This window comes from Oryzias latipes, chromosome 24 (genome assembly GCF_053564925.1).
Source record: "Oryzias latipes strain Hd-rR chromosome 24, Olatipes_Hd-rR_3.1".
In the NCBI taxonomy this organism is placed as follows: Eukaryota; Metazoa; Chordata; class Actinopteri; order Beloniformes; family Adrianichthyidae; genus Oryzias; species Oryzias latipes.
In genome coordinates this window covers 14937313-14996638 of record NC_136260.1, presented here as the reverse complement: position 1 = coordinate 14996638, position 59326 = coordinate 14937313, and the positions used below count along the sequence as shown (strand labels likewise).

General features: G+C 41.4%; 4 protein-coding genes and 1 long non-coding RNA gene across 10 annotated transcripts; 2 read left to right on the top strand and 3 right to left on the bottom strand.

Annotated features, from left to right (window-relative positions):
- The first annotated feature begins 10277 nt into the window (after window positions 1-10277).
- On the top strand, window positions 10278-24388 carry LOC110017783 (uncharacterized). Of its 3 annotated transcripts, none has more exons than XR_013654009.1 (6): window positions 10278-11823; window positions 11906-12063; window positions 12516-12593; window positions 18856-19006; window positions 20226-21889; window positions 24109-24388. It is a non-coding gene; the product is annotated as an uncharacterized LOC110017783 (long non-coding RNA). The 3 variants fall into 3 exon arrangements; XR_013654008.1 differs by lacking the exon at window positions 24109-24388 and having other exon boundaries at window positions 20226-20312; window positions 21715-23181; XR_013654007.1 differs by lacking the exon at window positions 24109-24388 and having other exon boundaries at window positions 20226-23179.
- A 16624-nt stretch (window positions 24389-41012) lies between these two features.
- Window positions 41013-43771, bottom strand: fkbp3 (FKBP prolyl isomerase 3). The gene is made up of 7 exons (XM_004083514.5): window positions 43614-43771; window positions 43403-43504; window positions 43233-43331; window positions 42359-42494; window positions 42216-42283; window positions 42048-42145; window positions 41013-41243 (listed from the first exon to the last, which is right to left on the bottom strand). The coding sequence occupies exons 1-7, from the start codon at window positions 43716-43718 to the stop codon at window positions 41189-41191; spliced, it is 663 nt and encodes a 220-aa protein (XP_004083562.1). The 5' UTR covers window positions 43719-43771; the 3' UTR covers window positions 41013-41188.
- A 1064-nt stretch (window positions 43772-44835) lies between these two features.
- On the bottom strand, window positions 44836-47541 carry faua (FAU ubiquitin like and ribosomal protein S30 fusion a). Its single transcript, XM_004083517.5, has 5 exons — window positions 47455-47541; window positions 45551-45632; window positions 45329-45473; window positions 45162-45217; window positions 44836-45046 (listed from the first exon to the last, which is right to left on the bottom strand). The coding sequence occupies exons 2-5, from the start codon at window positions 45623-45625 to the stop codon at window positions 44921-44923; spliced, it is 402 nt and encodes a 133-aa protein (XP_004083565.1). The 5' UTR covers window positions 45626-45632; window positions 47455-47541; the 3' UTR covers window positions 44836-44920.
- Window positions 47542-48067: 526 nt separating this feature from the next.
- prpf39 (PRP39 pre-mRNA processing factor 39 homolog (yeast)) lies at window positions 48068-55998 on the bottom strand. Of its 2 annotated transcripts, none has more exons than XM_078942620.1 (15): window positions 55871-55998; window positions 53858-54217; window positions 53554-53747; window positions 53348-53473; window positions 52029-52147; window positions 51773-51940; window positions 51513-51693; window positions 51009-51116; window positions 50770-50934; window positions 50207-50333; window positions 49851-50119; window positions 49086-49270; window positions 48920-49003; window positions 48725-48839; window positions 48068-48643 (listed from the first exon to the last, which is right to left on the bottom strand). In XM_078942620.1, the coding sequence occupies exons 2-15, from the start codon at window positions 54183-54185 to the stop codon at window positions 48557-48559; spliced, it is 2256 nt and encodes a 751-aa protein (XP_078798746.1). In that variant the 5' UTR covers window positions 54186-54217; window positions 55871-55998; the 3' UTR covers window positions 48068-48556. The 2 variants fall into 2 exon arrangements, with proteins under 2 accessions (XP_078798746.1, XP_023808974.1); XM_023953206.2 differs by lacking the exon at window positions 55871-55998 and adding an exon at window positions 55062-55224.
- On the top strand, window positions 54522-58454 carry arf6a (ADP-ribosylation factor 6a). Of its 3 annotated transcripts, none has more exons than XM_078942622.1 (3): window positions 54522-54552; window positions 56441-56578; window positions 56692-58454. In XM_078942622.1, the coding sequence occupies exon 3, from the start codon at window positions 57200-57202 to the stop codon at window positions 57725-57727; it is 528 nt and encodes a 175-aa protein (XP_078798748.1). In that variant the 5' UTR covers window positions 54522-54552; window positions 56441-56578; window positions 56692-57199; the 3' UTR covers window positions 57728-58454. The 3 variants fall into 3 exon arrangements, with proteins under 3 accessions (XP_078798748.1, XP_004083567.1, XP_078798747.1); XM_004083519.5 differs by lacking the exon at window positions 54522-54552 and adding an exon at window positions 55762-55878; XM_078942621.1 differs by lacking the exon at window positions 54522-54552 and adding an exon at window positions 55804-55878 and having other exon boundaries at window positions 56438-56578.
- The last annotated feature ends 872 nt before the right edge of the window (window positions 58455-59326 follow it).

The following is a 59326-nucleotide window of genomic DNA, read 5'->3' as shown; positions in this document are numbered from 1 at the left end:
ATTTGGTCAATAACGAAAGTTCAACTCTGAACTTTGTTATATGTCCTTTGTTGGTATTCACAGGAGTCAAATGTTTCTTTTGAATCTTCACAAGGTTTTCACAAACTGTTGCTGGTATTTTGGCCCATTCCTCCATGCATATCTCCTCTAGAGGGGCTGTCCCTGGGCAACATAGACTTTCAACTCCCTCCAAAGATTTTCTATAGGGTTGAGATCTGGAGCCTGGCTCGGCCACTCCAGAACCTTGAAATGCTTTTTACAAGGCCACCCCTTTGTTACCCAGGCAGTGTGTTTGGGATCGTTGTCATGCTGGAAGATCATCTTTAATGCCCTTGCTGATGGAAGGATGTTTTCACTCCATGTCTGACGATAAATTGCCCCATTCATTCTTTCCTTTACATGGATCGGTAGTCCTGGTCCCTTTGCTGAAAAACAGCCCCAAAGCATGATGTTTCCGCCCCCATGCTTTACAGTAGGTATGGTGTTCTTTGGATGTAACTCAGTTTTTTTTTTCTCCAAACACGGCAAGTAAAGTTGAGATAGGTTTACAGGAAAAAGCAGCGATAAAAAAATGTACTAAAGAAAATTTATCATGTTCCTATTCCTAATATGATACAAACTAGGAAGTGTTGCATTTCCTCAGAAAACCACTGGAGGCAGGTTGCAGAAGAGAGCCGTTTCCCTTCAAATCCCACTCTAAAATGTCTGATTTTACACCAAAAATAAACGAATGTACAGTCTGGTTTCAAGAATCTTTTCAGTATATAACACCTTTTTATCTGTTCACCAAAAACTTTGCAGGTGCGCGGTCTTCTATCAGTGGAAAAAGTAGGTTAAAAAGCTGTCAACTGGACTTTTTTTCAATCATTTTTATTGAAGGTGTTTCATCTATTTTCTAAGAGCCTTTCTCTCTTATGAAACATAGCAGTACAATAGCTGCTTTATATGCTTCTAGGAAGAAGGCATTTAAGACATGACCCCTTTATTCTATAGGTTAGAAGCATAACAGGCCAAGAAAAGGTGGTTTTGGGTGATGGTGAGGGCAGACAGTGGTTAGCACTCTACACCCTTTTCCACTTCCCTAGGTGAAACCAGTTTGTTTGGAAGATTGTTCCAGAGTCCATCATTTCTACAGTAAACCAGCTCTCTTACCACAGAATTGAGAAGGCCTTTTGGAGAAGACATGGAACATTTTTAATGCTTTATGGTAAAACAGGTCCAGTTGACGGATTTTTTGAACAACTTCTTGCTGGAATCAACCTGGATAAATGAAAATCTACACAGACAAGCTTCTAAATCAAATTTCTTCTTAGTGATAAAATGTGCTAATATTTAGGGGTACTTTTTTTCTGTTTGGCAAATTGTTAGACCCATCATAGAAAGTTCCCATTCTTGGATTGTTGTGAAGTTGGACTTTATTTTCCCAATAGAGAATCCTGTGGGTGACATCATAGATTATGGAGATTATATAGATTATATAGATTAGAAAACTCCCAACAGACAGAAAAAACTTTACCACTAACAAGTGGCAAAATTGCATAGGAAAGAGCCTCTTGATCTAATATGAAGCTTAATTTAATTGGTTTTTTTTTGTTGTTTTTTTTAAGGTACTGTATCTGTCAAAATATGACAAAATCACGGCCTACAAACACAGCAGAAAAAAAGACAGAAAAAAAATGTATGACTCATCAAAAATAGGAAAGATGAGTTTAGAGTTTAACCCTTGTGCTATCTTAAATGACCCCACCTTTACTTTGATGTGTTCTCCCTACCATGACAAAGGTGGATAAAGGTGGAAAGATTTCATTTAATCCATGGACACCAGTGAGGTTAAGAATACTGTCTAGTGGGTCTAGATGACCCAACTCCCAACGTTAAAGTGCCTAGGATAGCAGAAGGGTTAAATGAGTACAAATGAGCTGATTTTTTGACTTGTGATGAACCGCATGGTCAGGAATGAACCATAGGTGAAGAATTGATGACGTTTGATTTGGTTGTTTGATTCACCCAAACCAGCAAAATGAATCACCTTCACAAACTTACACACTGTTGGCCCATGAAAGGCCCAAAGATGATTGGATCCTTTCAATCAGCTTCAGCATAAAAAGCAGCTCCACCCTCAACTTCTTCTTTGACCCTTGTGCTATCCTAGGCACTTTAACGTTGGGAGTTGGGTGATCTAGACTGAACATTTTTTCTTCAATGATTTGTGAACCTCACTGGTGCCCTCTGCATTCATGAAATCTTTCCACCTTTATCCACCTTTGTCATGGTAGGGAGAATACGTCAATGCAAGGGTGGGGTCATCTAAGATGGCACAAGGGTTAAAACAATTAGAGTGATAAATTCACTCCCAACACCAGTAGGTGGCGGTAATGCACCTAAACGCTGTGTGCTATCTATAAAACTACACAAGAAGAAGAAGCTTCCCCTTTGGAGAACTTCACAGGTAAGAAACCAGGAAGCCAAACTTTAAGGGAACTCTAAGGGAACTATGTAGAAGAAATTATTTAAAGAATAATGCATTTGACCTAGAATTATATTTTAAGGAGGTGGATAGAGATGTATGGGCGGGTGTCGTCTAGTTAGTTTCTGCATAACAGAAAATACAGTAAATATATTATTTGAGAATAAGGAAGAATATCGGCCCAAGCAGAGAACCTTTGGGAACTCTAGAGAAAGTGTCTGAGCAGTGAAGGATTTCATCTAAATGAACTAAGTTTGTCCTGATAGATCAAAGGTCAAAGGGTGTTCGTGATGTCAATAGCAGCTGGTCTGTCCATGAGGACGGTGTTTGAAATAGACTGAAAGGCTGAACTTGGATCAAGAGAGAAGACTAGATTCAGCTGCTAGAAGGAGCTGGTTGATCATTCTCAATAAAACAGTTACAGGAGAATGATGAGGCAGCAAAATGGGGCAGGAAATGTACCTAAAAGATGATTGTTTTGGACAGGGGGGTCAGACCCAGGCCTCGAGCCCCCTCCTCCTGCTTGTTTTTGACAAACCCTGCTGCTAATTACCTGGATGTCAGGTTAGGGATTGTAGGGAATCAGAAGATCTTGCATTTCATTGAGAAAAAGTCTTGAGGGTTTTACAGAAAGCAGTACAATACAAAAGTTGAGGAAGTGATTCAGGAGGTTTTGCGATCAGAGAAATGTAAACAGAGCCTTAGAATTTCCTCCTTTTGAATTATTCTGGCCAGATTAGTAGGTGGATTTGGCTTTGCAACATAATCCATGTAATGAAAAAATGATCATATAGTTCTTTGTGTATTAAGAGCTTTTCTTTACAGATGTTGCAGTTGGCAAACTTTAAATTTTACCCATGGAGGGCGAGAAGTAAAAAGATCAAAGATTATAAAAATGATTGTTCTAGTGAGAACAGTTACTACGGGTTGCTGGAGCCTATCCCAACCACTATTGTGCAAAGAAGGGGTACACCCTGGACAGGTGGCCAGTCCGCTAAGAAGCAGAGACAGGAACCCCTACACCACTGCGCAGCCCTGTATCTCCATCCTTCTCCTTATTTGACGCATTTCCTGCAGAGCTGCGTAAATGAACAGCACAAACCTGTAGAGATTGTGTCAGCAGCTGCTCACAGTGGATTTAACTCTTAAAACCACTTTCAGATCAGGGTTCGACATAGCCATTTGTCCGCTGGCCCGGTCCTGTTTTTCGAGCAGTACGGACCACAAGACTTTTTTTTTTTACTTGTCCGCTCGGGCCACTAAAATATCTAACAATTAATACATTTTTCACCTTTTACAGTAAGTATATTTTGCGAAAACGTGTAGATTTACCTCGTCTTTATAATTCACTTTTTCTGCTAGTCCTGGTCAGACTTCAAGGGTTTCTATGGGAAACCTTTTATCACTCTTCTCCTCCTCTCCCGTCTGCGCGCGCGGCTGTCACTGCCGAGCACCACGCGGCACGCGCTCACTCAATTTTTTTTTCAAACTTTATTGAATGTAACAATTCAATACTAAACAATGTTAAACAGCAACAACGAAGGAACAAGCCAGTGGGTTATTATTACATTTTAGGCAGATATATTTAAACTGACACACATATCAGCGCGTCCCCTGGTGGTTTTTCACCACGATGATCATAAATCCAACACCGTCACTGAAGAGAGACTGAAGCATGTCAGAGATGTGGAAGACATGGCAGGAATAGATAGGAATATGTTAGTAGTTATTAATTAGTAGTATGGACAGCAAGATATTTAATGAATGCATTGAAGATGAAACTGTATGCACTAAGCTTTAAGCTGAATGTCAAAGAATCAAAGGCAACTCCAAATACCTGAATCTCAGACTCAAATGCAGTAGAATGTTAAACTACTTAATTTTGTTTTTCTTTACAACACTGTAAGCAGTAAGTATTTCTAGTTAGCTGAATGATCTCAGTAATTTAATTGTATTTAATTTTTCAATTATTTAATTTAATTAGGTAACTAAAGTAACTAAAAAGTAAATGTAACTTTGCAACAGTAACAAAAAGCAGAACCTTAAGGCAGTCAGGGCAAAAAAGTCAATAAAACTTCTTAACTATTGATTAGGAACAAATGTGAAATGGCAGTGATTAGAAGCAGCATGAAAACTTCTTAACTAGTGTTAACTGCTACACTGCAGCGCTCTCTTCAAAACATCTGAAACAGACTAGAGCAGATTTAAGTTTGATATGCTCTATTTTTAGTCATTGAAAAGTGTATAAATAAGTGATGTCACCAGAATGCACCAAATTGCACCATATTAAAATTTTCCGGGGGGGCATGCCCCCGGACCCCCCTAAAGTTGCAAGCACCTGCGGAGCGGCGGGTCTCGCTGTGCGCGATGTCGGGCCAGTAACTTTCAAAAACTACTGGCCCTGTGGGCCAGTGCAAATTTCTGGGCTATGTCAACCCCTGCAGATGCTGCTTCAGTTTTATTGATTTGTCAGTTTAGCATAAAGTCATGAGGACTCTCTTGCTGCTGAGGGTGAGATGTGGTCATGAGCTTTGTGTAAATAAATATAGAATAAAAATATATGTATAAAAATATAGGTTTGTGTTATTAATGTTCAGCAGCTGCTAAAGCTCTTTTTTTTTTAGTTTAGGCCGTTTTGATCGCAAAACAAAAACACCCTCAGTTCATTACTTTATTTCATGTCTGTTGTAAATTGAATTTCATGAATGCACTAGCTTTTTATCATATTTGTGAAAACTGAAACACACCACCCAATAGCACCTGCTATCCAATCATGATAAGCACTTAACACCGGGATCGCAGCAGCTACACACAGGAAGCCTTTTTCACATATCTGTTCAAATGGAGTCTTTTCAGATGAATCTAGTTGGTAAACATTGAAGGGTTTTTCTGATTTGGCTGAGAGGAAAAACTTAAGAGGACAAAAACACAAGCCAGCATTTTTAGAGCACACAGCACTCCAAAGCACAGATTCACTTCATGTGTGTCTACATGTGACTGAAGTTGATAACTGTGAACCAGATATTCTTTGGTCGTGACCCTTTAAAGCAGGGGTTCTCAAGGTTTTTGTATCAGAGGGCCAAATTAAGAACTGGACATCAGACTGGGGGCCAATTTTGGTAGAGAAAAAAATGGATAAACAGAAAAATTTGTTTTTTTAATAACTTTAATAACCAAGTGTCAATTGTACAGTTAACCCCGAAGACGTCTGCAGGAACTTTGACTGGTAAAATAAATAGAGATGTTTCTTTCCATTTGGCTGGACTGTCGCATGGTTCCAAAGATCAACTCCAACCATTTCTCACAAGTAGGCTCTTTGTTTTGGGAAGGCTGAACAAACTCCTAAATTTCTCGTAGCCTAAAACACATTTTTGCCACTTAAAGGACATTGTCTTGTGCAAAAAAGTGAGCCAGTGTTGTGTTTACAGATTAGGTGTAAGAGGAGCCACTTCTTCTCATGTTGAAATTAAAGCGATTAGCAGATCACCACTGGCTCTGGAGAGAAAGTAGGTGTGTGATAGCTTGGGGCTGTGCTGGCATCGCAGACTCTTCCTGGAAGGGGCTGTTCCTCGATTGTTCTGGGATTGGGAAGGGCTGGTACTCAGAGAGAAGGTTTTTAGAGGAATGCTCGGAGATGCGTGAATGGATTAAAATACCGCTTTAATCTCAGAGACAAAAAGCAATAAAGTTTGTTGGAATTAACCCCTAAAATTTTAAAGGCCGACCAGTAAATTGAGAGCTTCGCTTTCTGGCTCAGCTTTCTCTTCACCCCAATGGGCCGGAACAGCCGAATGACGGCGAACGCCGCTCCAATCCCACCGATCGATCTTACACTCTGACTTTCCTTCACTACTGAACAAGATATTTAAACTCTTCCACTTGGGGTAGGTCATTTTATTTTTAATTTATTGGCTGATGATGAGATTTAAGAAGGGAAGACACTCACATGGTATGATCCAAGGCTGACATAGAAACACACATTTTTTTAAAATATGCTTGTTATATAAAATATAGAAATGTGGTCCAACAATCTTTCATTTAGGTTTTTATGAGGAAAAAGGGTAGTGCTACCAGCTTCTGTAGTGAGTTTGATTGGATGTATCCATGTGTGCAGAACAATGCTGAAAAAAACAAGAGAACCTGGCTGCACCATCAAGGTCAAGAACCGGGAGTTCTCAACTGGATCTGGAAATCCTCCATATCCCTACAAACAAACTCTTTTTTAACTGGTGACCCTAACAGTTATGGTTGTCCCTGTTTTCAACTTTTATAAACTTCTTTTTTCTACATTTCTGAATACTGAATGGTTAGGTCAGGGCCAAAGGTTAGGGTAAGTTGTGTAGTTGCCGCATTGGACTGATATCAGACGCCATCTTGTCTGCAGCCAGGTTCTCTCAAATAATGTGCTTTAGAAAGGAAATAAAATATTACTAAACTGGAAAAACAAGAAAAATATTAATGTAAGTCAATACAGGAATCATATGGCTATATAACAGCTTGGGGGGAAAAAAAGTTAGCTAAGAGTTCAACTAACTTGAAAAAAATTCTGTCTCTCTAGTCCCTCATAGCTGAAGGCCTGACTTAGGGGGCGGAGTGCTTTGTGTGTTAGATGGAGTTGACATTAATCAAGGAATCAGGGTAAAGATGTGAATTTGTTAGGTTTTTTAACATCCTACCTGCACCTTTACATTGTTAGATGTTATTTATTTGTAGCCCAATAGAATGTTGTTGTTTTTTTTGTTTTTCTGAAGCTGTTTTGTCCTGACTGTGCTCCATCAGAAAAATGCCACAAGAACATGATAAAAAAAATACTATTTTTATCTGGATGGGTCTTCAGACTCAGAAAATGCAGTTCATCCAGGAGCTTGTGGTGGTAGACGGATGTGAGAGGCCGTTATTTTCCATCAGCTGCTCAGAGTCCTCCCACTTCAGTTTCCTGTTCACCGCGCTGCAAAAAGAAGATACTTGTCAGGGGTGACACTCTGAGAACAATCTGAACCTCGGAAAACTCATGGAAATGGTGACATTTGACGCTGTCTTATGAAGGTTGTGAGGGGAGCCACTCGTGTTATTAATCTTCTCCGTGCGCTGTGCCTGTAGTGATGACCTATCACTCCTCTCTGTGAGCGATCAGGCTTCTTCTACTTTGCATTTCTTTGGATCTCTCATGGGCAGCTGGCACTGGCAACCTGCAATGAAAACCATCAAGAAAACATACATCTAGTTCTGTCACCTCCGTTTGATGAAACTTCTCAACATGTTCTCCCACTCAGCAGAATTTTCAAGGATTTTCTTCATAGGAGGTTTTGAGGATTATGGTTTTTAAAATCCATGTTTAGGCAAAAAAAACTACTTTTCTTTTAGTGTTTATTGCAGGAATTTGCTGTTTTCACAGTAAAAGTTTCATCTTTGTTCAGTTAGGATAAAAACGTTTTATAACTCTGTGAAGGGTCCAAATAGGACATCAAAAAATTCTTAAAATTCTCTAATGAGATTTTTTTTTAAAGCAGAAAATGTATTAGGCGTTTTAAAGAGGGCAACAGCAATTCGATTGACCAAACGTGACCAAAAAGACAGATTATAAGACATAAATAATGATAAATAAAGGCGGAACTACCTCACATACAAGGGGGCGGGACTCCAAATAATTTAGCAAAGACTACAGACAAGACTAAGCATAAAACTTGGTCTTTTAGTGGTAAAAAAAGAAGTGCACACATTAATAAACATAAATTTGGTACAACCTACCAGAACTCTAGCAAATAAACCCAATTTAGAAAGGACTATTGTTCCACCCCTGGTTAAGTCTGGAAGATGGTGCCCGCCCAATTTCCTGGCTGGAATAAAGGCTGTGCTTCCTGGGTTTCCTCTAATGAGCCGTGGCTGTGAGAGCTTACGGTGTAAATAAAATGAAAAACAACACAGCAATTCTGCATGAACAGTGTAGCGTTAAAACAGCTTCACAAAACAGTGATGCTGCAAAATAAAATGGCAAGACGTGCTAAAAAAAAAACATACACTGTCTCTGCAAAAACACAGCAGGGCAATAACTTTACTACAGGGTACCTCTACAAAACCAATACAAGGACTGTAGGAACCCAGCAATGCAGCGACAATTCAAAATACAGACACAGGTGTTAGCTCACCTTTGCACTAACAAATTGCGTGAATGAATGAAATATCTTAAACTAGTTGCTTGTAGGCATAAGCGTGCGTGTGTGAACACTATCTGTATTGTGTACATGTTGACATGGGGACATTTTTGCAGCTAACAGGTGTGTTTATGACATTTGAGTGTGTGTGTGGACAGGCCCCGCCCCTTTGAGATTTGTATTCTATCTGTACCATACCATAATGATAAACATCCAGTAGCTTGTTGCTTTATGATACTTCATGGTTTTACCCCCCTCCCCCCTCCTATGATCACCTTCCTATCCCACTCTTTCTAACATCCCTCTCTCTTCTTCCCTTTTTTCCTTTTCCGTCCGGTCCAACACAAAAGAATTTCAAAAATAATTAAAATGAATAAAGTCTGGCCTCGATTATAAAAGGGGTTTACTCAGACATACCTCTGGTTTGTCAGAAGATACATATGCCCTGCTGTAAAAGTAAAATATGTCCAACACAAGAGGCCTTCAGCTCTCATCTGTCTGCCCAGCTGTTGGACAGGACAAGTTTAAAAAAAAAAAAAAAAAAATACAAATGTGTTTTGCAGAGACATATGCTTGATTCATCACACATTCCAACCATTGACTGTGTACGAAAATTGGAAAAGGATTTACTTATCCTCTCCAAGAAAATGAAGTAAATTCAGGCGCCATTTTTCGTGATATGGAACCATGTTAGAACCAGACGTCAATGACTAATGATTAATCTGAATTGATCTGAGTCATTATGTCAATGGCAACTCGCCAATCAGGGGTGAGCTTTGGGATGGCTACACCCCTACCACTTGAAAGCAGGCTTGGAAGAATCTGTCAATCAAACATTTTTATACTTTGACGTGAAACTACATTCTTTTATTGAGGCATCAGATTGGTCGTTTTATAACTTGAATAATGAACTATGGAAGAAAATATCATGAAAATATTTAGGACGTGCACGAACATGTTAAAAAAAGGCATCAGAGCAAGAGTGGTTATTCTGACAAACGCCATGACAGAGTAACAGCTGTTTTTTTCTCAATAGAAGTCTGTGGGATTTTGACTTCTTAGAACCAGCGGATACTTCCTTTTTGGAATGTCAAGGGGGAGGAGTCTCATACACTGTCATTGAGTCAACCTCACATCCTCTCACATCCACAGAAAAACTTACATTTGATTGGACACAAAATCTCCCAACTTATCTGATAGTTCAGTTGATTGGACACACGCAATCCCTTTTGTCTTATAGCTAACGTTAAGTTGCCATCACCTGCTAGTTAAAGTGTTTCATTGTCGTTTATCGTCAAATTTTTTGTGAGGTAAAAAAGAAACTCACTAGGTTTATAGCCATACCCTTCAGCACAGTGACCCATGACTTATGCAACTATAATTACGTAGACTAAACTTGTACTTCCAACCAGCTCCATGAAGAAACCGCTGTAGACCAACCCAGACACAGCATCAAGCAGACATAAATTCCAGGCACCTCATCGATCTCATAAACAAGCAGAAATCAATCTGCAGTCAGGCAGAGCTGCATCCTGTGTGGTCGGCGTGATGAATCGCTTTTGTCTCCCGAGGAAACTTTTGAAAAATGTCAGCGCCTAATGAGTACAGCAGGAAAAAAAAGGTGCAAAGACTATTGTAAGTGACATGAAGCACCCCCCCCCCCCCCCCCTGGCTATGCGATGGATCAATGTTCTGTTTTGTTTTTTGGGGGGGTTTGTTTTGTTTTATTGGGAGGGGGGTCTGAAACATGCCCAACTCAGCCTCAAGAGATCAAAAAAGGACATTTTTAATCAGTTCACTTTATTTTGAAATCCCCAAACAGTTTTATACATATTTTGTTTCTCACATTTTTTATGGTGTTGAAACAAATTGATGCATTTTTATTGTTTGCTCAATAAAATAACATCTTTATGCTGCATAATTAAGGTTTCTTGCTTCTTTGTGAGGCCTGCATGATCTCCGTTCTTTATCCCAACTGTGAAAAAAAAAAAAAGAGCCAACTCCTCCGTCCGTTACCACCTGTCGTTTTCTCAGGAGCCTCCAAACAAAAGCTTTTTGTGCAGAGAAATTGATCCTTTGACACTTCTGCTCAGTTTGTGGTCCTTCTGAGTCTCTTTTCTTCCTGGAGTTAAGAGCTGAGAGTGGCAAGAAAAATACCTCCAAGAGGAGACAGAGGGAAAGCAAAGTGTGTGAAGAGGCTTGAAAGTTATCCAGAGGTTAGTCAGGTAGGGGAGCTTAAGCTCAAGGTTGTTTTTCACTGACAGGGATTTGTCTCTGACTTCTCTGACCATTTTTGGGTCTTTCTGGTCGGTCCTCGCCTTAGGTTATTGCTTATATTCGGGATGTGTTTTTAGCAGGACATCCTGCTCCATAGGTATTGGAAAATTCTTTAACTTTTATGAGCCAACTACTGTATTTTTTGGGAGTAAGAGTTTCAACAGCGGTCCATCAATCACAGGAGAACTCACTCTGATCCTCTTGACAGGGTTGTGGCTTTATGCAATCAGACTCCCCAATAGCTAGCGCTCACACCGTTTAAAAAAAAAAACAACTGTTTAGCCAGGAAGATCAGAAAAAGTTGAATCACACAGCTCTGCTGCCTCTCCTTTACATGAGCGTTCCTCACAAATGTGGCAAAGGGAAACAGAAACTTTTCAACCCCTCCAACATCTGGCGACACATAAATATCAGACGCTCGTTGGCAAAGTGTAGCTCCACGACTGTCAACATGAATCAGCTGATTCTGATGCAGAGAAAAACTGCCATTTACATCGGCTTTGCACCGAAATGCAACACGTTACTAACTTAAAATGTTGCATATCGGCGCAAAACTTCTTTAGGTCTGCCGTAAAAGCGCTAATAAAGGTTTACTGTTAAGTAACATCATTACTATAAATAAATAGTCTACCACCACAAGCTTAATTGACAGCAAAATCTGTCTTGACCATTGTTCTCCACGACGTAGAGAACATACGGCTTCAATGAAGCATGCAGCTCACATTCAGCAGTGGACATCAGAGCTCTCACTTCATTTGTCTGGACAGTTGTCTTGTTCTGGCCTTGGCTCTTTTTCCAGTTCCTTCAGTCTTCTTCCTGCTCACCTGAAAGGTGAATGTTTTTGTGAAAAAGCAGTGGGATCAGCAGCTGCTTGAGCCGCCTGCTGCCTTCAGGGAGCACCGGGAGACATTCACCACATTTCAAACGGTCAGGTTCCTTTTTAGCCTCCAGGCTTTCCTCAGGCTGCCCACCCAAGTGAAGAGAGCTAAAGTTATGTGCATTTGTTTAGGATGTACTGCTGTGTGTGTACCCAGAGTTGGACAAGCTGCACATCTCTCATCTTCCAATTCCTCCTTAACACAATATGACATGGAGATTTACTGCAGTGTGATGAGGAAAACATGCTGGTTTGAGGACACGCATGTCGCATGGAACAGCAACAAAAAGGTACAAAACGTCACCTTCCAACCTATACGCTAAGGGATGTTTGTGGTTTCTGTCCAGGTCATAAAAACTCAGACTTTCTGCTGCTATTCAACCTGACACATCTGCGATGTTAAATTTACACCAGGCTAAGAAACACGCATTCGAGTGACTACTTTCATTAAAAATTCTATGTAAATCCGCATTTATGGCTTCTGCATTCAAAACTCTTGCATTCATACATCACTGCGCAAGTTTTTAAACCCATTTTCGGAATCTATGTACAAAGCACGTAGTAATTAAACACGCGTCTAAAGTTAAACCAACTTAGAGACCAATCAGGGACTCGGATTTGGTAGTGACGTTTGGGTAGTGTTCATTTTTTAAAAATTACTCATGAAGGAGAAATTCCTATATGGGGTTTGTGTCCAGACAGAATTCTATGACACCAAGTCTTTCATTTATCTACTAAATAGAGCTGCGAAAGAAAAAACCTGGAGCAAGATTCATGAGATTTGCACCACTTCACATTTCAGACCAAGCCTCTTCCAACTGTGAGTACATGCATGTATCAGTTATCGACTGTCCAGTGTGAACAGCCTATTCTGAAAGCACGTACAAAAACCTACAGTCAGCGCAGTCTTGAACGCACCACTCATGCCCTGTGTGTTCGTGGCATAAGACAGAATTAGGCAGGATGACCCCCTTTCTGTAATGAACAGGTTGACATGGTGTTAAACATGTTTGGCCAGTATAACCCTCCATGCTTGGTGTTGCTGTGAAGATGAGTAATGCTTTTGTCACATCTGCCTTTGAGGGTGGATCCAGGCTGTCTGTGGGTGAAAAATGGGCAAATCTGTACAAAACATCAAGATCGTGAGGTCTACGGCCTGACTGATAAAAATTGGGAAATTAGACAATCTGAGCACGATTTGTGTGTGTAAGACTACAGACAGTGTGTGCAGCATTTGTGCGTGGTCAGTAGGAGCCAGTGTAACTTAAGGGCACTATACAAGAGATTAATCGTACAATATAAATGCGTGCAACTTATATAATCCTTAGAAGTACTTCATGATATATTTACCACCATGAAGTTTCTCTTTTCAGGCGTCTGATCATCATACAAACAGCTTTGATAGACAAAGTAAACAGAATAATTCTAGAGATAAAAACATTGAGGCATGTTTGCAAAAATGTGCGATATCATGTACAAACTGCCTTTCCATGTATTGAAATAGTGACAATGTTGGAACAGTGGACTGTTTTTACAGTATTGCCTTCACATTTGGGCAAATGGAGAAAGTAGGGATGGATTTGACATCTTGTTGGTAGAAGCTGTTTTTCCATCTTTCTGCTTTGGATTGTATTGGTAAGTATCGTTTTCTGGAAAGAAATGTGGTCTAAAATGAGAGTCCGGGGTGGGTTGGGTTAGTGGTGATGTGTTGGATTTTCTTCTTGAGTTGAACAAACGCTTTACAGCACCAAGTGAACTGAGTCTTTTGTTTTCAGGAGAACCAAAGTTACATTCTTGGTTTGTACCAGAATGCTTTTAAATCGACCAAAGAAGTGGACTATCACTGGAAAGAAACAAAGAGAACTTCACACTTCCCTCAGGTAGCAATTAGATCCATTAATCCTTGGGCTATCTTGTGGGGTCCAGATGACCCTACTCCCAATGTTAACGTGCCTTGGAAGCACGTTAACATTCTACTTTCTTCACTGCTGTCCATGGATTACATGAAATCCTCTCCACCTATATCCACCTTTGTCATGGTGGGGGACAACACGTCAAAGTAAGGGTGGGGTCATCTGGACCCCACAAGATAGCACAATCGTTAGTTGTCAACCCCTCAACTTGTGAACACCAAAGGCAAATCTCAACTAGACAGACACTGTTATCTTTGTAGTTAACCACGGGATTATTGTTATGAAGCCTGAAGTGGGGTGGCCATTTTACTGGAGTTTTCTCCGCCCACCCGGGCAACATTTCAACAAAAACTCATTGGGCAATACCAAGTAAAGTGAGAAAATTACCAAGTTGCCTAGCCTGTCAATCAAAGTAACATGTCCCTAATAATGCACTCTTTTTTGGATCTAAAAAAATCAATAAAAGTAACTGCAAAATCAATCGTAAATCACTCTTTTTAGGAATCCAATCCCTAGTGATCATCTGAGGAACTGCAACCTTTGATACTGAGGGTTTTCTTAAAATCTGAGAAAGTAAAGTAGAGATTTGGTCTCTACTTCATCAAAGTTACGGGGGAACTGCAACATTTTAAAACTTCTCGGTTTTGCTTAAATTTGAGAAAGTAAGGTGGAGTCTTGGTTTCCACTTTGCTAAAGTTTCAAATCCTGGACCTTCAGCTTCAGCCTCAGAACTGCACCGGGACTCTGCAGCTTTGCCTCAACACATCACCAGTTGACTCACAGACAGCAATCGACTCCTGGAAAACCGGAAAATGTCAAGGGATGCTAACGACACAATGATTCTCCCGTGACGTCGCTCCGCATGTCGCTCAGACACCTTTTCACTATCAGCTCAGCTGTCAGAGACATTTAGGCGCGCTAAGGCTGCCGCATTTGAACGGATGTATTATCCCTGTAAACACGGCTCAATTATTTGTCATCTTCACTTTTTATCTTTGGTGCTGCCTGGAATCTTTCTGCAGCATAATCCTCATTCAACACTGATTGAAAATTATGGGAGAAGCTTTTTAGAAACTGAAAAAGGGGACAGGACAGCTGTGCATGCGGCCCGCAGATTTTAGATTATCTCCACATCTGAAATGCAAAGACATTCACGGGCCGATGTGAATTAGCCCTCCACACTCCTGAGCTTCTCCCCCTCAGGTTGTGGCTTCAGACACCTCTCCTTGTCCTCTCATAGATGCTGCATTAATTAGCGTCTCTCCTGTTGCTGAAGCAAAGCGTTGGCCTGAATTATTCATCCGCCTGTCCTTTATAGGGCAGCGTTCACTCGCGGGGCCACACGGCTCAGAACTGCAGGTTCTCATCATCCACTCGGGTTCAACAGGATCCACCCAGACATCTGTGCTGTCACGATCCACCAAGAGAAAACAAAAGATCTTGTTTTGAACCGAGAATGGACACACAAAGTAAAGAGACGGGTGCTGCTCTTTAGGTACGTCTCTGAGGAGAGTCCGTCTGCTGAACTCCAACAGCAACAACAGCAGGTTCCTGACCGTCCTTTCTGTTCTGCTTGTATCAGAATGTTGCTTTCAACTCTTTTTTTTTTAACCACTATGAGAACACTAAATTAAGAAACATGGATTTATTTGCAGTTTCTTCATGTGCACAAAATAACCTAAACTCTGATTTCTAATCTCAGAACTTTCCTTTCAAAGTCCAAGATAGTGTTTCACTGAAACACGTATATCTAGAACTATATGAAATAGGTCATGTTTAAATTAGGTAAGTCAATTTTTGCTTTAAATATAAACATTTTACCACTAAAGTTCAATTGGAAATGGTTAGTTTCTGAAGCGAGCCCCCAATGGCCATAATCAGGAACTGCAACATTAAACTTGGTGTGACTTAAAATTTGAGACATAAGGTCAGTGTTAAGGCCCGTACACACCGGGACGAATATTCGCCAGGCGTTATTCGCCAGCGTTTTTCGCCACGTTTTTTGTGTTCACACCCAGGCGATTTTCGCTGACGATGAGCCGAGCGAACATGCAATTTCATTCCCTGACATTAGATGGCGCTTAATGTAAAACAGGAATACTCCTGTAAACAAGGTGGCGCTGCGCAACTTTACGCTTCTTAAACTCGCTTTTCCCTCAGAAGAAGAGAGCAAGTATTTACGCGCTTGTCAGAATCAAACAAAGAAAACATGAATATTTCAAGCATCAGTAGCTCCAACTGGTGCTTGGTTCGGGGATATTTTAGAATGTCCGTCATTATTTCTTCGCGGCTGTGTAGACGCTACTTGGCGTCTATCTTCTTCGCTGGTATGTGTGCTCAGCAAGGCAGTTTTGTGTTTGAGCGCCCCCCAAGTTGTGTTTTACTGTAACTTCAGAAGCTCCAGACACGTGTGCAATAGCGCCATTCTCATTGGTCGAATAGATTTCGACGTGACGCGTCGAAAACAAAAACGAACCCGAGGCGTTTTTTTTTTTTGACGCGTGGCGTTTTTTCGCGTCGGTGTGCACACTCACATTGGTGCCCTTTGTTTAGTCACGAGGCGTTAAATGTCGACGAAAATCGCCGGCGAAATTCGTCCCGGTGTGAACGGGCCTTAATACACTGTATGTCAGTGTATGTAATGTAACAGTAAATGTTCCAGACATATTTATTTTAAACTATTTTTTTAAGGACATGAATTCAACAAATAAAAGGGGGACAGGCTAAATAAGTATTTTAGTTTATCTACTTATGCACAAATTTTTATTTTCATGGGTTTTTTTCTACTTATTTTTCATGAAATGTTCACACCGGGTTTGGAAACACCAATGAAAAGTCTATGTGATGCACATCAATGCGCGTTTCAGGCTTCCACGTTCAAAAGTCAACGTTAAAAAAAAAAAAAAAAAAGGCTCTGGAGCAAGATTTGCACCACCTTGATATTTTGCACCAAGCCTCCTCCAACTGTGAGTACATACGCTAGTATTGGGTAGCGGCAAACCTGTGTGAACGCCATATGCTAAAAACGTGCTAAACGGGTATTCTTGAACGTGTCACACAGGTGTGGACATGGCATCACACCAAAGACTTTTTCCGTGGATTCTTTAAGTGTGAAAATATTTGATCCAAATGCTTTCCCTCAAAGCCTTTTTGAATCTGGACTAACAAAGTCAAAATTTCAGAAACAAGTTTAGAATCATGTTATAAAGTCAGACATCCAGGATTTAAAAAAAAAAAGAAAATCATAAACAAAAGATTGTGGGCTGTCAGAAAAAGCTTGCCTGCAGTGTGAGCGCAGCCTCAGACATGGCGCTAGTTTCTTTATGGGCCAAGAATGAGAGAATATGTGCGTTCAAAAACGTTGCATGCCCGGTGTGAACGTAGCATCAGAGGGTTCACCAATAGCAACCACTTTTTTTAGATCCTCTCCCATCTCAGCTAACTACAGTCTGCCAATGAAACATTGCAGACAAGCCTGGGAAACAAATGACAATCATAACACACACAGATTTTTTTTTATCTCCCCTCTCAAAGAGTTAATTAAGAAAAGTGATTTCGCCAGCTTTGTTTACTGGAACATGATGTGTGTGTTGCTCATAAGCTAGCTGGATAATGACTCCTGCTCCTGTGCATATCAAGTAGGTGATTCATTTGCTCAGTATTGTGTGTTGATCCTTGCAGCAGCTCCCATGCGAGGATGCGAGATTTTCATTACTCTTCAAGTTGCTGATGGCAATCAAAAAAGCTTGAATCTTCCACTTGAGCGAGGAAAAAGCAGAGTCGGGGTTGGAGTGCTCCCTGGACTCTGATCCCGCCGCTGAAGAAACTTTTTAAGGACGTTTGTTAACGTGAAAAAAAGAGCTCCACCCCAGCCTTTCCCCACCCAGTGGGTAACCCCAGCAGAAGGGGAGGATGCAGGACAGTCATCAGATCCGCTTTGCATCAGCCCACAGGGCAGAGTGGGCGTGAAGACACGGGCGACCTTTGCATCATCTATCTCTGGCGAGGAATAAAAAATGTGGCATTAGTGCCAATGACCTTTTCCCGTTGCCGCGCTCTGATTGCACATTGCTACCAAGATCCGCCTCCAGCACCCCCCTCATTTAGGAGCAGCCATTAAAAAAACGAGTCCAGGAGCTGATGAAGTTCATAATGACTCAAAATACCCTGCAGGAGAGGAACAATCAAATGTTTGGGCAAAAATTAGATGTTTTTTTTCCTGCTTTTTGTTTTAGAGATTCACAAAAGATGAACTTTTCCGTCGAATGACCTTTTCATGAAGGGCAACCTCGGCATCAAACAACTTCCATTTTATTTGGACTTAAATGTGCTTCATTAGCGCCGTCATTGACTCAACCAAACAGAGAAACCTTTCAAGGATGCCTTAAATACTCACAGAATGATCCGATTTTGTTGCTAAAAACCACAAAGAATGAACCAAACTTTATTTTAAAGTTGTTAAAAAAAAGTACTTTCAACTTGTACAAAGGTTTTCGTTGTAATGATTAAGCTTTTCTGCCTGATTTAGGAGCTTCTATGGACATTAGCATTTGCAATGAGGACTGCTTATTATCATATATTAACATTTAAGGCTTTAAAAGGGAACTGTGTTGACCAGCGTGTTGGAAAGAGAAAGTACAAAAGTAATGAAGAACCGACAAAAATCCCAAAATGAATCCAAACAAACGTAGTTAAAGACTGGGCTTCCTAAAAAAGGTCAACATAACCTTACATTTATTGTGAAATATTTATAAAATATTCACCAACTGAACAGAACCTTAACATCTCAATAACAAACCTGGAAATGTACAGTGTGTGTGGTTTATTTGTTTGTTTGTGGGTGTTAGGACCAATATGATTATGCTACGTTCACACCAAACGCAATTTGAGAATCCTGTAGAGTGTGATTCTTTATCAGCTCTCTGTTTTGGGTGGTGCAAATATTCCAGAGTTCACCAGTTCTGAACTTTGGCCGATCAGAACGTCGGCTTTAGTAGTGACATGTTGATGACGTGATCAGTGGGTGGAGTCCAGAACCAACATGGAGGAGAAGCTAATCATTGTCCTGAACTTTAAGATATCTTTTTATTCGTATAGAGTGGAGACAATAATAAAAAGCTCCTCTAATTCTATTATTGTTTTTATTTTTTCCCGCCTTTTCTTATGCAGGACAGCAAGTCGTCAAACTGAAGAAGAAATAATGTTTGCAAGTCGTGGTTGCAGTTTGTTTGTGCAGCCATCACACGTTCAACTGGATTGATGCAAGACCATAACGCCACAAAAAATGTCACCAGACAGATAAATCATTTTGACATGACAGGTGATAAAGAAATTAACTTAAGTCAGAGTTATTAGTTTAATCACAAAGCATAAAAATGTTTTTATGCTCTGATCTTTCTCAGTCACATTTAACTTTACACCAGCATTCATTTTGGTTTTGGTGAAGAAAAATAATCGACCAAACCTTTCACCTGCAAATGTCCATTTCTCTATAGGTTACTGCTCAGCTGCCACATTCTTCCACTTTGTCTTTTGGCAGGTCCTTTTAGGGTTCATCCATGAACCTCCTCTTTGGTCTTCCCCACAGCCATTGTCCTGGTAACGCCAACCTCAGCATCCTGGTGACTAGAATCTTTGGTCTGAATACAGACCAAATGCAAGATTCTGGACTTGATCCTGAACAAATTCAACTGACTAGATTCAGAGCAAAGGATTTTCCCAGTCTGAACATTTTAATTTTATTTCCAGGAGGCCTGTTTGTGCAGTGCAGGAAAAATAAACTGCATCCACTGTCAGTGTTTTAAATAATATTTGGGAACAGAAATGACTTTTTCTTCCTGCACAGCCAATTATATGCTTTGTTAGATCTCTGAGGGGGGTTATTGGTAAAAACTTTAGCAGACCTGACTTTTAACAACCACACATTCAATTTGAGTGATAAACTTTACTCAAACTGATTTTTTACTATATGCATGAACTCCTTTGATCTGATATTGATATTTGTTATGCAAAAGAGGTGTAGATGTAGGTGGTGTAGTTAATGTTCTGTGAGTGGATACAAATCTTTCATCGCATTAATTTTCCCAGCATTTAAGTCTGTAAAAATCAATAAAGTGTGAAATGTTTTTGCATGCTGAGAGCGATTTCCAGGACACTGCAGCAAGACTAGCGAAGGACTCTGAGCTTGAAGCTTCTATTGACCAGGACTGAAGTGTTCACAGTGATTTATGTGGTTAAAAAAGGAGCTTTATGCTCTGCTGCCTTTAAGAACTCGACCTTCTTAGAGATTAACTTTGTTGAAAATGAATACATAAAAGTATGACCGTTTAGATTTGCCATTACCTTTAGGAACATGGGGGGGGGGGGCATGTCCTAATGGTTAAGTTAACCCTTAAACTGTCCTGGAATTATTTCTACTTGAGCTGCAGTAATCTATATTCAAGGTCAATAATCAGGATATTGGTGCTCTGTGTTAACACTACTCTAAATTTCTTGATACCGACTACAAAAAAGCACTTTAAATTCCAATTTTCTTTCAGGTGAGAGGGATTGAGTTGTGTTTCGCTGCAGTGGAGGGGCGAGGCAATCAGTCGTGAGTAATGAAACAGCCCAACACTCTAACAAAGGTAAGTGATGCTGCGCTGCCACGCTCTGCCCCATCACGCTCAGGTGTTAAACACAGAGAGCCCTTTTTTGGTGCCATTAGAGTTCAGGCATCCGGTTGTATTTTACTGCTTGGAACGCTTCTCTAAAGAAGATGAACAGGGAATGGCACAAGTTGAATTTGACGCCCTAGAAAGAGTAAAAAATAGACTTCAAAGAAATGAGCAAAGAGTACATTTTAGATGAGGCTCTAGAAATATGGACATATATTTCAGTTAGAAGCTATTTTTAATGAGCAAGGGGCCACAAAATCAAACCTTTTTTTTTTTTTATTCAGTGATGAAGGTGGAGACAGCTGTGAACGGGAGGTAAATTAAAGAACAGCCTGCATATGGCCCCCTGAGTAGATGACCAATCAAAAAGCACAATTCTGAAGGCAGGGCTCATCTCAAACAGTGTGACACAGACATGAGAGGTTCAGGTCATTAATTTATTCTGGATGCATGTTTTGAACATACCCCAAAAGAGTCCCACTCGAAATTCTAACATTTACCCCAAACGTTGGAAGTCCACACCCCTACCATTGAAAGTGGGCTACACAAAATCTGTCAATCAAACATTCAATGTGAGACCACAAACTTCAATTGAAGCATCTGATTGGTGGTTTTTAAAAAAAACATTGCACTATATAAAAAATATCATGAAAGAAATGGCAAGAACATTTAAAAAAAAAAAAGGGAAATAGAACAAGAATGGGGATTCTGACCAATAGATGGACTAAGTAACAGCTGTGTATTTCTCTGTAGAAGTCTATGGGATTTTGGCTTCTTGGAACGCTTAGTCAAGATCTCGTGTATTGAATTGTCTGAACACTATAAATAAAAGTCCACTCATTTGCTTTGATTGGCAGGTGGGTGAACCTTATTCTGCCCCACCCCCTCTTTAAACCAAAGACTTGATTGTAGTGAACCTCAGCTCATTTGGTCACATCACCTCAGGTTTTATTTTTGCCAGTGGATGATTTTAGAGTTTATTACTCCAGTTGAATTTTTTTTTTTAATTAACTGTCTATTCTTAAATTTTTTAAATAACAGGTAGTCAGGAAAACCAGACTGCTGAGAAACTTTGTGCGAAACTTTCATTAACCTTCTTGCAGTTTACGATTGGAAAATAGAAAGCTGACACTCCTCCTTTCATCCTGTGACAGTGCATCCTGACTCTCATTTCTCCTCTGCCAATCAGCACCTCGGATGCTCTTCTTTGAAGCTGTCACAGAAATTGGTTCAGCTCTCCTCTAAACTTCTCCACCGCAGGCCCATTTTCCTGCTGCTTTTCATTCTATTTTCCTCTTTCATTAACCTAATCAATCAATGTCTGCTTTCTCTCCACCCTTCCCCTTCACCGGTCCTCTGGCCCATTCCAAAGGGGAGCGTTCTGAAGGTGAGTCAGTGGATTAGCGCCCAGCTGATGTACTGTCCTCTTCCGGATTCAACCTCTGCTGCGTCCCACCGGATCCCACCAGCAGCTGCTTAAAGTCAGGCGGCGTGGAGTTCCAGAAAAGGGCTGCATGGAGGCTGTTGTGATACGTTCACATGTGAAGGTCATTGAGACACTCCTCATTTCTGCAGCAGAACTAGTCCCACGTTCAATTCTCACTTCAGCTCAAAAAAAAAGACAAAACATCCCACAAAGGTCATTTAATGAAAATTTCCTCTTATTTTTACTCGTCTTTATAGTTTTACTCTTAAGACAAATTGGTAATTTTTCAATGATATGCCTGATTTTTTTCCTGCAGGTTTATTTGTTTTATGTGGCGATTTAAAGGACAGAAATACAAAAAGCTGAGGAAGTGTAATAAAACTGAAGGGAAATTTGAAAGAAAAACACTTGGAAGCCTTGACACAATAAATAATCCAATAAAAAGATAAAGAAAGTACAGCATTGTACCATCTACGTCCAAATTTCTAAAATTCTCGTCTGTGCAATCCAGAAGCCAAGAAAGACCCCCCCTCCCCCCCAGCCCATTTTTAGGATGAGACTTAAACAAATTACGTCTAAGTTCAGGAATAGGGGGGGAAGGACACTAGAGTATATTCTTGATCTCAAAAACAAGACCAAACAAAAATGTTGTCCCATGAAAATGAGACAGCAGATGTCGCTGTGACGGGAAAACGGTAAAAAAATTAGGGGGTCTGGGTGTGGGGGTGGCTGGGCGCTCCTCCTCCTTCTTTTCACATTCCACCATCCATTTTAGAAGAACATAAACACTCACTTGAGCACAGGTGTTAGCTCACCTTTGCACTAATAGTTTGCATGATTGAATGAATGAAAGATTTCACACTAGTTGGTTTTAAGGCATAAGTATGCGTGTGTGAACACTATCTGTTTTGTGTGCATGTTGACATGTGGACATTTTTGCAGCTAGCAGGTGTGTTGATAATATTTGAGTGTGTGTGAACAGGCCCCGCCCTTTTTGTACTACATTTGAACCGTACCGTAACGATAAACAACCAGTAAGCCTATCTGCTCTATGCTGCTTCATGGTCTTACCCCCCTTCCCCTCCTATTATCACCCCCTACCCCCCCTCTCTCTAACGTCCCTCTCTCTTCTTCCCCTTTTTCCTTTTCCGTCCGGTCCAACACCAAAGATTTTCAAACATGATTGAAATTAATAAAGTTTGGCCTCAATTACAAAAGGGGTTTATTCAGACATACCTTTGGTTTGTCTGAAGATTAATACCCCTCTTGTTAAAATAAAATATGTCCAACACAAGAGGCCCTCAGCTCTCATCTGTTTGCCCAGCTGTTGGACAGGACAAGTTAAAAAAAAAAAAAAATTAGGGTAGCCCGTTTTCTGCTTCCATAGTATAAAATACAGGGGAATTTTTCTGTAGTTGTTTAGATTGATTCCGTATAAAAATGTCATGTTAGTGAGACGGCGATGGGTTTTGGGATTTATATTAAAATGACCAACAAATAAATTACATTTATTTATATAATCTTTCAAAACTTTAACCCAAAGATGGCCGTAGAACAGAAGGTAGGCTATTGTTTTCTTCTTCTACATCATCACGATCTTCATTTATAGTTTTTTTTCTTACTGAAAAGGAGGGTCTAAGGGCAGGGATGCCCAGTTCAGTTTAGTCTGTTTAGTTTAGTTTAGCCATTAGCTATTGTATTTTATAACTGATTTTATGTTTTGTACAATTAGTGAAGCCCGTTGAGACAATTGTGTTGTAATATTGGCCTATATAAATAAATTGAATTGAATTGAATCGTAACGAACCAGATCTTTACACACCTGAAGTTCTGCATGGTAAATTTGATTAATATTTGACTGACGGAAGTGTCTGCCTCAGAGATAGACAATTAAAAAATTACACAATGTTGTATGTTTGTGTTGCTGCAGCTTTGAGTCTTTGTGATCTGACACCTTCGAGTGTTTAGCATCAAAAACTCCAACAATCTGGTCATCAATTAGGCCTTGGTCACATGCATCCTTACAGGGGTTGGCCTGCATGGGTGGTGCAGGTTTTTGGGTTCTCCGACCCAAGGAGGATCATAGAGAAGAGCAGCCGTATTTAATGCTACGTGCACGCCGGTCAAGTGATGCCCATCCAAGGACTTTATATGAAAGACTTGGTGTCATATAAAGATCTCCACTTATTGAAATACAATTTCATTTCAAATCAAAGCTGCTCATACGGATTTTTAGTAACCTTAGTGGAAGTAAAATGCTAAAATCTGTCATTGTGTCCTTACAAGCAGACGCGTTCCGGCTGAACCCATATGTCGCTTTGTTTTTCTGTGAACTCACAGATGAACGTTCCTGCGTCTGAGGGGTTTTCTTCTGCATGGGTTCACTATGGGGACAGTCGGAGTGTGACCGCAGCTGCAGCAGCTGTCCTGCCCGGCTCAGCGGTGAGCGGCGGACCCCAAACACCAACGATGAGCCGCAGATGCGGTTGTCTGCAGGGGGAGCTGAGGGTCTCCTTAGGGAGTCCAGGCTCACAGAGGACATTATGATCCATTCACCGCCACAGTCAGGCCCCTCCCCAAGGGACGTCAGAACCAACAATAAAATGTTCTGGCTTGTTCACCCCGTTTGACATCAACTTAAATCGTTTTTTTTTTTAACATCTGTGGAATGAATCTTCCCATAACACCTTATTTTTGTGAAAAAAAAGCAGCAGTTATGCTGTCTGGTTGGGCTGCTACAAAATAAACACAGGGTAAGACAAAGGAAGGTCAAATCTGCCAGGGTAATTGGAACCAAAATGAGTGAAAATCTAGGTAAGGAAAACAGTCAATAAAACTGAAGTGGATTCAAGATAATCAAATACCGGTAAGTGGAACAAAGGTAAATGAGAGCAAGGCAAGCAAAGAGGGAAGTAGAGCCCAAGGTAAGTTAACACAGGTGAGTAAAATCAAGGTGGGTGAATAAAAATGCCCTGCACAATACGCAGGGTTCAGCACACGACATGCCTGCTTCTCACCTACTTCACCCTTAAGTGTTATTTAAGTGTTCGCCATGACCTGCTGCCTGCAGCATGCCTGTAGCAACACATGTGCATGGACATTCTCTCCTTCCAGGTTACCATCAGTCTGCAATTTGCTGGCGGACACCTACATGTCCCGCCCAGATTTCCCCATTTTTCACCCACAAACAGCCCGCATCCACCCATAAGGGCAAGTGTGTCAAAGCTTTAGTAGAATAAAAGTAAGTTAAACCAAGGCAAGCAAAAAAGTACATTTCAGCATTCTGATGTTGTAATGTTTCTTTGTCTAGTTCCTTCTTTGTGAAGGCCTAGTTTCATGTTAAGCTACAGACTATAACAAAAAAGTTGCAGAACGTTACTAAAGAGTGCTACTGAAAGTGAGGGAAATCAGCAGAAATACATCTGAAAATAAATTGTCTTTATTTCTGGTTTCTGGCTGCGCTGTTGGTGGAAAAAGGAGTCTCAAATTTCCACGCTGTATTAGTCCTGACAGCTACTTTGCTCTTTGCATGTCACTCACCTCTTTCTTTGTGATTACAGCAGGTAATGAGCTTACGGTCCAACAACATTTATGATCTGAGACTCAGCTGTGACGAGCAGAAATATGCGTTGGATTTATATAATTAGTACAAACCAGGAAAAAGCAAAGCAGCAGCAATAAACACAAATTGAATTTCCTCCTTCATGTAGAAGCAGCTTGGCTGTACTGTCTTTAAAAGATGTGACATTTCCTTTGGTTTTTTTGAGGTAAATCTACTGAGCAGTCTGCAGATTCAAAGCACTTCAGCAGCAGCACTCAGCTGTGACCTGATTTAAAGAACAGCTGACCTTCCCAAACTACACAGAACGATTCAAATCACTAAAGATCTTCACATTTTATGCTTTTTTCAAACTGGTACAGTTTTGAAGATTTAAACTACACTCACTTTATTAGGTACACCTTGCAAGTGCTGGGTTGTCTTCAGAACTGCCTTAATCCTTGTTGGCATAGATTCAATAAGGTACTGGAAACATTTCTCAGAGAGTTTGCTCCATATTGACATGATAGCACCACACAGTTGCTGCAGATTTGTCGGCTACACATCCATGATGCTGATCTCCCGTTCCACCACATCCCAAAGGTGATCTATTGGGTTGAGATCTGGTGACTGTGGAGGCCATTTGTGTCCAGTGAACTCATTGTTCTGTTTAAGAAACCAGATGATTCCAGCTTTATGACATGGCGCCTTTTCTAGCAGAAGGGAGGTACACTGTGATCATCAAGGGATGGACTTGATCAGCAATAGTACTCAGATAGGCTGTGGCATTGTAACCATGCTCTGGTGGTACTTGGAGGTCCAAAGTGCACCAAGAAAATATCCCCCACATCATTACACCACCACCAGCAGCCTGAACTGTTGATACAAATCAGGATGGATCCATGCCTTCATGTTGTTGATGCTAAATTCTGACCCTACATACCAAAAGTTGCAGCAGAAATGGAGACTCATTAAACCAGAGAATGTCTTTCCAGTCTTTTATTGTCCGGTTTTGGTGAGTCTGTGTGAATTGTAGCCTCAGTTTCCTGTTCGTGGCTGATAGGAGTGGTACCCGTTGTGTTCTTGTTGTGCTGTAGCTTATCCGCCTCAAGGTTGGACGTGTTGTGCAATCAGGGATGCTCTTCTGTTGTAACCAGTGGTTCTTTGAGTTACTGTTACCTTTCTATCAGCTGAAACCAGTCTGGCCATTCTCCTCTGACATCATCAAGGCATTTCCACCCTCAGAACTGCCGCTCACTGGATATTTTCTCTTCTTCTGACCCTTCTCTGTAAACTCTAGAGATGGTTGTGGGTGAAAATCCCAGTAGATCAGCAGTTTTTGAAACACTCAGATCAGCCCGTCTGGCACCAACATCCATGCCACGTTCAAAGTCACGTCGATCACTATTATTCCCCCATTGTGATGCTCGGTTTGAACTGCAGCAGATCGTCTAGACCATGTCTACAGGTTTAAATGCACTGAGTTGCTGCCATCTGATTGGATGAATAGAAATTTGTGTTCAAGTTTGTGTGCAGTTAGACAGGTTTGCTTAAGAAAGTGGCCAGTGAGCATATGTTTTGGCTTTCTTACAGGACATTATTTGGAAAGAATCTCTTATGATGTGCTCCAGAAATGGTTACTTTTCCTCTCACTGTATTGAGAGGAAAGAGGAGACTACAGCTCCCTCTGAGAGAAAATCCGTGCATCATGGTGGCAGCTTAGTAGACATTCAACAACAAAAATAAATAAAATTGAAGCTTTGAGTGGCTTTGAATGCCTGTCATATACCTCCACCCACTTCTGGTCGTGCTTCTTCAAAGTTGGAGGCCCTCCCTGCCCCGTATCCAAAGCCTTGCTGTACCTCACTGCTCTCTGCTGTGACATGATTCTCTGTGTTGTGTCTGCTGATGTCTTAAAAGAACTCTTGAGTTAAGGAGGGGGCCATGGCAACTGTGATACTTTTTGCAGGTCATGGACTGATGAGCATGAGTATTGCTTTACATAATGAGTAAAGCTAAATTTGAAATGTTGAATTGACACTGCTGATTTGTGTAGGAGCTCATCTTACTTTTTATGGTGGATGATAAACCAAAGAAAAAGTATCTATTAATCCATTTTCAGAACCTGCTGCATCTCCTTCAGGGAGCCAACCCGTCTACTGTTGGGCAAAAGCGGGAAACCTCCTGAAATGATAGAAGTTGGAGCATGTCTGATACAGATTTGATGATCTGAGTACGCCACACCAGTGTGCTACTAGACAACAAAAGTCCATACCCACGTCTAAAAACCTTTTTAAACAAATCAGCTCACTTAAGCTAACAATTAATTTGCATTTAAAGTCAAAATTCCTCTGACAGGAATATTCCAGTTCCATTTTAGAAGACATCGACCTGCATGTAATTGGAAATCTGCAGCAATAACAATTTCAAAGTATTTTACAGTGATTGTACAGAACCAAATTAAACACTGAGCTGTTTCTCATGGTGTCTGTAATTGAAATATTCCTGCTCGCACAATTAAAATCGCATTAGCGGAGTCATTTCTCTGCCAGTCAGTCAGAAGGAGCGTGTTGAACCGTCAGGAGCTCGTTTGGTTCATGGGCAGATTCCAGCCCTCTTGTTCATTACTCATGCAGATACAGTGCATTTAAATGCAAGTGCAGGCAGTAACTCTATTGGCCATTATCTGCATGAATTCTTATTATTCACAGAATAAAAAACAAAGGTGCTCCTTATCCGGATGAATGGAGTCAGCTAAAAATGTGTTAACTAAATACAACACACAACTAGAAATCTCCACCTCGCCTGTAACATTTGATAATAACTCCTGCTTAGCTCTTCAAGGATATTGTATGTAATCGACTTTTAAGCAGAAGAGAAGAAAAAATTCATTTACTTTGCTGAGCGTTCTGCAGAGGCTTCTATTTTTTTCTTTCCTTTTTGCTTCTCAGCACTCATCTGCCTCTGTTCTTCAGCAGGAAGAGCCCAAACAGGATTTTTAATTAGACGGCTCGCAGCCAAAACTGCAGTCTGCTCAGTTTAGTAGTGGTAGTTACATAAGAACAACTGGGTTTTTTTGTCTTTTCCAGTGTCAAAGAGTCTGTAATTGTTTCCTGTGCAGTTCTCCTCCGCACCTCAAGATTGACCCGGACCATGTGGTTCTGGTTGTGAGCGGTACAACAATCCCACAGGCACCCTGACTCCTTTTTCCTCCTTTGTCCTGATGTCGCTGGCAACAAAACGCCTGGCAAGAGGCACCGTTCTGTCCCCTGTTTGGGGGTGCAGGTATGGCATGCTGCTCTAACTGAAAGAAAGAGCGTCATCTGCATTACCATCAGCACACCTGCTGAAACTGCAGCATCGTCAGGTATGTGTGTTCGGATGAAAACACATGACTCATTCAGTGCTTTTCTTTCTAACATTGAACATGAAACTTATTTTTGCTTTCCACTCACTTGAACATGTGTGGGTTTAAGGCTGCGGTTAGCAAGCCATGCTTTCCTTTGTGTGAGCCTGAGCCGCCTGAGCATTCAGCTGGGCGTTGCAGTAAATGAGGGTGCATTCTCAGCAAACCATCCCCGCACAAACTTGGAAAAAAAAAAAAAAGTGCTTTATCCTGGATCAAGAGTAAGCCTCCTCCACAGCCTGATGCTCAAATCCAACACAAGCTCTCCAAATAAGCCTTTAGCTTGCAAGACTGTTCCAGAGCTGCAGACCTTGACCCTGGACGCTATGGGGGCAATCTCCCTTTGCTCTGTCCGAGTGTCATGACTGCCGTGGAGGCAGGTGCAGATAAGGCATGATGAATGCAGATTGTTTGCAATGTGGCAGACTCATTCGTTAACTGCTGGATAGCAGCTCTGTGACTTGGAGAGGGCAGGGGAAGTTTGCAGGAAAAGCAGGGAGGAGAGGAAGTGAGGTCAAAGTGGCAAAAGAAGAAAAACCAAAGAGACTTTGTAAACTAGACACATAAAACTTCCACTCATGTTAAAAAGCACTAAATGGTGGAATTTTTTCCTTCATCTCTTAAGGTTGTGGAGCTGCAGGCATCGAGCAGGACCAGATTAAGTCAAAGTTCCCTTGTGGCAGAAGTAGAATATCTGCCATATACCCACAAGAATTATTTTCTATGGCAACAGCAGTCAGAGGTTACAACTTCAGAAAACAATAATTGCATTATTCTCAAAGATAACACAACAATTACAGAATTAAATCATTGGAGATCTCATTGAACTGAATCACACAGATGTTTCTTATGGTTTAGACAGTGTCTGCATTTTTTTAAAGTTCATTTGATCAAAATCCCAAATATGTATCTGTAGACTTTGACAATAGAGCCTTCAATAAATACTTTAGGCTGTTGCTGCAGCAACACTTTTTGGTTTGCAGTGTTTGACCATGAGCTGTAAAAAAAAAAAAAAAACAGTTAGGATCAAGGATTCAAAAAGCTGGACTGAGACAGAGAGGAACCCAAAGTAGACCCACTGTGGTGCATTACAGACTCATCCCAAGGAAAATCATGTTTTTGAAAGTTTTAACATACATTAAAACCTTAGTTTGAGTGTTTCAAATTGCGGTGAATCGGGAGCCAATGATGAAAAAAAGTTGGAAAAAGCTTATAGCTGTTCAATGGATGGATAATTGAAATAATCAATCAATCAATGGATGGATGATCAAATGGGTGGATGAATGGATGGTGAAAGGTACCAATTTTTTTTTTCTTTTAAAAAATGAAAGAATATATAAGATCATTTTCTAAATGATGGTACTCTTCAGAGCAATAAAGGGATCATTTAATTTGGCACACTAATGAAAAAAAGTAGATGTTTATAGGATATTTTTGAAGCTGTGATTCTATTTTCCCACCTAAAAACATTTATTAAAGGGATCTGAAAAGTAGGTTTCCTGTCTAACAGAGCCCCGAATTGATTAAATATCCTGTGTAAAATAACAGATAAAGAGTCTTAAATAAAGACCATTGATGTTTAAAAGATGAGCTTTTTTACAGGTTTTACAACAAGAAAAGCTTGAATTAATTTTTAAAAAGGCGACCATTTTTCGTATAATTGCCTTTTTTAACCTTTTAGGTTTTTTAGTCTGCAATAGTTTTAGTCTTTTTTTGTTTGTTTATGATACTTGGTCATTTTAAGTCATTGTTCTCCTACTTGTACTGTCATGACTGCTTTTCTTTAAATTTTGTAAGTATTTTATTTGTTTTGTGTTTTTAGTGGCAAATGGACCTTGGGTCTGTAATATCAAAACTGACTCTCACCAGTTACAAAATCATGTAAAAGACAAATAAGGGACAGTATGGAACTTAAAAAAGAGACTGCAAACAGCTTTCAGAGCCAAAATAACAGGAAATCTTTTCTCTATTGGAATCAATTCTGCCCCAGTTGTTTTAGGTCTAACTATTGGTCTTCCAAAAGACCTTTTCTGACAAAAGTCTCACACCAAAAAGGACTCCATACATTTCCCAAACCGACTTATTTGCTTTCAGGGCCATGCGGTTGCTGGAGCCTATCCAGTCACTGTTGGGTGACCAGTCTACAGCAGGGCAGATAACCTTTCATTTACCCTTAAGTTCAATTTGTGTCCTAAACCTAAAACCATAATTTAGAGTAACTTTGAAGTACTTTTCTGAGTATTTTCCCTTTCTGGTGAACAACTCAACTATGAAAATACAAACAGGGAGCCCCATTAGTTGTGAATGACTGACTGCTTAATTGTTACTTTCCTCTTTCCATATGTGGGCTATTACCCTGACGGCCTGCAATTATGGCTGTATTACCATACCATCAATATTTCAGGAGCCTCTCTCTCTGTATCGGGCTGTAATTTGTCAAATATTTACAGGAGGGCCCTCTCGGAAGAATTCAGTGTGACAAAGACATGCCTGTTCTTCAGCTGCAGCATCATTTTCTTCTATTACCGTGAGGGGAAGTCAGACCCACTGGCTCCAGATCGACGGGGGAATCACGCGTTATGAAGGATAATTGGCAGCTTGTGAAACTTTAATCAGGCCCATGAATTAATCAATAAAAGAAGGTGGATAAATGAAGCAGCGGTGTGCACCTAAATGATGGCAGGGGAGGCCCCATGGCCCCTCTGCTGCACTTACTTCCTGAATAAATCATCTCCCGTGAAGGCCCAGAGTGGTCCGCGGAGTGCCCAGATTCGGCATTCTTCCCTCCGGTGTCTCTCCCGTGTCGATTTCAGAGCGACCACAGAGAGCAGGGATGTTCACCTTCCCAGAATAGGCTCTGAGAGTTTTCATCCCTCAAAGCTGCAGCTGTTTCTAATGGGAGCTCATTTGGGGGAAGCTTTGTATGTCAAATCATAACATTAAGCTTTATGAGCCACAACATCTGATCACTTCGTTCAATAGCATGTTCTTAAGGCCAAAAACACGCAGGAGACAAACCTTATTAAAGCTTCCGCCTCCCCAGGTGCTCCATTTCACTTCCTATATGTCCTTGCAATAATTACAGCTTTCACTCCAGTTTAAAGAGCCAGCACAGAACCACAGGAGGCTGGAGGATTTAATAGTTGCTGTTGGTGTAATTATGCAGTTTGAGGGATTTGATTACCAGCTCACACCACAGAGACTTGTTACCGCTCTGAGGCTAACTGCTGCAGCAGGAGCACATACAATGTCTTCCTGCATGTTGTCACCAACTGATGCAGCGCAAACTAGCTGTGCAGCTCGATGCACACTTGGCTTCTAAAAGAAACCCATTCTACGAAGAGAGATGATGCCACAAAAGAAGAATTGCAGATAGCTGTGTGAATTTTGGTCTTTTATGGACTGATCTGTTGTAAGTTGTAACAGTTTTGACACCAAACTAAAGCACATTTAGCCCGGGGGGGACTTTTCTCTTCTTCTATTTCTACTGTATACTGGCACTTAGAGTTCTTTCTTGTAGCATTTTCTCATGATGGAGGACATTTATAAAGAAAATTATGATTCACACTGCATTTCTAAACTCCAGGGTTTTTGATTTTGTCTAAAACAGCATAATCATAATTAAAAGACCGCTAGGAATGCCTTCACTACAGAACAAAAGATGATTGGAGTGGGACCTTAAAACGCTACTAAATGTCTGTCAAGGAATTTTCTAAAGAACAACCAACTAAAATATTAATCTAACAAATCTGAGTTTCTTCTCATTCATTATTAGTAATATCAAAGGCAATTTTATGTATTTCATGAAAATTCAGTCCACATAGGAGAAGCACTCACGTAAATCCTTTACACTTGCAGTGGCTTTGGTGCATGAGTTTGTTCAAACGTTTCTGTCCACATACCACCTCTTTCTCACCAATATTCATGAACAAATGTCTTGTGCAATGCAATTTAGAGGACATGACAGTGAGGTATGGGCAATTTGTCCACCTCTTTATGTAACATCATCACAGCTCCTACTGTAGCTGCATGCAAATGACAGGAAAACGTCTTGCTTTTTGTTGTCAGGAGATGCTGTAGATTCTCGTCTATTTTCGGGGTCTGACCTTTGGATGTATGAAAAATATGTGCCTGGGGCTTTTTTACAGCATGAAGGGCTGTTGGTTTTATGATCTTATAAATTTAAGTTGAAAAGCCCTGGAAGTCTTGACTTAAGATATTTGTCTTCCAATTCCCAACAGGGACTGAGTTAAAGAGGCTCTCAGCAGACAGCTCACTCATTCGCCTCAAAACTCCAGTGATGACAGCTTCAACAGAGACAAAGAGCCAACAGAGGTGAGGGAAAAAAGGGGGATGGGTGTACAATTAAACTAAAAACAAAATCCCTACAGAAAGGGAGCATTTCTGGGAGTTTTCAGCCTAAAATAATGGTGCATCATCAGGAAATGATGAGTTGAATCTTAATGGCAGCAGTTTCATGGGAGCGGGGTCAGACAACAGCTCCATCCCACCTTTTTTACTTCATGCTTCTTCCACAGAGCCTCTGTCTGCGTTCTGTTACACCCTTCTCTGCCATCACTCTGGCTTCTATCTGCTGCATGATAATAACAAAAATTCAACAAGCAGCAGAGCAGGTGGAGCATTCCTGCATCAAATTACTGAGCCTGAGGCTCTTCCTCCCGTCTCAGCTCTCTTCATCACTCTTCTCATCCACTGGAGACCACCGGTTAGTTCACGAGATCGCTGATTAAATTTGTACTTTTTTAATTTAAAATCAGATAGAATTGATTAATTTAGGACTGAAGTGGTTTGAATACAAAGTGAGGACTCTGTATGATCGGGCACTGTCAGTATCCAATAGGGTCGCCCAGACTGGCATCACCAACTGGTGGGACAAATCTGGAGCGTCTGGGCCACCTTGGGGCTTGTAGGCTACTGCCTGATGGCCAGCCTCTGTTGGGCCAAGCCCCAAATTATGTCATAAGATCACTCTACGTTGGGCCAACCAGTGGTCATACTTGGCAGTGGGCCCCTTCCCATTGGTTGCCGCTCGGTTTTGGGCCCCTCCCCCCTCGGTTTTAACTGCATCGTAGACATGTAGGGCTCCTTGGTGGGAGGGTGCTTGGACATCACTGTCAGCGAACAGGAAATGTCCTCAGAGTGTCCTACCCGCCAAATTTAACCACATCTTTTACTACACACATCCCCTATCCCACCACAATACACACTCCAACACAAACACAAACACGCACATTACACAAGGACGGTGGGAACAGTGATCCTCTGTCCCCTAGCCCATCCCTTGTGGGGGGCCTCAGTGACGGTGGCTGTGTCCCTTTAGTGTTGTCCTCCTGGATCTTCCGGTCCTCTCTCCACGTAGAGAGAGGGATCCCTGAGTTCTCTGACTGGGCCATGACCCGGGGATCACATGACATCTGAGCCTTAGGCTGTCTGTGTCCCTGTGGTCCTGGTTCTGGTCCTTGCAATCAAGTATATCTATAATAATTGAGTGTGTCGGTGGACAGGCCCCGCCCCATCGACTTACATCTGCACCTGACAGGAATGAGGATAAATCTCCAACAACGTGTTGCCTTGTGATTCTACCCCCCTACTTCTTAATTAACCTCCAACCCCCTTTTTTTCTCCCCTTTCTTTTGTACCCTTCTCCCCCATCTCTATCATCCCACTCTCTCCTTCTCTCTTCATTTTTTCTGTCTGGCCCAACAAGAAATGTAACTGCAGGTCAGATCAGGCAATATATTTATATTTATCATATATTGACCACCAAAATGTGCATTAATAAAAAAAAAACCTCACTCTGAATTTAAACACATTACAGTCAGTGCTGCGATTAGAAGTGATAAATGTGCCCGATTGCGGCTCGTTCTGTTTCCCGAAATGAAAGAATTGTGGGTTTTCCATCATGTTGTGAACATGTCACATTGAAATTGAATCAGGCTTTGGGAAAAAGCTCATAATCCAAAGCCAATAGTCTTGATAAATACCTCTCAGCATCAGCGCTCCACCTCCTCCACTCTGGGACCGGAAAACTGTTGTGTTTGACAGCCTACGACACCACAGAACACGCCTGCTGTTTCTGACCTAAATAAAGCTGTTTGGAAGCTGTGTGTCGCAGCACAGAGGCCGTGTGATGAGTGGCAGATGGATGTCAAGTTGTGCCGTCCACACACAACACTCTAGTTCAAGAACGCTTCTCAGGTTGGTTTGTTTGCATTCTTGGAGGCATCTTTTTTGAGAAATCAATTTTACCCTCCATTGTTAACCTTGACATAGAGCTGCTTTTAAAGAACCGCGTCAATGAAAATTGCTTTTGGTGTTTTCAATGGCTTTTTTCTTGTGATGGAGGATGTATTTAAAATAGTATACCTCTAATCAAATTGTTATGAATCAGGAGCAGACAATAAATGCTGTTTGGAAAAGCTTATAGTTGTTATGTATAAACTATACTATCGGCGGGACACAAGCTTCCTGCTCCACTCCATTTTGATGCATCCACATGAAGCCAAATAGATCCAAGGTTCAACCCTTTATGGCTGGATAGCTCCATTAGTAAAAAAAAAGTCCCTCCCCGCTAGACATTATTTTAGTTGCTTTGATAATGTTGCTTTGGGTTGTGAGGGGCTCTAAGCTAGCAGGAAAGAGTGTAACCCTTGTGCTTTCCTAGGCACTTTGACATTGGGAGTGGGGTCATCTAGACCCACTAGACAGTGCTCTGAACCTTTTTTCTTCAATGATTTGTGATCTTCACTGGTGTCCATGGATTACATGAAATCTTTCCACCTTTATCCACCTTTGTCATGGTAGGGAGAACACGTCAATGTAAGGGTGGGGTCATCTAAGATAGCACAAGGGTTAAACAAAGAGATCATAGGAAATGAGCAATGGCTTACTTCCGGGTCAACAGTACCACTCACAACAATTTCTAATAAACTCCTGCTGCTCCGCAAAACAACAGATTTTTTACAATTTTTCTTAAAATGGCATGACCCCTGGGAAGTCGTTTACAATAGATAAGTAGATGATTGGAGTAGGACCTTAACATTGTCTATAAACATGTTAAGTCAAGCAGTCACACAAATGTTTTACTTGAACTGCATTTGGCAAACTATTGCAGGAAAACATTGTAAATGAAAAAACAGCTGGAGAAGTGAACATCCTTGGCGTTTGTATTGATTTGTAAACTGAATACGGCTCATAAACACCTTCACATACTCAATAAATCACACACAGTAATAGAGGAGGAGTGATCTATATTTCCTATGGATGTCAGGTAGAGGGATGAGTCTGACAATTGAAGTTGAAGGTGTGATGGCGAATGTTGTCAGTGGTTTTGCCTCTCAGCCAGGATGTGAGCTCGAGGAGAAGGAGAAGTTCCAGAAGGAGATGGATGAGGAGATCCAGGAGATGAGGAGAGGGCGGTGATTGGAGTAGACTTTTTCTGGACATGTGGGACATAGGAAGTTTGGTGTTCAGGACAGAAAGCAGAAGGAAATATGGTGCTGGACTGAGCTAAAAGAATAGAAATGGTAGTGGTGAAGACATTTTTCCTGAATAGAAAGGAGTATGGGGGCATATTATTGAAAGCAACTGCAGAGTCATGGTAAGGAGAACGTAGCCAGATATAGGATGGTGGTGTGTAGAATGACTAGTGGTGAGGAAGATGAAGAGGTGGAGGACAGAGCAGAGGATCAGGGGGGTGAGAAGGATTGGAAACAGAATGAGCTCAAAGCCAGGTTAAAAAGATGGAACTCAAGCTTTTTCTTTAAAACATCTATGCTTAGATATGGATTTTTCTTCTTTCTGATATACTGAGGAAAACCTGTACATACTATTTATTCCAAATATATTGACTGAACCTGATCACCTTAAAAAATGTCTGAATACGTTCAGACTTTTATTTCATTTTTCAAACATCAATACTTTATTGCTGCTCTATCATGTGCAGGATCATGGTTATGCAGGAGTTTATCCCAGCTTCTCTGGTGTGAAAGTGCTCCCTTTAGCCAACAGCCACTTCAGGAATTGCATAATTTGATACTTCCAGTTCGAAAAAGATCAAGTTCTTTTATCTGGTAGAGAACTAATATACACGAGGGCCCACTGATGACCTGTTTACGTCTGATTTATTGTTTTGCAGAAATTGTTCATCACAGATGTGGGAACTGCCTGCTTTCCCCTAAGTCCACGGGGCGTTTAAGAGCTCCACTTCCTCATCCTCTTCATCATCTTCGTTCTTTCCTTTGATAGAAATCTCCTTAAAAAATGCCCTGGTCTACAACTGCATGCGAAGGCGCAGCAATTCTTTTACCATTTTGAAAAAAGTCAAATTCAACTTGGAAATTCAAAAATGGGAGGGGGCGCTCCACTTCTCTGCAAAGTCACACTACAAACATCCGGGAAAAGAATGACGACGTAGAATGAAGCAAAAGGGGAAAACTTTTTACACCAGAGCTTTAGCATTCTTTCCACTCTTTAACTCTTCAACCGTTGACGCAATCAACGTAATTCCAGCGGATTCTGAAGCGTAGAAAAGCTGCCTGCTATGCAACATTTTACAGTAGTGAAGTGTTTATGCAATAAACGTAAATCAGCCAATTCTGTCGAGGAGAAAAGCAGCTTTGCTTCACAATGCAACACTTTACGTTAGTATTATAAGGACTTTTTTCTTTGCGTCAGAATCCGTTGGAATTGCATTAACTGCATAAAGATCAAAAGACCGTAGGTTTCACTGGCAACATCGTCGGTGTAAAAGGGTCAAAAGACAGAAAATCAGACGAATCTGTGGACGAATGCTATCCTTTTACCTTTAAAATGCAATCTATAGGTTTTATCACTGCAGTTGGATGAAGGTCACAGAAACACAAATAAGTTATCAGCTGCTGGTCTACAGTATAAGTAGGAGAAAGGATCTGAAAGCTCATTTTACTTTATCTAAATCTGATTCATTACAGTTTAGAATAGCAAACTGCTAATGATCTCACCTTAATGGTTCCTTTTCTGTATCAGATGCCTGAACAGTCACAAATGCAGAATGAATAACACTCAGATAGACATCATGTGGACAGATTTTCCCTTCAACAAACAACCTGTTTATTTACTCCTTTTCTCATGGCCATTACCAGTCAGGTCAGGTCTGCGATGCAAACTGAAGGAGCAGAAATGTTTAGTGTTTCCACACTGCCCCCTAGAGGCTATTAGGAAAACTCTCTGCACTACTGTCAGGATGCATAAATGAACAGATGCGACTGTTTTCTCTTTTTTTAAATGCACTTCAATGCTGGGAAATGTGCACTTCGAAGATAAATATTTAATTTTTAACTGTTTTTAAAAGCAAGAGTGTGAGATCAGAATGAAGGTGTTTTAGTCCTCAGCAACAGAGAAATCCCAGAAAATGTCCTTTTCATCCAAACTATGACGTACAGCAGTCAAGGATGAAGAATTAACCCCCTTAGATGACCCACCCTTACATTGACGTGTTCTCCCTACCATGACAAAGGTGGATAAAGGTGGAAAGATTTCATGTAATCCATGGACACCAGTGAAGATCACAAATCATTGAAGAAAAAGGTTCAGAGCACTGTCTAGTGGGTCTAGATGACCCAACTCCCAATGTCAAAGTGCCTAGGATAGCACAAGGGTTACTCAGATGATTCTTTTAAAAACTCAAATAAAGCAGAAAATCTATTTTCAGGTAGATTACGTGCATGACTTCACAATAAAACAAACCTGACCTTACTGCTTCACTGTTTTCTTTAATAAAACCCAAGAGATTTCATCTGAAAGATAATTAGCGCTTTTCTCATCTACCATAAAAGGCAAAAAAGCCAGTCTCACTCTTGTTGCCTGGTAACCGGCCAAGGTAAAAAAAAAAATAGAACTCTGCAAGATTTTTGTCCGTGAATATCCAACTGCAGTTGTTGATGAATAAAAGTGAGCAGAGTCAATGGAGGACGTACAGAGCAGGCGAACCTGCAACTGGAGCCACATACCTGCAGGAAAACGACTGTTCTTTTTTTTTTTTTCAAATATAGAGACAAACATTTTAGCATCGCTTTAACCCTTGTGCTACCTTAGATGACCCCACCCTTACTTTGAAGTGTTCTTCCTACCATGACAATGGTGGATAAAGGGGGAAAGATTTCATGTAATCATGGAAACCAGTAAGGATCACAAATCATTGAAGAAAAAAGGTTCAGCGCTCTGTCTAGTGGGTCTAGATCAGTGTTTTTCAACCTTTTCTGAGCCACGGCACACTTTAACCTTAAAAAAAATCCCGCGGCACACCAGCATCCAAAAATTAAAAAAAAGAAGGATAAACTCATAGTCTGTATTGATCTACAGCCCCTCCACAATCTCACATGCATTTTTGAGATAATTGTTGCAGAAAAAGCTGGAAACTGCAGCTGTTTTTTTCTAAAAGATTCAATAAAAGTTAAGTTAGAAGATTTAAAAATAGTTTGATGTGTGTTCGTTGGTTTCAAGACGTCTAACGACAGATCTCCTTGTGCCCTGTCACTCTCACAACCCAATGCATCATGGGAGATGTAGTGCATAAAACGGCCGGAGATCGGTTTTCGGAGCTTCATTGTTTTGTTCACTTGTTCCACGGTCTGATACCGGATTCTGTGGAAAGCTACAGCGCAAAAGACGAGCTTTAGCTGGTATTTTTGTTAGAACTGAGCGACTTTACGAGCTAAATCGGGACACGGAAGATAAGACTTTAACCACTTCTGATTGGTCAGACTGATGACATGTGATTAAGCCCCTCAAGAATGATTGGTGGAGACAGTTAAAGGGGCGGGACTTTTACCAAATACAGCCGAAGCTGCAGCTGAATCGCGGTACGGTCATTCTTATCAAAATGTCTTTAATAAAATAAAATAAACGCAAAGAAAAAGTATTTTACGATCTTTTATATTCCTAACTACTCAGTGTTTTATCAGGGCCTGTTTGGATGAACACAGAGCTGAAATCCTGGAGATGGGAAATGTTTTTAGATCAGTTAATGAGGGCAATTTTCCACGGCACACTTGACCATCTCCCACGGCACACTGGTTGAAAAACACTGGTCTAGATGACCCAACTCCCAATGTTAAAGTGCCAAGGATAGCACAAGGGTTACAGGCTCTTCGATGACATTATTGCTTTCAAAATATGATTCTAGAGATGAAAAGTAAAGTTCTACCTTGTTTTCACCATTGCTGCTGAACAATGAGGCAAAACAGACTCTGACCTTTAGGTGGCAGCAGAGAGTAACAAACTCTACCGGGGGGGAAAATTCACGTTTATTTTTTTCCATTTAACACTTCAACACCGGAGTAGTCTCAGGTGACATACACATAACACGCTCTTTGAGAAACTTAAATTATTCACACATGACATAATTTGGACGCGAAGAAAACCAGTTATGAATATCGGTCAGCACCAATATGCAACACATTAGTAACAATGTCATGTGTTATGTAAGAAAAGTGTTGCATAACGGCACAAAGCCACTTTTCTTTGTGACAGAATTGGCTAGTTAACGTTGATTGCTTAAACACGTGTGCATGGGTGTAGGACTTGTGGCCCTGCAACAGTGACCTCTCCAGGGTGTCCCCAGCCTTCGCCCTCGAGTGGCCGGGATAGGCTCCAGCAGCCCTGTGACCCCGAAGGAGACAGAACGGGTTTAGAAGATGAATGAATGAATGCACAACCCTTGTGCTATCTTAGATGACCCCACCCTTACTTTGACGTGTTCTCCCTATCATGACAAAGGTGGATAAAGGTGGAAAGATTTCATGTAATCCATGGACACCAGTGAAGATCACAAATCATTGAAGAAAAAAGGTTCAGAGCACTGTCTAGTGGGTCTAGATGACCCAACTCCCAACGTTAAAGTGCGTTGGATAGCACAAGGGTTAAACAAGAGGGAGTAATTGACGCAAACAATAGGACAAAAGGAAAACAATGCAAAATGGGTTGTGGGATACCAGAGGAGGTGCAATTTTTTTTTTTTTGCTTTCTTCCTCACCCTGGTCAGTTTGCTTTGGGAAACACTGCCCTCCAATGGACTGATGCTGGAACTGCAGTTTTTCCCGAGCAGTTTACTCTACTTTCATTTTTGGTTTGCTCTTCTGCTGTGTGAGAAAGCCCTAGCTTTTGAAATTAACCTAGTATTTTTCCCACATTCTTTTTTTCTATTACATGTAGATAACAGATTGCATTTGTAAAAATACATATATCTGACTTGGATTGCTTATTTTGGTGATCCATACATAAAAGAAACCAACTGAAGGCTTTGTCTGACAGAAAACAACTTTATTAGTTCAGAGTTTGTAAACAAAATAAAATGAGGTTGTTTTTTTTCCTGGTATGGCCCAGCTCTTTTTTTCGGGAGGCTTCATGCTGGACATTTGGGCCAAAACTTCCACCACAGCGATCCGTCGGCCTAAGCGAGGACCTGCGCAGAGCGGTCAGTCCACGGACACCAGTTCAACTTCGAATATCAGCTTTGCGTTTGGAGGAATTCTGGAGAAGAAGGAGTTCAGGCGAAAACAAACCTTCAGCATCATCAAAAAAACATCCCTTTGGAGTTAAATCATAGAAACTGATGCAATGCAGAAGCAGGCCTGGACGAAAGACACAATTCTCTCAGCTTCACTGTCTGTTGCAAAACGTATGAAATTGAGCTGCAAAAGTCTCAGGTTTTGATGGTTTCACTTCAGAAGAGTCTTGTGTAAAGAACTGTGTCCTGTTCCTTGAGAGCTACTGCCCTGCTTGTTTTACAGCTAACTGCTGCAGTAAGTCCTGATTGGCTGGACTGAGTGAGCCCAGTGTCTAATCGACTGAATACACCTGATCCAGGTGAGCAGTGATGATTGGAGCAGGCTTAGCTGCAAAACAAGCAGGGCAGTATCTCACAAGGAACAGGGTTGGAGATCCCTGGTAGATGTTTGTGGTTTAGGTCATTTCCCTGCAGGAAGATGTCCAACTGACACCACATTTTTGATACCGAACCGCTCATTTTTCCTCAAAGCGCCGATCCCGAGGTTTCCGTTTCCATTGCCATTGAGTTGGAAAGTTCTTCAGAGGTCATTGTGGGTTTTCTATTAGACTCAGGTTTTTTAGGGACGTATGGGTAGCATCCTTTTCATATGTTGGAAAAGAGCAGCTACAGAAAGAGGCTTGGAGCAAGATTCAAAAGATTTACACCGCTTCAACATTTCTCACCCCAAAACTCTTCCAACTACTTTCACTAGTAACGGGTTGATACTAGAACCCTGTCATCCATGTCTGCACACTTCAAAATAAAAGTCCAGCAGGAAAGGATACTTGGAGTCTGGCAGGCCTTTCTTTCCGTACGCCCACTCTGGTTCAATTTCCAGCCGTGCAGTTTCCCCCTTGCTCATGGTCAGAAGGGCTTCGTCCCACTGTGGCGACAGCGGGTGACAGACAGGTCAGTCAAAGAGCCGTGAATAAACAGAGAGAAGGCAAACGTACCCCTCTGATCACTCTCCCCAAGCCGACTTTGAAGCTCAGCGGCTTGGTCTGCCTCTTCTTCTTTGCCGCTATGGAAACGAGAAAGCAGTGACGATGGAGCCGCGAGCGACTCTGGAAAAGTCAAGGCCCACAGTTCCTGGTACCTGCGGGGATGTTGGTGTCGAAGACAGTCCCGTCCTCCAGGCTGCCCGTGTACCAGCAGCTCACCGTGTCGCCCTTCTTCGGGATGTTGGTCTTGTCACCTTTTTTCAGGGTGGATTTGGTGTATTTAGGGGGACCCTGAAACGAGACGGACACCGTGTGAAAACTCACATTAACTCCTCATGAAGTCAAATAAATAGATTAACCCATCACTTGGGGGAAAGTGATTGGCGTTTGGAATTGCAGGATTTTTTTTCCCTGACAGTTCGATCTGTTTCGGTCTTCGGTTTCAATTCTGAGACCATCACAACATGAAACCAACCCGAGTGCTGGACTGTATATGAGAATTGGATTGAGTACCCGCTGACTCCAAGAAGCCAAAATCCCATAGACGTCTCTAGAGAAATAAACAGCTTTTACTCAGTCAGTCATTCAATTGGTCAGAATGACCATTCTTGCTCTGATACCTTTGCTATAACGTCTTCTTAATAAAAGACGTTTTCACGGACCACTCGGATGCCTTGGTAAAAATTTGTGGTCTCACGCTGTAAACATTCAAAGCATTTGATTGACAGATCGACATTCTCTCAAGCCTGTTTCAAGGGGTGGGGGTGTGGCCTTTTAACAAACCCCTTCCTGGTTGGTGAGAAGGGTTGCCATAGAAACATTGACTCTTCCGGACTCGGGACAATCACTGCTTACTGCCAATTTCTGGTTCCAACATGGCGACAGCCATATTCTGGAAGAAGGGCGACTGAATTGACCTGGTTTTGTTGGAGCTGGAAGTAAGATATTTTCTATGGGTGTCATCAGACTCTCTCCAGTTCTCATTTACAGTCAATGGTGGAATTTGGGATAAATCAAAGCAGATATTACCTCATCCACAGGCTCCGCCTTCACCTCTTTGGGCTTGTCTTCGATTTTCACCGCCTTCACCTTCTCTGTCAGCTCCTCTGGTTCAGTCCCTTTAAACCTCTGAAGACATGTTTGTGTTTTTGAATCAAACCTTTATTAGTCTGCGGCACAAACTCACCCGCCTCTCTCACCTTACTCTCAAACAGCTGGTTGTAGGCGACCACCAGCTGCTCTTTATTCGCCGTCTTGGTGACATTTTTTATGTTTCCCAGCAGTTTGTACTCAGAAAGGAACTGCAAGACAATAATTACATCATCATGCTGCGACGCGCTGAATCATAACAACCGCTCAGCAGTATCACAGCTATAAGATAGTAAACCCTCGAGCGCGTAGTTTTCCTACCGTGTGAGTCGCGTGGTCCTGTAAAAACTTTATTAAGTCCTTTTTGGCCACACTGTCACTTCTGAGCTGCTCGTCGGTCCACTCACGCATGGGTTCGTCCGCCATCTTTACTGCGGGTCAGTCCAGCGTCTCTCTGATTGGTTGTGCACGTATACGTCATCCCGTTGACAAGCTTTCAAAATAAAAGCGTGTTTTTGTGATGTAAAAGATAACTGTATTTTATTAACTCAAAAGCTATCCACAGAAAGAGACAAAATGGCTATATTTCTAATTATTAACTTATTTGATTAACCAATAACATTTTTTAACCCTTGTGCTATCCTAGGCATTTTAACGTTGGGAGTTGGGTCATCTAGACCCACTAGACAGTGCTCTGAACCTTTTTTCTTCAATGATTTGTGATCTTCAATGGTGTCCATGGATTACATGAAATCTTTCCACCTTTATCCACCTTTGTCATGGTATGGAGAACATGTCAATGGAAGGGTGGGGTCATCTAAGATAGCACAAGGGTTAAATTGTTATACCAGTAATTTACAAAGTTATCCCTGCCATTTAGGTTTTTGTTCTTAGAAATTTTTTTTCATTTAAAAATCCACTCACAGAAAGGAGCAAAAAACATTTGCAATAAAACTACTTTCAGAATAAAATAAGGGATAGCTTTCAATTACATCTTTATCTCTTATTTTATAGGTCAAGTAAAAATGTGTTTAAATCATTGCTTTTTGTCATGTTAACAGGAAATTAAAATAGCAATTACATTACTAGGAATATGATACTTTCCATTTTCATAAAAGATCTCATTTGCTAAAGTTTAATCTTAATTATCTCAATTGCAGATAAAAGACTTGTGAATTTTAGTGCAGACAGCCCTTGAGTTTGTTATTTAGGAGATCTGGGTTTATAATGCAGCCTCTAAAGTGAAACACCACTGAAGTTCATCCAGATGTTTCTGAATTCACTTTATTTTCTTTATGTCATTTTTTTAACTGTTGATTTTGGACACCAAAACTTTCCAAACAGACACAAAACATGCTACAGGGCGATTCTGCCTGAATTTTATGTATGAAGTGTATCCTCATCTTGATTAAGAAATAAGAGAATTGAACTTGAGCAAAACAACTAAATTTGAACTGATTTCCTACTCCGAACCAGAAGGACAGAACCATTTTTGAAATGGCTACTCGTGTGGAAACTATTAAAGCAGACGATAGCCGGGGAAGCCAGAGCAGCGTTTTTATTCTGTACAGAAGATGTCAAGTGAAAACATCCAGCTGTGCCGGTCCACCTCCAGGTCACACAACCTCTTAGGAGTTGGCATTGGGCCCCTTCTTCTTTCCAAAAGTGGGAACTACGTTGACGAAACGCCGGTTGTACTGAATGCGGCGCTTGGCGCGGCCGGTCTTCTTCTTCTTTTTCTCCTGCTTGTCCACCTGGACAACACAAGAACTGAGGGTTAGGAACGAGAGCATCAAGCGCCTCACAACATCAGCTCCAAAACGATACAAAACCCCAGGTTGAATTATATTTGGCTTAAAAAGCTCTCACCTTAGGAGTCTGTCCTCTCACTTTTCCAGCACGAGCCAGAGAGCCGTGCACTTTACCTGTTCGGAGGACAAAAGGTGGTCTTTGATTATTGAACTCTCTTGTTTATCTGAGAATTGTGCACAAAGCCACACAGAATGAGAAAATGAAGGTTTCATCTTTCTTCTGACCTCCCAGCAGCCTGCCGGCCACCTCCAGGGTGCAGAATTCTGAGACGCCACACGACACGAGGGAGGCATCATCCTCCAAAGGACAGCCAGTGAGCATCAGCACCTGATCCTCCACCAGGATTCCCTCCAGAGTTTGGACATGAGCCTGAAAGAAAACCAAGTCATGGTTTCAAGATTCCTCCACCGGAGGCGTCGTTTTGGTAAATTCAGGTGCTGAGTTACCTTGATCTGGCCAACCGTCTCCTCTCCGGTCACCTCGAGGGTGTGAGTGTTCTGGGCGCGCAGGAAGAGCTGCATCTTCACGCTGAGAAGACAAACAACAACATTAAGAAGCTGGTATAAACAGATAGTGTGGAATCGTGGGCAGTTTGACGACTGAGCATTTCATTCAAGCCAGTATTATTAAACAACAGCTTCTATAAGGAACTGAGAATGAATGGGACAGAGGACAAACGTTCTAAAGTGCTGAACCATTCTGCAGAACTCCTCCAGGTATCTCCATGCCAAAGCGGAGAACATGAAAACCTTTACAGGAGCACATTTCTCATCCAGTCAGGCAAACGTTGGTGGATCCCTAGAGCAGTAGTCCCCAACTCCCTGGACCGGTGCTTATCTTGTTAACTGGCCACTACTAATCTTATTCTGGATTACATTTTATTGAATTAATATGGTGTATTGTCAGCACCACATCTATCTATAACTCTTGACGTAGTAGCTCGCCTTGGTCACGCGTCTTGAATATCTGTGCCGTCTTCCTGAAGCATCTGCTCCGCCACTTAAAAACCAACGGCAACCAACTAATGTGTTGAGGACAACATAATAGATATGAAAGATGATTTAGACTCAAATTAAGAGTAAAAACAGTGTTCTATGAAAAAAATGTAGTTAGGCCTTTAATAAATTTTAATCAAATCAATAATAACTCAACTTCTATATAAAAGCTACATTTTAAAATCTTTTTACACTTGATGTTGGACTATTATAACTTTTTAAAAAAGATGTTTATATAGTGGTCGATGAAAATGTTGCTTTATCTTGGCCTGAATAAGAAGCTTACCCAGAGAAAAGAACTGCATTATTTACCCTGGTATATTTATTTACATTAGCATAAAAAACAACAACAGCCTTGTTAAAACTCTAGTGGGACTTGTGCAAAAAATAACAGATTTAAGAGACATTTCTCAATTTGTCAAACCTGTTACTGATCTAAGGTTTAAGAAATTAGGATTATTTGTTTCCCACTTTTAAATAAATGTGGATTTGCAACCAAAGAGGCTGACACTTTCTCTACTAAATATAAGATTTGGAGATCAGTTTAACAACAAAAGTTCTTTAATATTGAATAAATCACATTACATTTTTGCTTTGTTTTTATGAATATCATTATTTTGTAGGTTTGATGTCAGATTTGTATGTTTAAACGTACTTACCTTTTTAGTTTTTAACCAGACAACAGAACATTCTGTCATAGAAAAAACTTTAGCAATAAAATAAATTGTTGAGCTTCTCAAAGGTCGTTATTTTATCCCCTTTAATCGTTCATTCATATAAAAACCAACCTATTTTGCCTTAGTAATAAAACTTGTATTTTTCAGCACACTTGGATCGTGTTTTTTCATTAACTTCATGAATTTGCTATGATCAACTTTTACAGCCAACATCAATTTAATCAGACAAAAAGGGATATTTTTATTATTTTAAGCCTTAATTTTTAGTCACAACGTGTTGGCGTTAACTAGCGTTCACGTGCAAACTTTCGAATTGGTTTAGGTTTTCTGGTAGGTAAACATAAACGAACTAAATTGTCTTTAAAAGTAAAATATCTAATTTCTACGTTGGTACTAACCCAGTTCTGTATGCAAAAGTAAAAATTTTATCCTAGTAGAAGATGATCAGAAACGCAGTTTGGAACTTAACCTATCTCTTCCGGCTAACTCTACTAGCAATGCTAGCCACATGGAAATGCGCTTCACAAAATTCCCTAAAAACATCAAAATTATCCCTCGTGTCACAATATACGCGTCCGCAGATGGTTATTAAACGTTTTAAGAGTACAACAAATGTGTTAAAATACGTGCTGAATTGTTTGTATGCATAGTTTTGACTCAAAAAACAAAAGGCCTAACCTCGTTTGATGCTCGTTGATCGGCGATCAGCGGAAAAAGGGCTGTCTTAAGGGTACGCATGCGCATGTGCACGATTACGTAGGCAATTGCGTATGTAGCCATTTTTTCTTTAAACTTTATTTAAAAAATTAAAAACAAAGCGAGTTGGAGAAAAGCGGGGGAGGCAAAGAAAATCTTTTTGACACGCTGACAAAAGGAACGGTAAATGTGTTGGTAAAAGTTTTGAGGTTGAAAATACAGAGGATTAAGATAAGAGAAAGGCTTATACATGGGAAGGACATCATTTATGTGAGGTCAGGAAGGAATACGAACCATAAAAAACTAGGTATGATTGACAAAACTTTATTGAAAAATTGCAAGGACACCGCTAATGTGAGTTAATACTTTCACTGTCAGGCCTTTTATAATTGTCCAAAGATAACATTTAAATAATTTATAAAGGTGTTTGACTAAGAATAGATTCATGTAATTGTAATGGTTTTAAAACTGTAGTTTGCTTGTACAACGTCGAATCTTTGTATTTATCCAATATTGGAAACAAAATATTTGGACCAAAATAATAGCACCAGATTTAAGAAAACTGTCCAAAAAATAAATAAATCCAACATGACACTTGAAGATAGTAATCTCTTTATTATGAAATAACTTTTTTTTAAAAAAAGAAAGAAAATCTTCATTGTCTGAGAAACCAACATATTAAAATTGTACCAATGTGGAAGAAACCATGACTCAAACATCAATGAAAGCCTCATTTGCAGGTTTGAATCTAAAACAGACAAAAACTAACCAGTAGGATTTAAAAAAAAAAAAAAAAAAAGCTAAACACTGAAATATTAACCTCCCTTCAAACACCAGTCATTTCCTCAAAAAGGTTTTTGGAAAATATAAGCATCGCTAAAGGAATACAGCAGTCTTCACTTGAGCTGAATCGGTCCTAAACCCCCCCAGAACGCTTTTGACTTCTGGGTTTAACTACTAAACAGAAGTGGGAGAATAAGAAATGAAAATCATGCTGTGCAGAGTTTGGGATTCAACGCAAAGGGTTCCTGATAACCAGCAAACTGATTTGAGGAGGTCTGGGTCTTCACGCCAGCCGTGTCGATCATGTAGGAGGAGGGGGGTAGTACTGGTTGTACTGGTTGTACTGGCCGTACTGTCCCCAGGAGTTCTGTCCCCAGGCCCCATAATGCTGCAGAGGACAAAGAGAGTAGAGTTTAACCCTGAAGATGAGCATCAGCATCTGTACGGCAACACAGAGGTGACAGCCCACCTGGTACCAGTTGTAGTTGTAGGCAGAGTTGTTCGCCTGCATGTCGGTCATTGAATTTGCTGCGACTGCAGAGCCATCGTCGGCACGCTGCCTTTTGGCATCTGGCTCCAGAGAGCTGAAAGGAGGAAACCAGCAGATCATCAGAAGTCTGAACTGAAAGGTTTGGGCTTCAAAAACAGAGAAGCTGTCCCTCACTCGTCACATCCGTTCTCAGCTTTCCTCTTTGCAGAATCGCTTTCTCTTTGTAATCTTTGTTGTTCTTCATACGCAGCTACAAGCCTGAAAAAACACCAGGAAAGACTTCATTAAAGGACGGTCCAGCGGGTTTTTTCACTCCTCCCTCAAAGATGAGGACACTCACGTGTTGATGTCCGTGCCAAAGTCTTCCAGGAACTCCACTTTACGCTGAGCAAACAGGACGAGGGTGTCCAGCGGCATGGGGCTCCTGATCGCTCGGTCAAAACAGGCCAAGACCTCGGCCTGGTTCTGGGTCACGTCTCCACTGCACTCCAGCTCCAGCAGGTTCAGATACAACTTGGAATTCGTCTTTGGAAGCAAAAAATAAAAAAAACAGGTTTCAGTACCAACTTTGGGGGGAAAAACTATGACAATAACCACTTTATGAAATACTATTCCCCTGTTATATTTCTGTCTTATCCCTATTTTATTTATTTTTTAATCATAATTGCACAATCTTGTAATTATTGCTGTATCAACCTAAAAGCCATCACATAATTTAACACGTTACTGATAAGGTTGGGAGTTATTGTCGTCACGGAAACTTTTGTTTTAGCAGCATCCGTTTGTTTTTTTTGCGTTTTGCAAACAAGGTTTGGAGTGGCAGGTCATGCGAGTTCCCTAACGGGGCTAACATGTAGCGCGTGCGTTACTGTAAACACAGTTAAAGTCTGACTTTTCTCGGACTCGTTTCACTGAATGCGTCTCATACGTTCAAAACCAGACCATTGCGCTTCATTATCCAACCCGCCTTCTATCAGAAACAAACGTTCTTGTTTTAAAATGCAGTCAACCAAACCTAAATGTGTTCTGAACGTTTATTTAGTTCCGGATTTTCAGATGAGTCTTTCTAAAACCAACACATTAGACAGATGTGTTAACTCCTCACCGGGTCTCTCTCAAGAGCGTCCAGCAGAACCTTCTTAGCCTTGCTCGGGTCCTTCTGCACCTTCATCACGTGCCGGGCCAGCTTCACGGCATAGAAGGACATCTCAGTGACATCCCTCCCCTGCTCCATCGCCTCCTTTAGCAGCGCCTCAGCTTCCTCCAGGTTTCCGTGGCGACGCTCCAGATTAACCCGGCGAAGACGCACCATGGCCAGACCGGGGATGGTCGCCTCCAGGGTCTTGAGGATCCCCCGAGCCTCCTCCACATCGTCTGTGTGAAGAAGATTTTATTTTATTTTAATTTTCTTTAAATGTAACTCCAAAAAACCTCCCTCCCTCCATCCATCCCAGCACTCACTCTGCTGCTCCTCAAACGCCGCCCACAGCAGGTGGATGGCGGGCTTCCGGGGAAGGTGGACGGTGCACGCCCTCTTGTAGACGTTCCTCACGCCGTCAGTGCTGAAGACCTCTATATACTTTGCATACTTTAGAGTGAAAAAGAGAAAGCGAGTTGGAAGAGTGCAGGAGAGGACAGAAGACAAGAAAAAGAGAGGAAAGGAAAGCAGAGAAAGAGACAAAACAATTTAAACCTAAATTTCCGTCGGCACAACGAATTTCTTCATTGACAAGATCGTTTTTAGAAATTTTCTGTGTAAACCCATCAGCACCTTCATGGAACCAATTAGATAAGATTCTGTAAGGTAGTGGGAGACGAAGAAGATGCAACGTAGTAGTTGGCAAATGCTGCAGTCATATCTTGTGTGGCAAGCTGGCCATCCCCTAATACAACAGACAGTCACATATCAACGTTACACGCAAAGAGAGTGCAGGACGTTTTTACTGAGTCCATGTGAAATCATCGTTGCTGGGGGGAATGCAGGGAGGTAGCAGAAAAGAGCGCCAGCTCTGAACTCGTGCTACCTTGATCCAGAACTCCTCATAGAGAGCGCAGGCGATGAGGCATCGTTCAAAGAGAACCACCACGCGCTCCGGTGTCCCGTTTTCGATTTCAAAGTCAAGGTACTCCCGCCAGTTGTTCAGCTGGGTCTTCTCCAAGGCTTTGACGTGGAAGTACGGCCGCTTGATCTGCCGAAAGAGCAGCAAATTTAATTTGACGCAAACTTTTAGCATTAAACTCCGGCGGAAGAGGAGACACGCACCCCTTCCTCGAACGCCCAGCGCTTGCTGACTTCGTGTTCGTTGTGGTTGAAGACCTCCTGCCGCACCTCGATCACCTTGTGGCGCATGTTCTCAATCTCCGTCATTCTCTACAAGGAAACAAGCAGAACGGAAAAGCAGCTCAGCACCATCACATTCTGCACTTCCTGTAAAAATTGACAATCCTGCAACCAAAAGTTTACATCACGAGGAGTTCCCACACAAGAAGCCTGCAGAGGAGAGAGGTATGTGTGCACCCTGATGGTGAAGGAGCTGGGCTCAGAGGAGTTCTGGCTCGACCCTTTTACTTTTAGGGAGAGTCCCAGGTTGCATGCCAGCTTGAACCTCCCCTGGCATTCCATGTCTTGGCTGCCGACATAAAAACAACCCTTCAATCTTGAACTTTTGTACCCCATCAAATCAGAAACAGGCATGCTCCTGCTAATCCTGAAAATGGCGATTGTGTCGGTTTTCCCTCCTTTAAAGGTTTCCGGTCAGACCCGTACCTTAGCGGGATCCGCAAGATCCTCTGTTCCAGGAGGCAACTCTTCGGCAGCAACGCTCGGCTCCCCGTCTTCAGTCAGACCAGCGGACAGACTGGCTTTGGAGAGCTCAAGCCTCAGCTGGACAAACTCCTCCTCTGACAGGAAGTATTTAGGGTTGTTGTCCTGCACGTGCTCCTTGAACCTAAACATAAACAGGTTTTACTCAACAAACTATATCTCAATAATAATCTGAAGCTGCCACACGCGGATCGTCTCCATACTTTTGAAAGTGCTGCGAGTACAGCTGGGTCGGGATGCCCAGAACGCGGTCATAGATGGAGGTGACGTTCGCCAGCTTCTGTTGTTCCGTCTCCCAGGTAATGTAAGACTCCCATAAGCGGTCGGAGCGAAAGTCTGTGCCGGCAGCCATCACCGCATGATCGTACGAACTATCGAGGACAAAAACATTTAGACTGCGATCCTGTTTCACCACAAAACAAGCTCTTAGGCCAATGCTGCGGCAATCGCGTCACTCACGCTCGAATGCGTCCCTCGGTCTCCGGGTCATTGGGATCCGAGTTCTCTTTGATGAAGGTGAGATAATGAAGCCAAAGATCTACACTGAGAGGGATGGCGTGAAGACCTCGTCTGTAGACCTGAAAAACAAATGAAAGGAGCACTCTTGATGACATGTATTTACTACCATCTGTAATGTTTTCTTTCTTGTTTTTCATTCACAAAAACGCTTTAATTTTCTCCATTTATTGTAAAAATGTGTTACCCTGCTGGTGTTGCAAACCACAATCTAAAAGATTCATTCCACCATTCTTCTTAAAAAGTTTGACTCATTTAAAAATAAAAGTTCATTAAAAGAACTAAAATGTCTTCAAATAAATTTAAGGCAATTAACTTTTCCATTAAGAAGTTTTAAATTTTATTTCACTATAAAAACCTTTAAATTTGGGTTTTTATTCATCTTGTTTTTTTAAAAAAGTTGGGAATAAAAAGTTCAGTTTCTTCCTCATTTTAATGCTGCATATATTTTTTTTTCCACAGGAACTCTTGAATTTTGTGTGCTTTATGGAAATTGAACGTCATCTGCATGAAACCGTCGTGCAGCTTTTCAAAATGCCCTTCAGTTTTTGGATTCATTCATATCTACTGGGTCAGGCATCTGCTCAACTGCTGAATTACAGCAAATCTCATTCACAAGTTCAGTACTCAAATAAGATTACTAGTTAGATAAGATTATTCTATAACACTTTTTGACTCAAAATCCATTTTGTTTTGTTAAAGAAAACTCATAAACTCTGATTTGAACTGACCACTGGTTTAACTCAGAAGCTGAAATTGCTCATCTTCCACTTTCACCTTTTGTTTGGTTCTTTCTCTTCTCCAACTGAAATGTTCAAACTAAATCCTCATCTGTTGTTTTAGTAAATCAGCTGGACAGTCTGCTTTAACCAGCTCGACAAGTGTCACAATGTCCGAGACCTGTTCTATTTCAGGAGCTGCACACAGATGAGCCATCAGCCACAGAAACAGACTGAATTAGGCCCGAGGAAGAAGTCTGGTGCGTTTGGTAAAACTGGAACCCACATTCCTGCACGGTTTATAATAAGATAATATTCAAGATATACTGAACTTTACTTTGCAGAAAGACAACACACATTTAGGGACTTTGACAGAACACAAGGACTGTTAAAGCCGACATTGGACTCCCGACCAACTGATTGGTTGCTTTTCAACCCATCCTTTTGCAAAACAACAGTTTTCATAAGTGCAGCAAAATCTAAAGTCAAAACTTTATAGGAAATTCAGGATGCTACTCAAAAAGTCCAACTGAAAAACCTCACCTCTTCTGCAACCTGGATATTTCCGTTCTTTTTCTCCAAGTCTGCATACTTCTTCCAGTAGCCATAGCAGTAGGGATAACGCAGAAAAAACGTGTCGAATGCTTTCCTTGCACCTACAAGCAGATTCTGCACAAAAACAAAATGAAAACTTAAATTTTTGAGGGAATAAAAATTGGATGCAATTCTAAAGGTAAACTTTCACATACTTCCTGCTCCACATATTGCAGCAGTGCGACCCACGCATTGAAGTCTTCGGGGTTCTCCTCGCATGATTTAAAGAGCCTGTCGAACTCTGACGGCAACTCTGGTTCTGCAGGAATAATTGCTTCTTGAGTCGCATCTTTGGCCGTTTCCTCTAGCTCCATGCCATCCTCTGCCATCACTGTTGCATCCGTCTCTTCTGGAAAAAAAAAAAAAAACATAGGAATCAGAAAAGCAAAGTGCAAACACAAGAATGGCTGCCTTTTATAAACCAACAAATCAACTTATTTTTGTGATCATTTTAGTTACCGTGATCGGGCGGTTGGGGAACCTCCGGCTGAGGGCCCTCTGGTGCTGCTGCCGGTTCTGGTTCATCTGTGGGCAGTGGCGGAGGGGGAGGCGGTGGGGGTGGTTGGGCTTCTTGAAGGAGCTGAGCACTGGCGAGCTGACACTGCTCCACAGCCTTTTCCACAGACCCTAGCTCTGAAGAGTTCACATGCTGCTCTTGGCCTGCAACATCCGAGTTCTCAGACAGGGGCTGGTTCATGGACCATTCAGTGCCTTGGCCCAGGACTGGAAGGTCAGGAACAAACGCATTCCCATTGCTCTCCATGGCAGGGGACTCAGTCTCTAGCATTCCAGTAACGGTTTCTCTAGAGAGCTGCTGGCCTGTTGGAAAATTCATATATTTTTAAGATGAAAATAACATATAATGACCAAAGATATGTTTAACAATTTAAACATATTAGTCAATAAGTTTGTGGTATGTTAAAACACTTGAGAATTAATATATATATATATATATATATATACACATATACACAAACGTGTGTGTGTGTGTACGCGTGTTTCCATTAACTTTAAAGAATATTAAAAATGATAAAGAAATGGCAGAAAACTTCTGGTTTTTAAATGTTTGTTGTTTTTTTTAAATACATGTATATTTTATTTTGAAACGACCCTAACGCGGGTTACGTAAGTCACCAGCCAGGACACTTGTTACGGTGAGTCAAATAAGCTAAACCGGAAGAAGCTAAAATAAAATAAAAAGTGCGTCACTGTAACATTTTAGACCTTACCAAAACCAGTAGGTTTTAGATTTTTGCATCATTTTGTTACATGCTGTATCAATACGCTTTTTTTCAACGCTGCGCCGGCCATGTGGCGGGGACTGTCCGAATCAAAGTTCATTCTAAAGTTAGGCCTCAGGACCAGTCTATTTCATAACAAGTGTCCCTCTTATGTCAGCAGAGTGCTAACGCCACTTTATTTAGCGTTAAATTCAATAAACAAACATGAATATCATTTAAATACATGCCGATGCTAACTTTTTGACAGTAAATAATAACTTTGTATGAAGGAACGCATCGCTAGCAACCACATGTTCCGAGTTTCCCCTTTGTACCCAGGTAGTCGGCGCCATTCGGCACTTTTGCTAGCAACGCATCTCCCGGCTTAAAATTCTGTGAAAATTACACCATACTTGCAACAAAGACACGTTTGAAGATCTTACCAGTCTAATCTGTGCTACTGTGATCAGACCAATCGAATAAATGCAGGTTTTGAAGTTTAAAAGCCAGTCAGTTTGGTTGAGCAAGCTGCACCGCCATTATGAACGCGTTTAAGGAAGCGCAAAGGCATACAGTGCGCATGCCCGTCCACAACAACTTTAGGACGTCAACCTACTCACCACGGGGTTTCTTAGTCACAAATTCAGGGGGGCAAACGTCTGCTCATAAAAATCCATCAAGAGAGAATAAAGGCAGAAATGCACGAAATAACCTTCATTCTACCACAAAAACAATTTACATTTTGTTTTATTGATTTTCCTTTTTTAGGTATTGCTTGATGTCCATTTTTAGTACAACTCAGCTTCTTTTTTATACAGATACCTTTTATTATAATACACAATAATTTCAACTTAGAGTATTACATATAGTCATTTTCATGCATCTGGGGTAGATGTCAAAAGAGGAATCAATATCTAAAGTCATTTCTTTTCCTTGTTTTAATTATTATTTAATTATATATAGAAGTAGAACTATACTATACAAATGTTTTTGTAATAATGCATCCACATTTTCTTAGGATTTTTACATAATAATTCCATTTAATGTTTTCTTTATTATTATCATTATCATTATTATTAGAATGTGAGTTTCTTTACATTTAAACCAAGCCCTCTATTTGACAACTTCTGATCAAGTTACGCGGTTTGAATAAAAACACGCCACGTGATAAGCGGCTTTCTTTCTGAACCGGTGGACCTGCTCCGCCTCTCTCATTCACAACCTCCACGTCACGCTCGGTTACAACACAAACCGTCTAAAGTAAGCCATTAACGTGGGTTCTCTGCGGTTGCATGCGTGGCGCAGCCGTGGGCAACGCGTGGAGCATGTTACGTCTATGATGAACACTCAAATGGCGTCAAACAAGATCAGAGCGGACCGCGCCTGAACTTGCTCCGTTGTGCGCATGCGAAAAGGCGTGCAGTTGCCTTTGGGAGTTGTCGGAATTTTCCATCTCTGCGTAAAAAGCGATTTTTGTTTTACTCGTTGGTGTGCATTTTCAAATATTTAAAACTAAAATTTGTTATCATTGTTGCAATTGGTAACTTGGTGGTATATTTTTAGTAATGAAAACGACTTGGTTGATTAAACCAAGCTTGAAGGATGCATTTTAAGAGATGTATGATAAATATAAATGAATAAATGTCGTTTGCCTTTGATGAATCTGATATAGGTCAAGTTGACTTATTAATGGTGCCGGACTAATCATTTATGCAGGTCGTAATGTTTGTTGTCAACTGCTCTGATCAGTTTCTTTATTAATATTCAAACGTCCGAGGTTTTAGGGAAAGCATGAACGCAACAGGAGCGTGTGTGTAAGCAGGGTAGAGGAAGTGGCGGCTGATCGGGGTCCGCACCTTTTCCGGTTCCACCGCTGAGACTAAACGGCTGACACGGAGGGAGAGGCACGGTGAGCTGGAGGAGCGGAGAGGGAGCGGGGCGTGATCTCCACATGACACAGGTATCTATCCCGCGCGCGACCGCTCGCTCGCGCTCAGGGTTTCCGTTGACACTGTTGTTTGATTCGAATTCAAAGTTGCCCTCCGTTAAACCAGCACTGTCTGTGTGTCACAGGGAGGAGAAAGTCGGGGGAATCAATGAGCTACGAAGCGGTACTCCTCTGGATGTCCCGCCACAGAACCGGAACGGGCGGGTTCTAATCCCTGGAGTGTTTATTCTTTTTTTTTTCCTTCCCTCGCGAGGAAAAAAGAGCGCGTGAAATTTCTCGAGAGAAAAAAAAGCCAAGAGTGGCAGTCAACGTGAGGAGGAAGTCTAAAGCCCGGGTCTTGGCCTGGTTCATGAGGTGCGCCTCTAGAGTTCACACAGCCAGTTACATAAAAGTGGGTTTGGTGACAGGAGCAGCCTGTCTCAGATGGGAAGTTAAGTTTCCACCAAAAAAAGAGGAGATGGTTTAAAAGGAGGCGGCAGATCATGATCCTACCTCCCTGCCCAGGCCTCCACCTGCTACCGATTCTGCCCAAACGGACCTTTCCCTGTGAATTCTGACCCCTCTACATCCACACAGCCAAACTGCCGCTCCTCATTCACTAGAGTCTGAAAGTATTTATGCGGAGCCAGCAAGATGGGGAAGATGCTTTCCAAGATCTTCGGCAACAAGGAGATGAGAATACTGATGCTCGGACTTGATGCCGCCGGGAAGACGACTATCCTGTACAAGCTTAAACTGGGCCAGTCGGTCACCACCATCCCCACCGTTGGCTTCAACGTGGAAACCGTCACCTACAAGAACGTCAAGTTCAACGTGTGGGACGTGGGCGGGCAGGACAAGATCCGCCCCCTTTGGAGACACTACTATACCGGCACGCAGGGCCTCATCTTCGTGGTGGACTGCGCTGACCGTGACCGGATCGATGAGGCCCGGCAGGAGCTCCACCGCATCATCAACGACCGGGAAATGCGGGACGCCATCATCCTGATCTTCGCCAACAAGCAGGACCTGCCGGACGCTATGAAGCCCCACGAGATCCAGGAGAAACTGGGTCTGACCCGCATCCGCGATAGGAATTGGTACGTTCAACCCTCGTGCGCGACGACGGGGGACGGACTGTACGAGGGCCTCACCTGGCTCACATCAAACTACAAATCCTAATGTTTCCTCAACTCACCAGCGTGTACACAGGAAGTAGCTGAAAAAAGTGTTACGAAATGCAATTTAAAGCCATGAGAACTTTCATTTTTGCTGAAAATGTTACAGAGTAGCAACTTTTCCTTTTTTCTTTTTTTTTTTGATAATCACTTAATTTTTAACTCCAGATTTCAACTTCTTTTATGTCATTTTGCTTTGTCTTGTATAATCGGCACTGTTGAAGTATCCATTAAGCTTTGGTTTGAGGTATACTGTCAATTCTTTTTGGTTGGTTTTGTTCTTGGTGGCGTCACATTTGCAGCTCCTACATTGCTTTTATTCATCAAAAAGGTACAATAAAAACAGCTACTAACCCAAAGGACAGATGATTGACATGCTCTGTGGACTTTAGAAGGACGTGTGACGTAGGCGGCATGGACGACCTTGGACCTGTAACGCTAGATCGATGAGGAGATCCGGCACTTCTGATGCTTTGATCCACAAAGTCCGCTCGGGGACGCCTCACTGTGACTCGTATTTAAGCGGTTCCGGGTTCAGCACCTGTTGCTTCCACCATCATTCCTGTGTTTTGCCTCGTTTTGGGATGATGCAGTAAGGGAACAAATCCCTTACTCTTGTTATAACACTTCAAACACCGCTTGTTATCTTTAATTTTCACTTCTTTTTTTTCTTTTCTTTTTTACCCTTTTGCTTTGCTGTTGATTATAATAAAAGAAATGTATCCAGATCATATGGAAGTAGTTCCCTTTGTCAGCAAGCGGCCGCCACCGCTCAGAAAGAGGCAGAGCTGGTAAAAGAGGAAGTGACGGTTCGGAGCGCTGCGATGGTTGAAAGAGGGGCGACGTGTGAAGTGAAGTGAGCCTCGGCGCGTTTCCTTTCTGCTGCCAATGCCGTGACTCATTTGCTGTGAATAAATGATGAGATCTCTGGTTTCGGGGAGGGGGGGGGGACTGCCAGAGAAACCGGGCTCAATCAGAACCATCGGTATCACGGTGTCCGCTCACCTGATGCATGACTTCATGACTGTCCAGACGGTGACCAGCAGTCTTTGTAAAATATAACCATCATCCTGATCCCATTTTTCCATAACTGAGTTTTCTATAAACCTTTTTTGTTTTTTAAAGTTTAGCTAAAGACTTCTCTGAGACTTCTACCTGCTCATTTCGAGTTTCACCCTCCTCCATTGAGGGAAGTTGGTGGTTTCAGCTCCCCGTGTGCACACAGCGGCCTGTGAATCACGCAGTGACATCAACATGTGGCATGGGGAAGTGATTCATAGAAAATCTGCTGTCATGGAGACCTGTGCCTTTAGGCAGAAAAAGATCACCTGTGCCAAAATAAAAATTCTAAATAAATAAAAAATTCTGCCGATTTTATATATTATGCCACAGAAATGGAAAAGAAAAAAATGTCAATACAAAGAGGAAAAACATAAAACCTTATTTTGAAGATTGATTTTAAGTCTGTTAAAGTTTTTAAAGACCCACTGAGAGAAAAATGGCGTTTTAACACGTTTTTGTAAGGTTTGAAGACAGATTTATAGAAAAGTAAGGTTAAAATATCGTTTGAGTATTTCTTTATTCAAAACGCTGTGAATCAGGA

Excerpts from the sequence above, each read along its gene's own strand:
- fkbp3 (XM_004083514.5), bottom strand. The coding sequence starts at position 43,718 with ATGGCGGACGAACCCATGCGTGAGTGGACCGACGAGCAGCTCAGAAGT. Across the intron at positions 43,505-43,613 it reads AGGACCACGCGACTCACACG|TTCCTTTCTGAGTACAAACT; the intron begins GTAGGAAAACTA and ends ATTGTCTTGCAG. Across the intron at positions 42,284-42,358 it reads CGACACCAACATCCCCGCAG|CGGCAAAGAAGAAGAGGCAG; the intron begins GTACCAGGAACT and ends TCGTTTCCATAG.
- faua (XM_004083517.5), bottom strand. The coding sequence starts at position 45,625 with ATGCAGCTCTTCCTGCGCGCCCAGAACACTCACACCCTCGAGGTGACC. Across the intron at positions 45,474-45,550 it reads AGACGGTTGGCCAGATCAAG|GCTCATGTCCAAACTCTGGA; the intron begins GTAACTCAGCAC and ends GTTTTCTTTCAG. Across the intron at positions 45,047-45,161 it reads TGAGAGGACAGACTCCTAAG|GTGGACAAGCAGGAGAAAAA; the intron begins GTGAGAGCTTTT and ends TGTGTTGTCCAG.
- prpf39 (XM_078942620.1), bottom strand. The coding sequence starts at position 54,185 with ATGCTAGAGACTGAGTCCCCTGCCATGGAGAGCAATGGGAATGCGTTT. Across the intron at positions 51,941-52,028 it reads ACCGAGGGACGCATTCGAGC|TTCGTACGATCATGCGGTGA; the intron begins GTGAGTGACGCG and ends TGTCCTCGATAG. Across the intron at positions 48,840-48,919 it reads GCTGAGAACGGATGTGACGA|CTCTCTGGAGCCAGATGCCA; the intron begins GTGAGGGACAGC and ends TCCTCCTTTCAG.
- arf6a (XM_078942622.1), top strand. The coding sequence starts at position 57,200 with ATGGGGAAGATGCTTTCCAAGATCTTCGGCAACAAGGAGATGAGAATA.